Here is a 60,928-nt window from a genome sequence, read left to right on the forward strand (position 1 = left end):
TGATTGACAATACATTTCAAGAAGGTTTGCTGTGTCTGTCAGCTTAGTGTCCAGAGCATGGAGGCGCTACCAGGAGACAGGCCAGTACATCAGGAGACGTGGAGGAGGCCGTAGGAGGGCAACAACCCAGCAGCAGGACCGCTACCTCCGCCTTTGTGCAAGGAGGAGTAGGAGGAGCACTGCCAGAGCCCTGCAAAATGACCTCCAGCAGGCCACAAGTGTGCATGTGTCTGCTCAAACGGTCAGAAACAGACTCCATGAGGGTGGTATGAGGGCCCGACGTCCACAGGTGGGGGTTGTGCTTACAGCCCAACACCGTGCAGGACGTTTGGCATTTGCCAGAGAACACCAAGATTGGCAAATTCGCCACTGGCACCCTGTGCTCTTCACAGATGAAAGCAGGTTCACACTGAGCACATGTGACAGACGTGACAGAGTCTGGAGACGCCGTGGAGAACGTTTTGCTGCCTGCAACATCCTCCAGCATGACCGGTTTGGCGGTGGGTCAGTCATGGTGTGGGGTGGCATTTCTTTGGGGGCCGCACAGCCCTCCATGTGCTCGCCAGAGGTAGCCTGATTGCCATTAGGTACCGAGATGAGATCCTCAGACCCCTTGTGAGACCATATGCTGGTGCGGTTGGCCCTGGGTTCCTCCTAATGCAAGACAATGCTAGACCTCATGTGGCTGGAGTGTGTCAGCAGTTCCTGCAAGAGGAAGGCATTGATGCTATGGACTGACCCGCCCGTTCCCCAGACCTGAATCCAATTGAGCACATGTGGGACATCATGTCTCGCTCCATCCACCAACGCCACGTTGCACCACAGACTGTCCAGGAGTTGGCGGATGCTTTAGTCCAGGTCTGGGAGGAGATCCCTCAGGAGACCATCCGCCACCTCATCAGGAGCATGCCCAGGCGTTGTAGGGAGGTCATACAGGCACGTGGAGGCCACACACACTACTGAGCCTAATTTAGACTTGTTTTAAGGACATTACATCAAAGTTGGATCAGCCTGTAGTGTAGTTTTCCACTTTAATTTTGAGGATGACTCCAAATCCAGACCTCCATGGGTTGATAAATTTGATTTCCATTGATAATTTTTGTGTGATTTTGTTGTCAGCACATTCAACTATGTAAAGAAAAAAGTATTTAATAAGATTATTTCATTCATTCAGATCTAGGATGTGTTGTTTAAGTGTTCCCTTTATTTTTTTGAGCAGTATAAACAGATACAAGTGCTGTAACCTTCTTGTGGTTAGTGAGGTCCAGCCTCTGGTATAAGACACATTGTTGTATGAGAGGCTGGTCGGGATTCATTCAAAGACACTGTGCAGAGCTGTGCACTGTACTACTGACAATGCACCTTTTAAGGGCAATTTACCAGAGCCTCACAGAGACTGAATTCATGGTAAATGCTGTAGATGTCAGCGCAAGTGTAAATTACCTATAAGAGTCAATGCCCTTGTTGGCAACTCGCCTTTGACTGAATGCCAGACCTAGTGTAGAACATCCTCCTCTCAGCTTAGGTACAGATACCCCGTTTTTACATTTAGCATTAGTAATAAAACTAGGAGCACCATGATAAGATGTGCCATTTAAATGTCTCAGGAAGGTCACGGTCTTCAGCAACCTCAGACATGTAGATCTTTTAACTTGATATTAACCTCTGTAGAAATGTCTTCATTCACTTGTGTTTGCTCTGCCTCACTCCTCACAGCCCATAACTTCCTTTTAAAATGACGCATGTGTTCCATGATCCGCAATATTTTGTTTTGATCTTGTTTTGAAAAGTCATTCATTCCCTTTTTCATCTCTTCCATTGACTTCTTTAGTTCCTCCATTTGTTCCCAAAACATATTGCCTAATTGTTGGTACTTGGGTGGCAATTCCCTCTCAAACTCTTGTATTTTCTCTTCATAAAGCTTCTTCAACTCTTCCTCTTTTAGTGTGAGGTTTCTCTCCACTTCCTTGTACATGTCGTTGGTGTAGTGGTCTTCACCGTTTACGGCCACCATGTGATCAATTTTGTCTAGGAGCTCCACAACTTGGTCTCTGTTGTCCATCTTGGTGTTGTCAAGAACATGGTACCTTCCACCACACTGGTCCAGAAGTGTCTTGAGGTCCTTCTGTCCTTCATTCACATACTGCTTAATGCCACCTTCACCCAACTCATCTCCATGGGTGAAGAGGATCATGGTATACCGTTCAGCTTCTTCTCCAAATAACGCCCCTGATTTTCTTAACCGCGTTCTGTTCCTCTTCTGTGAAAGGCCCCATGTTTATGACCAATACAATTGCATGGGGACCAGGTGAAGTCATGTTGATACATTTACTGATCTCTGTCTTCAAGTAACTGTCAGAGTGGCTTGTATCGAATAAGCCAGGTGTGTCCACTAGCCAGACCTGCCTCCCTGCCATCTCTTCTGTCTCCTTGCAACACTCTTTAGTCACAGAAGAGCCAGATTTGGCATCTCTGAAAGCCTTCCTCCCCAGAATGGTGTTTCCTGAAGAGCTTTTTCCAGCGCCAGTCTTCCCCACCAGCACAATCCTTGACACTACAGGAGAGAACAGAGAAAACATGAAAAAAATGTCACATCATGGTTTGCAATCACATAAGCAAGTCTTGCTGTTGGGTTTTTAAAACACTACTTAGTAATGGGTCTCCCATAACAAATGTAAATTGAGATAAATAATCATTCCTCTTCACTTCTGGCTGCCAACTTGAAATGTGGATAATCAACGCACAACAAATATGACTTTGAAAAAATGTTTGATTGTTCAACTTACTGTTTGGAGGATCATCCATGGAGTTTCTTCTTCTACCCAGAGTCTGTTTGTCTGTGTCTTCATCCTTCTTCACTATATAAAGACACATTGAAGTCACCATCACATTAAATACTGCATGATGATTCAATCCTATTCTCTGTTATACACTTATGTTCATGTGAATGTAAAACCATGTACCGGAGCGCCAAGTCTAGGTCCAAAAGGCTTCTTAACAGCTTCTACCCCCAAGTCATAAGACTCCTGAACAGCTAATCAAATGGCTACCCGGACTATTTGCATTGACCCCCCGGCCCCAATTTTAAAATGTGATTTGATTTTGATGAAAGTCTGAAATAAAATGTAAACATCACACTGGAAATGAGTTTTGCATATGCTACTTCCCATAAAGTTACAAACCTGCATTGATACTGCCTGGGTTTTATAACAAATAACTTCAATCTGCATTGGTGTGGTTGTTCATTCCCACTGAGCTGTCTTAACTAATAGAAAAACTGTAGCCAAGATAGGGATGGAATATATTCATACTCCCAAGATGAAAAACACCCATTGTTGTACTACTTCATGTAATTACACACTTTTTCAGAGCACCTTAAATAAAAGTGAAAGTAGCATGACATGGGAGGACATGATGTTATATAAGTAAACTGAGGTGCTCAAAAACATCTTTAGATGTTCACAACAATAGTTAGTAACCAGGTATGTCTACTGTTTGAATCAATAAACTCGGTCAACTTACAGGGTTTTGTTGTGCTTGATGAAGCCATTTGTCAGTGTTTCTTTTCGCTGTACCGTCTCATACGTTCACGATTACCTCCCCTCTGCTGTTCAGTCTAAGCCACTCCCATTTGGAGGGAGGAAGTAGAACTAGAGATGAAGGGGTTAGCATGAAATAGTCACCCTTCAATACATCCTAAACCAGGCCATAGTTATGCTGCCAAACCTTGTTGAAGATTGCAGCTATGAAGGTAGCCTTGATATAAAAAGTAGCTAACAACAGTAAAGTAAATGATTGACAGGGAACATACTTTATTAGTTTGTTCTTTACACAGTCTACTTAAATGGAAGGTACAAGGGAGTCTATATGGTACAGTATGACTCAATGTACACATAGGTTAATACAATGGTATATAAGCATTTCATCTGTGTAACATCTACATCAGATCATTGAAATCAATCATTATGGTACCACATTAAACAAGTCGATTTTTAAATAAAGCTAGTTATTTAGACATAAATATAATTCAGACTGAAATGCATGACACCAGTGCTGCAGGTTCAGTTTTAATTAATAATGGGGGGATTATATACAACTCTATCAACACATAGACAAACAACATTAACTAATAATGTATACATATGTTTTACAGTGTCAACACCTGCTAAATGGCTACTGGTGTATAATGTGGTCCACATGGGTCTACATGGGAGAGAGAGAGAGGAAGAGGAGGGGTGGAGGGAGACAGAGGGAGGAAACGTTTTGTACAACGATTACAGTCTGAATATCCACTGCTGTTTCACTGACAGAACAAAGGTTGTTATGAAGAGCTCTACTGACATCTACTGGTTGAGAAGCAGAAGGAAGGAAGACTGCATAATATGTCATATAATGTTTTATTATTATTATTTGAAAGTGTGTGCTTAGGTGTGTATCTGTCAGCTGGTCGGCATCTCTAGGGTCAGTTAGCTGTATGTTATATATGCAATAAGAAGATTTCTCAGAAACAATTTACATCTTTTGGAGGAATATTTAAGACTAGAATTGAATTTTGTACACAGTCCAGAATACAAGGTTCAAAATTGCTATTCAAGAAGAAGGGATTCATGGAAAAATACTAAATCACATCACAGCTGTGAGTATGAGATGACATGTTAGTTTCCATACCTATCCATGTACTGCTGGTATGTTGAAGTCATATCACTGACACAAATCACCTTACATCCCAATTAGCGATTCTGCACCTCGCCTTCATTTGCAGAAGGTTGTTGGTTCGAATCCCAGTGTTGATGGGGAAAATACAAAAGTGATCTGGCAACTTGAGAGTTGCTGGTGTCAGAATATTAGGTGCTGCCTACTGCTGTTGTGCCCTTGAGCAAGGCACATACTGTAACTGCTTAAGGGGTGCTGGTCTGCAGCTGACATTGTGCTGCTACCAGCCTCTCCTGTGTCATATAAGGAGGGTTAAGAATTGAAGAACACACATCTCCATTTTTATTGTTAGATGGACAATAAAGTTCCAAATATATTGTATTCTATGTTTGTGAAGGTAGAGCAGACACCTGGGGACATTCACCTTGAATACCAATATCTGAGCTGCTGTTTCTGATTGACCCAATTCTAAATCTGTGTTGTGTTCTATTCTTTCCACAAGATAGCGGCAGGAAGCTTAGTGGTTAAGAGCGTTGTGCCAGTAACCGAAAGGTCGCTGGTTCTCATCCCCGAGCCGACTAGGTGAAAAATCTGTCTGTGCCCTTGAGCAAGGCACTTAACCCTAATTGTTCATGTAAGTCGCTCTGGATAAGAGCGTCTGCTAAATGACGTAAATGTAAGATGGCAGCTCTGACGTGTTTTACTGCATTGTCTGAGGCGAACATATTAATGTCTGTGTGAGAACGAAGAACCTGTTTTTCTAATGTCCGAAACAGTATCATTATTAGTCCCACATACTTCACATATTTTCTACATTTTATCTCCAGATCAGAACTCTGCCATTAACATCAAGATCACATCAGATGTTAGGGTAAATGGTGTCTCTCAGCAGTGGAGATAAATGATGCATACCTTGCATTCAACATCATTGGCTATCAGCCTGTTAGTACTGTTTGTCCTCTCTTGGGCCATAAATATATAAAATCATATAAACACTTTGATAGTGAGTCCATAATAAACCACAAACGCATTAGGTGAGGACAAGGTTTCAATAACAATCATAGTCACAGGTTCACATGAGGTCTTTCTGTACAAGCTTACATTTCCACGTATCTCACTGTTGACATTCAACAAATGGGACAGGCATTTGAGAGAAGTGAGGCATATAAAGTACATTATTAAAGGTGTACATGACTGCAACAAGTTGTCCCTGCTAAGATGTGAAAAGGGTGGTATGCAGCTCATCATTTTCCGAATTCCATAAAATGTTGTACATGCCGTCCAAAATGACAAACTTGTTTTTATAGAGTAATGAACCTGGATAGATATGATTCTTGGCATTGTTAAGAACAGAAAAAACTGCAAAGTTTAGTTTAGTGCATTTCAAGATCGTAAAATGCCCTGTTGTTTGAAATACTGGCCATTACCAGCTATGCAACATGACTGCAGAATTCAACACCCCTCTCACATGCAGACCAAATCATTACTTTTTGGTAATAGGGGACCAGCACCAACAGTTCTTGGTCTATAAACAGAGTATGTGTGGAAGGAGTGTTTTGATGTTATAGACAGATTAAGAATGAGATGGTAGACTGTAGAAAAGTGAACACCAAAGACAGGGTGGCAGGTAGACTAGGCGGTTAGGAGCGTTGGGCCAGCAACCTGAGCTGTCAAGGTGAAACATCTGTCCATGTGTCCTTGACCAAGGCCCTTGACCCTAATTTGACCCTGTAAAACAACGCATTTCACTGCACCTCTCTGGTGTATGTGACAATAAAACATATTTTTTTGTTGGTAACACTTCCTATGAATAGCCTTTTCATAATGCATTATAAGCTCATTCATTAACTCCTTATGAGCTATGCATAATACATTGTAATGCACAGTTTATGCACTAATAACTGCTCACAAACATTTAGCAGTTCATTGAGCATTATAACCAAGACTGTAAAATGCCATATGAAGCTAAATGTTATACTGGCCAATATGAAATAGAGAATGATATGTACTCATCAAGGGGTAATCTCTATGTACTCTCCTCACACACGTATCTCTGTCTTGTACACCCTCTTAACACCATTTTCCAAAAGGGTATTTTAATAGAGAATGACGTCATTATGAAGAGGTTATTCATAGGAAGATGCATACCAATCTACTATCCATGTTCTAACCGACTGCCCAATCAGAGCTCCTCCCATTTAGAGAGACAGGAAGTGGAGCTGTAATTTAGAAGTGCATCACAGGGAAATAACAGCTTTTTTCTAGTCTTTGAATTGTTTTCTTAACGCCATCACACCAACTCCTCCCAACAACCCTGATAATCCTCCTAACACCACTCCTCCTGGACCAGCTAACCTTCCTGTCAATCCACCAACTGCTGCTGCTCCTATGAAACCCATTGCTATTCCAACTGATTTCCAAGTCTGGATCTCAGTGGCTATAGTAGACCTTCCAACCCGTCTTAAAATCTGTCCCCAGGCTTTGCCTATAAGTGTGTATGATCCAGCTCCCATTGCCTAAGCTAACACCCCTATCAGAGAACCCCTTATGAACTCTGTTACATTCACAGGGCCTTTGCTCCACACACAATTGCCTCCCATGGCCACTGCAACTAAAGCACTGATCAGATAGAAATGCTTTGGTTTCATATATAAAATGAACGGAATCGCTGCCACAAACTGTGCTTTTTTCTCTTGAGTTTCTCTCTCTCTCTGTACTCTATCATCTGTCTCTCTTCTCTTGCCATGTTTCCCTTTCACTCTGTCTTTTAACTTCCTCGTCCTCCATCTCTCTCCGTACTCTATCCTCTATCTCTCTCAGTACTATATCCTCTGTCTCTCTTCTCACCTCCTCTAAACATCTCTGGTGTTCTTCTCTTTTCCTCTCTTCCTCCCTGCGGTGTTCTTCTCTTTTCCTCTCTTCCTCCCTGCGACTCTCCTCTTCCATCAACTCAATCTCTTCTCTATTCTTTCTTTCTGCCTCCTGCAGCATGTCAGGTGTGTAACAGCTACTTTCATTCACATTCATCATGATGAGAATCTTTTCCAGCAGCCCAGTCACCTGGTTTCTATTGGCTCTGTCTTTGTTGTTAAGGACATGATATCTCCAACCACGCTGTTCAATGAGCTTAGACAACTTAACATTTTTCTCTACTAGTTCCTCTATTGTTCTGTTGTTCAGATCGTCTCCATGAGTAAAGACAATGATTGTGTATTTTGAAGCTACTTCACCAAAACATTTCTCAAATACAGCGACTACATCTGTCTCCTGCTCAGTGAAAGTATCAAGAGTTAGAACAAAGATAAATGCATGGGGTCCAGGGTTAGACAGATAAATACATCTCTCTATCTCTGAACTCAGATCCTCCTGTGTGTGTGTTGCATAGAAGAAGTCTGGAGTGTCAACCACACTGACTCTATTCCCTCCAATCAGAACAGTTCTCTCTTGACATGTCATGGTAACTGAGGAAAAGCCCAAAGCTGAGTGAAACACTTCCTGACCCAGAATGGTGTTTCCTGTTGCACTCTTCCCCACTCCAGTTTTGCCGAGCAGCACAATCCTGACATCACGAGGATGAGGTGCCATAGTGAATCCAGGTCTGTCCATTATCGATTGTCGTAGGCTACTAACCACCAGTCCTGTTAATCATAGACAACAATGTGTCAAACTAATGTCTCTGTGAAAGTCAGAATAGGATGCATTTGGACCTGTTTGTTCCATAGGGATTAAAACAATAAAAACTAAGTTAAAACATGACATGAATTATAGAGTAACTGGGCACAATCTTTGTCTTTATTACCATAAGTGTTATAGCATATTCATTCTTAATTTGACTTCTTGTTTTACCATTTTGCGTTAACACAAATGTGGCCCATAGTGTTTATTAGAACTATTTGGCTTGAAGTTGTAATATTATGTTACAAAGACAGATGGCGCCGTAGGCTAAAATAATAGCATTCTATTAGGCCTAAAGCTTGACTTATAAACTAAAGACATAATTATTTAGGCTAAGCTTGATACAATTTAAAATGTAACTTTTTACTTACAGGGTATAGAAAGTAAAGTCCGATAGAGTTTAATAAGTGTGAGTGCGTCGTCTGTCTTCAAGAAACAACTAACCACTTTAGCTGCGGTCGACAGATGTTCAATCCAGGACAAGTGGTCACGACTGTTACTCCGTTTTCTTCGTCATAACCAAGTTGCCAAACAATGAAACTGTCCGGTCATAAGATTGTCAACTTGTTCGGTAATTTCAGTAAATAATTATTTACTGCAACATGTTCTGAATACTTGTCACGCTGTTGATCCAAAGACGGCTCTAACGTCAAATATGGCACCGGACAAAGAGTAAACTAGACTATATTCCTATAACCTGGTGCCATAAGACATTCATGTTAATTGGTACATGCAAATAGGATCCTGGATGATTCTGTATTTACAGACATCAATCGAGGACATGAGCTGCAGTCAAAGTAAAATGTCTCTATCCTGTACAAAATGTCGGAGCCTATTTTTTAGTTTCACTTTCACACAGCACATAATAAGGTGGGGTCTCATACTCAGTTGGCTTCCTGTTGCACTCGTCTAGCAGGCATTTTATAGCAGTCATAGATCGACTGTCATTTACAATAGGACTAGACCTATGTTAGGCTATATAATTTTTTGTGGTTTATTGACAACTGTTTATGTCAAATTGTTTGTGTTCTACTTGTAGCCCTGGTTGTCCTGAAAAGAACATGCTAAAACGTAATTGTTAGGCTAAATATAAGGGCTGGACATGCAGATAAATATGTCAGATAAATGGTTAATTAAAGGGTTAATAAAAGCATACGCTCAGATAAAAAGAAGTGTTCTATATAGAACATTTTGGTCAATACAAATTTCAACTGCCATTTCCAATTATAAAACCAACTGCCATTCCAAAAAAATATTGCATTTTTGAAACTGCAGTAAAAGTGCAGTAACTGCAGTCGACTGTGGTATTTTGGACGCAGTAATTGCCGAATAACTGCAGTTATACTGCACTCTGACTGCAATCTTTTTTTGTAAGGAAGCATGCGACGTAAGAGGGTGGTGGTTGAACTTGCAAATACCCTACCAATAAGCACACTATTTTTACATTAAGTAAGGTAAGCAAAGTTGATTATTTAATTCAAATATATGAAGCCAAAGTGATATGACAAACTATAGGCTAGATAGCTAGATAAGGTTGTTTCAGAATTTTTGCACCGTTTGTAAGCTATCTAGACAGGAAAAGGGTACTTTAATTATTCACTTTGCAAGCTAAATAACTCTTACAAATATACGTAAATGTTTCTTATTGAATATGCCAAATAGAGCTACAGACCCAGCCTGACATTGGCAATTCGAAAATTGTTACTTTAATTTCAGTGTGGCGTCAGATGAGGGGACTAGCTATAGGTCCACACGGTGAAGTGACGTTTTCAGCGAAAATCGTCAAAGCAAGCGGGGACGAGCGGTGTACGGAGCTTTCCCCATTGAAAGCAGTTCAGCCAAGCCTGATTTGAAGCAATAATGACACACATAGTTGACTTTTTTGTGTGTTATAACTGGATTATAGCTCCCGTCCAAATGTTGTGAAGATATACAGTATATTCATGTCATAGACACCAGTAAACTCCATTACACTCAAAAGTTACAACAACTTCAACCAGTGAATGCTAGCAATGGCTAGCTATGCTAGCTATTGTAGCAGTCTGTCTTAATGAGTGTTAGCATGCTAATAGCACACCCTGCACACAAACATGTATATTTTTAAGGGATATGCAGTAGGTTGATGACGATATCATCAAAGTCTGTTGTATCAGACATTTCAAACAACATTCCCAGCTAATGAGAAAACAGTCGGAATCTGGTCTGACCAATCGGAATCCATGCTTCAAGATTGTTTTGATCATGCGGACTGGGATATGTTCAGGGTAGCTTGCGAAAATAATTTAGATGAATACACTGAAACGGTGACTGAGTTTATCAGGAAGTGTATAGGAGATGTTGTGCCCACTGTGACTATTAAAACCTACCCTAACCAGAAACCATGGATAGATGGCAGCATTCGCGCAAAACTGAAAGAGCGAACCACCGCATTTAACCATGGCAAGGTGACTGGGAATATGACAGAATACAAACAGTGTAGCTACTCACTCCGCAAGGCAATTAAACTGGCAGAACATCAGTGTAGAGACAAAGTGGAGTCGCAATTCAACGGCTCAGACAATAGACGTATGTGGCAGGGTCTACAGACAATCACGGACTACAAAAGGAAAACCAGCCACGTCACCGACACCGACGTCTCGCTTCCAGACAAGCTAAACACCTTCTTCGCCCGCATTGAGGATAACACAGTGCCGCCGACGCGGCCCACTACCAAGGACTGTGGGCTCTCCTTCTCCATGGCCAACGTGAGTAAGACATTTAAGCATATTAACCCCCGCAAGGCTGCCGGCCCAGACAGCATCCCTATCCGCGTCCTCAGAGCATGCGCAGACCAGCTGGCTGGTGTGTTTACAGACATATTCAAGCTCTCACTATCCCAGTCTGCTGTCACCACATGCTTCAAGATGGCCACCATTGGTCCTGTACCCAAGAAAGCAAAGGAACTGAACTACATGACTATCGCGCCGTAGCACTCACCTCTGTCATCATGAAGTGCTTTGAGAGACTAGTCAAGAATCATATCACCTCTACCTTACCTGTCACCCTAGACCCACTTCAATTTGCTTACCGCCCCAATAGATCCACAGACGATGCAATCGCCATTACACTGCACAATGCCCTATCCTATCTGGACAAGAGGAATACCTATGTAAGAATGCTGTTTATTGACTATAGCTCAGCATTCAACACCATAGTACCCTCCAAGCTCATCATTAAGCTCGAGGCCCTGGGTCTGAACCCCGCCCTATGCAACTGGGTCCTGGACTTCCTGACGGGCCGCCCCCAGGTGGTGAAGGTAGGAAACAACATCTCCACTTCGTGTGATCCTCAACACTGGGGCCCCACAAGGGTGCATGCTCAGCCCCCTCCTGTACTCCCTGTTCACCCATGACTGCGTGGCCAAGCACGCCTCCAACTCAATCATCAAATATCAGAAACTTTGAACATCCCACGGAGCACCATTAAATTCATTATTAAAAAATTGAAAGAATATGGCACGACAACAAACCTGCCAAGAGATGACCGCCCACCAAAACTCACGGACCAGGCAAGGAGGGCATTAATCAGAGAGGCAACAAAGAGACCAAAGATAACCCTGAAGGAGCTGCAAAGCTCCACAGCGGAGATTGGAGTATCTGTCCATAGGACCATATTAAGCCATACACTCCACAGAGCTGGGCTTTACGGAAGAGTGGCCAGAAAAAAGTAATTGCTTAAAGAAAATAATAAGCAAACACGTTTGGTGTTCGCCAAAAGGGGAGACTCCCCAAACATATGGAAGAAGGTACTCTGGTCAGATGAGACTAAAATTGAGCTTTTTGGCCATCAAGGAAAACAGTATGTCTTTTTTTATTTATTTTTTATTTCACCTTTATTTAACCAGGTAAGCCAGTTGAGAACAGGTTCTCATTTACAACTGCGACCTGGCCAAGATAAAGCAAAGTAGTGCAATAAAAAACAACACAGAGTTACATATGGGGTAAAAAACAAAGTCAGAATTACAACAGAAAATATATATACAGTGTGTGCAAATGTAGCAAGTTATGGAGGTAAGGCAATAAATAGGCTATAGTGCAGAATAATTACAATAGTATTAACACTGGAATGCTAGATGTGCAAGAGATTATGTGCAAATAGAGATACTGGGGGTGCAAAATAGCAAAATAAATAACAATATAGGGATGAGGTAGTTGGGTGGGCTAATTTCGGATGGGCTGTGTACAGGTGCAGTGATCGGTAAGGTGCTCTGACAACTGATGCTTAAAGTTATTGAGGGAGATAAGAGTCTCCAGCTTCAGAGATTTTTGCAATTCGTTCCAGTCATTGGCAGCAGAGAACTGGAAGGAATGGCGGCCAAAGGAGGTGTTGGCTTTGGGAATGACCAGTGAGATATACCTGCTGGAGCGCAGACTACGGGTGGGTGCTGCTATGGTGACCAATGAGCTAAGATAAGGCGGGGATTTGCCTAGCAGTGATTTATAGATGGCCTGGAGCCAGTGGGTTTGACGACGAACATGTAGTGAGGACCAGCCAACAAGAGCGTACAGGTCACAGTGGTGGGTAGTGTATGGGGCTTTGGAGACAAAACGGATGGCACTGTGATAGACTACATCCAATTTGCTGAGTAGAGTGTTGGAGGCTATTTTGTAAATGACATCGCCGAAGTCAAGGATCGGTAGGATAGTCAGTTTTACGAGGGCATGTTTGGCAGCATGAGTGAAGGAGGCTTTGTTGCGAAATAGGAAGCCGATTCTAGATTTAACTTTGGATTGGAGATTCTTTATGTGAGTCTGGAAGTTGAGTTTACAGTCTAACCAGACACCTAGGTATTTGTAGTTGTCCACATACTCTAGGTCAGACCCGTCTGAGAGTGGTGATTCTAGTCGGGTGGGCGGGTGCCAGCAGCGTTCGATTGAAAAGCATGCATTTAGTTTTACTAGTGTTTAAGAGCAGTTGGAGGCTACTGAAGGATTGTTGTATGGCATTGAAGCTCGTTTGGAGGTTTGTTAACACAGTGTCCAATGAAGGGCCAGATGTATACAAAATGGTGTCGTCTGCGTAGAGGTGGATCTGAGAGTCACCAGCAGCAAGAGCGACATCATTGATATACACGGAGAAAAGTGTCGGCCCAAGAATTGAACCCTGTGGCACCCCATAGAGACTGCCATAGGTCCAGACAACAGGCCCTCCGATTTGACACACTGAACTCTATCTGAGAAGTAGTTGGTGAACCAGGCGAGGCAGTCATTTGAGAAACCAAGGCTATTTAGTCTGCCAATAAGAATGCGGTGGTTGACAGAGTCGAAAGCCTTGGCCAGGTCGATGAAGACGGCTGCACAGTACTGTCTATTATCAATCGCGGTTATAATATCGTTTAGGACCTTGAGCGTGGCTGAAGTGCACCCGTGACCAGCTCGGAAACCGGATTGCATAGCGGAGAAGGTACGGTGGTATTCGAAATGGTCGATGATCTGTTTGTTAACTTGGCTTTCGAATACTTTCGAAAGGCAGGGCAGGATGGATATAGGTCTGTAGCAATTTGGATCTAGAGTGTCACCCCCTTTGAAGAGGGGGATGACCGCGGCAGCTTTCCAATCTCTGGGGATCTCAGACGTTATGAAAGAGAGGTTGAACAGACTAGTAATAGGGGTAGCGACAATTTCGGCTAGTTTTAGAAAGAAAGGGTCCAGATTGTCTAGCCCAGCTGATTTGTAGGGGTCCAGATTTTGCAGCGCTTTCAAAACATCAGCTGTCTGAATTTGTGTGAAGGAGAAGGCGGGGGGCATGGGCAAGTTGCAGCAGAGGGTGCAGAGTTGGTGGCCGGGTTAGTGGTAGCCAGATGGAAAGCATGGCCAGCTGTAGCAAAATGCTTGTTGAAATTCTCGATTATTGTAGATTTATCGGTGGTGATAGTGTTTCCTAGCCTCAGTGCAGTGGGCAGCTGGGAGGAAGTGCTCTTATTCTCCATGGACTTTACAGTGTCCCAAAACTTTTTTGGAGTTAGTGCTACAGGATGCAAATTTCTGTTTGAAAAAGTTAGCCTTTGCTTTCCTGACTGCTTGTGTATATTGGTTCCTAACTTCCCTGAAAAGTTGCATATCTGGGGGGCTATTTGATGCTAATACTGTACGCCACAGGATGTTTTTGTGCTGGTCAAGGGCAGTCAAGTCTGAGGAGAACCAGGGGCTATATCGGTTCTTAGTTCTGTATTTTTTGAATGGGGCATGTTTATTTAAGATTGAGAGGAAATTACTTTTAAGGAACAACCAGGCATCCTCTACTGACGGAATGAGATCTATATCCATCCAGGATACCTGGGCCAGGTCAATTAGGAAGGCCTCCTCGCTAAAGTGTTTTAGGGAGCGTTTGACAGTGATGAGGATGGTCGTTTGACCGCGGACCCGTTACGGACGCAGGCAATAAGGCAGTGATCGCTGAGATCCTGGTTGAAGACAGCTGAGGTGTATTTAGAGGGTATGTTAGTCAGGATGATATCTATGAGGGTACCCATGTTTACGGATTTAGGGTTGTACCTGGTAGGTTCGTTCATAATTTGCGTGAGGTTGAGGGCATCTAGCTTGGATTGTAGGATGGCTGGGGTATTAAGCATATCCCAATTTAGGTCACCAAGCAGTACAAACTCTGAGGATAAATGGGGGGGCAATCAATTCACATATGGTGTCCAGGGCACAGCTGGGGGGCTGAGGGGGTCTGTAGCAAGCGGCAACAGTGAGAGACTTATTTCTGGAAAGGTGGATTTTTATAAGTAGAAGCTCAAACTGTTTGGGCACAGACCTGGATAGTATGATAGAGCTCTGCAGGCTATCTCTACAGTAGATTGCAACTCCACCCCCTTTGGCAGTTCTATCTAGACGGAAAATGTTATAGTTGGGGATGGAAATTTCAGAATTTTTGGTGGCCTTCCTGAGCCAGGATTCAGACACTGCTAGAACATCAGGGTTGGCAGAGTGTGCTAACGCAGTGAATAACTCAAACTTAGGAAGTAGACTTCTGATATTTATGTGCAAGAAACCAAGACTTTTGCGATTACAGAAGTCATCAAATGATAGCGCCTGGGGAGTAGGAGTGATACTGAGGGCTGCAGGGCCTGGGTTAGCCTCTACATCACCAGAGGAACAGAGGAGGACTAGAATAAGGATACGGCTAAAGGCTTTAAGAACTGGTCTTCTAGTGCGTTGGGTACATAGAATAAAGGGGGCAGATTTCCGGGTGTTATAGAAAAGATTCAGGGCATTATGTACAGACAAGGATATGGGGAAGGATATGAGTAAAGTGGAGGTAAACCTAAGCGTTGGGTAACAATGAAAGAGATAGCATCGCTGGAGGCATCAATTGAGTCGGTCTCCGCGTGTATAGGGGGAGGGGGCAAAGGAGCTATCTAAGGCAGGTTTAGCTAGGCTGGGGGGTCTACAGTGATATAGTACAATTAGAAATAACCGAAACAACAATAAACTAACCATGTTTGGGCTGAGGCTAAACATAAACAGGATGTAGTACCGTAAAAGGAACAGTCCAGCAGATATCAGCTGTATAGCTGAGTTATCATAAGGTCCGGTGGTGAAGCACTAGTAAGAGGCCACGGCTAGCGTGTGCTAGCGGGCCAGGGCTAGCAGATGGATGGAATCTTCGTGGTTAACGTTCGTAACCACATCAGACGATTTCGTCGGCAGACCAGTCGTGTAGGATCGGCGGGCTCCGTGTCAACACTAGGTGGTCCCGTCCGGTTGACAGAGAGGTAGATAGCCGGGAGATGGGCGATGGGCCTAGCTCAGGATGATTAGCCAGACCACAGCGTCCGTTTTGTTGTAGCTGGCTGGTGGTAGCTAGCTGGTAGCGATGAATCCGGAGTTAAAGGTCCAGTGATTCAGTGATTCCGGCGGAAAAACTGATATGTTCTGGGTCGATAACGCGCTGTGCAGACTGGCCGAATATCCGGTGATCAATGTCCAGTGATTAAAATTAATCCCGCAGAAAAAAATCCAATGTTCTGGGTGAAACACCGCTAGCTGTGGCTAATAGCAAATAGCAAGTAGCTAGTTAGCTGGCTAGCTAGTTTCAACTGGAGATTCTAGATTCTGGATAAAGGTAAGTCAATAATAGAATCCGTTCCACATTGAGTGAGGCGGGTTGCAGGAAAGTATATCTTGTAGAAGGATGAAAAGTCTGATAGGGAAATATGTACGAAAAATAGGGTATTTACAGGCTATTTACAGACAGACGATAAAAACACAACTGCACTACTACGCCATCTTGGATTCAGTCTGGCGCAAACCCAACACCTCTCATCACCCCGAGGACACCTTCCCCACAGTGAAGCATGGTGGTGGCAGCATCATCGGCAGGGACTGGGAAACTGGTTGAATTGAAGGAATGATGGATGGCGCTAAATACAGGGAAATTCTTAAGGGAAACCTGTTTCAGTCTTCCAGAGATTTGAGACTGGGACGGAGGTTCACCTTCCAGCAGGATAATGACCCTAAGCATACTGCTAAAGCAACACTCGAGAGGTTTAAGGGGAAATATTTAAATGTCTTGGAATGGCCTAGTCAAAGCCCAGACCTCAATCCAATTGAGAATCTGTGGTATGACTTAAAGATTGCTGTACACCAGCGGAACCCATCCAACTTGAAGGAGCTGGAGCAGTTTTGCCTTGAAGAATGGGCAAAAATCCCAGTGGCTAGATGTGCCAAGCTTATAGAGACATACCCCAAGAGACTTGCAGCTGTAATTGCTGCAAAAGGAGGTTCTACAAAGTATTGCCTTTGGGGGGGTGAATAGTTATGTACGTTTTTTTGTCTTATTTGTTGTTTGTTTCACCCCCAAAAAATATTTTGCATCTTTAAAGTGGTAGGCATGTTGTATAAATCAAATGTTACAACTCCCCCCAAAAAATCTATTTTAATTCCAGGTTGTAAGGCAAAAAAATAGGAAAAATGCGAAGGGGGGTGTATGCTTTCGCAAGCCACTGTAAGAATGTCATTCTTGTTCATCATGTCTGAGTACCCCCAGATGTGTCAAACCTCTCCCCGGGTACCCCCAGATGTGTCAAACCTCTCCCCGGGTACCCCCAGACGTGTCAAACCTCTCCCCGGGTACCCCCAGACGTGTCAAACCTCTCCCCGGGTACCCCCAGACGTGTCAAACCTCTCCCCGGGTACCCCCAGACGTGTCAAACCTCTCCCCGGGTACCCCCAGACGTGTCAAACCTCTCCCCGGGTACCCCCAGTCGTGTCTCTGTGAAAGTCAGAACAGGGTGCATTTGGACCTGTTTGTTCAATAGGGATTAAAACAATAAAAACTAAATTAAAACATGACATTAATCTTTGTCATTATTAATATAACTGTTATAGCATATTCATTCTTAATTTGACTTCTTGTTTTACCATTTTGCGTTAACACAAATGTGGCACATGTTTATTAGAAGTATTTGGCTTGAAGTCGTAATATTATGTTACAAAGGCAAATGGCGCCGTTGGCAAAGATAATTACATGATCAAGATTCTGGCCATTCTATTAGGCCTAAAGCTTGACTTATAAACTAAAGACATAAGTCTTTAAGCTAAGCTTGATACAATTTGAAATGTAACTTTTTACTTACAGGGTATAGAAAGTAAAGTCCGATAGAGTTTAATAATTGTGAGTGCGTCGTCTGTCTTCAAGAAACAACTAAACACTTTAGCTGCGGTCGACAGATGTTCAATCCAGGAAAAGTGGTCACGACTGTTACTCCGTTTTCTTCGTCATAACCAAGTTGCCAAATAACGAACTGAAACTTATTCTGTAATTTCAGTAAATAATTATTTACTGCAACATGTTCTGAATACTTGTCACGCTGTTGATCCATAGATGGCTGTAACCTCAAATATTCCACCTGACAAAGAGTAGGCTAGACTATATATCCATCCTGCCCTGCCTTTCGAAAGTATTTGAAAGCCAAGTTAACAAACAGATCACCGACCATTTCGAATCCCACCGTACCTTCTCCGCTACGCAATCCGGTTTCCGAGCTGGTCATGGGTGCACTTCAGCCACGCTCAAGGTTCTAAACGATATTATAACCGCGATCGATAATAGACAGTACTGTGCAGCCGTCTTCATTGACCTGGCCAAGGCTTTCGACTCTGTCAACCACCGCATTCTTATTGGCAGACTAAATAGCCTTGGTTTCTCAAATGACTGCCTCGCCTGGTTCACCAACTACTTCTCAGATAGAGTTCAATGTGTCAAATCGGAGGGCCTGTTGTCTGGACCTATGGCAGTCTCTATGGGGGTGCCACAGGGTTCAATTCTTGGGCCGACTCTTTTCTCCGTGTATATCAATGATGTCGCTCTTACTGCTGGTGACTCTCAGATCCACCTCTACGCAGACGATACCATTTTGTATACATCTGGCCCTTCATTGGACACTGTGTTAACAAACCTCCAAACAAGCTTCAATGCCATACAACACTCCTTCAGTAGCCTCCAACTGCTCTTAAACACTAGTAAAACTAAATGCATGCTCTTCAATCGAACGCTGCTGGCACCCGCCCACCCGACTAGAATCACTACTCTCGACGGGTCTGACCTAGAGTATGTGGACAACTACAAATACCTAGGTGTCTGGTTAGACTGTAAACTCTCCTTCCAGACTCACATTAAGAATCTCCAATCCAAAGTTAAATCTAGAATCGGCTTCCTATTTCGCAACAAAGCCTCCTTCACTCATGCTGCCAAACATGCCCTCGTAAAACTGACTATCCCACCGATCCTTGACTTCGGCGATGTCATTTACAAAATAGCCTCCAACACTCTACTCAGCAAATTGGATGTAGTCTATCACAGTGCCATCCTTTTTGTCTCCAAAGCCCCATACACTACCCACCACTGTGACCTGTACGCTCTTGTTGGCTGGTCCTCACTACATGTTAGTCAAGTCAAACCCACTGGCTCCAGGCCATCTATAAATCACTGCTAGGCAAATCCCCGCCTTATCTTAGCTCATTGGTCACCATAGCAGCACCCACCCGTAGTCTGCGCTCCAGCAGGTATATCTCACTGGTCATCCCCAAAGCCAACACCTCTTTGGCCGCCATTCCTTCCAGTTCTCTGCTGCCAATGACTGGAGCGAATTGCAAAATCTCTGAAGCTGGAGACTCTTATCTCCCTCACTAAATTTAAGCATCAGTTGTCAGAGCACCTTACCGATCACTGCACCTGTACACAGCCCATCTGAAATTAGCCTACCCAACTACCTCATCCCTATATTGTTATTTATTTTGCTCTTTTGCACCCCAATATCTCTATTTGCACATCATCTCTTGCACATCTAGCATTCCAGTGTTAATACTAATTGTAATTATTTTTGCACTATAGCCTATTTATTGCCTTACCTCCATAACTTGCTACATTTGCACACACTGTATATATATTTTCTGTTGTATTTTTTTGACTTTATGTTTTTTTACCCCATATGTAACTCTGTGTTGTTGTTTTTATCGCACTACTTTGCTTTATCTTGGCCAGGTCGCAGTTGTAAATGAGAACTTGTTCTCAACTGGCTTACCTGGTTAAATAAAGGTAAAATAAATAAATAAATAAAATATTCCTCTAACCAGGTGCCATAAGACATTCATGTTAATTGGTACATGCAAATAGGATCCTGTATCGATTCTGTATTTACAGACATCAATGGAGGATATGAGCTGCAGTCAAAGTGAAATGTCTCTATCCTGTACAAAATGTCGGAGCCTATTTTTTAGTTTCACTTTCACACAGGACATAATAAGGTGGGGTCTCATCCTCAGTTGGCTTCCTGTTGCACTCGTCTAGCAGGCATTTTATAGCGGTCATAGGTCGACTGTCATTTACAATAGGACTAGACCTATGTTAGGCTTTATAAGACGAATGCTGTAGCCAATTATAGGCCTGAGCTATATACGTTAAGTTGCCATAATGGACTAAGGTCGTAATATTATGTTACAAAGGCAGACGGCGTCTTAGCCTAAAATAATTGCACGATCAACAATAAGCGCATTCTATAAAATAAAATAAAATTGTCACAACTGTCAGTTAGAGTGTCCATGATTGAGTCTTTGAATGAAGAGATGGAGATAAAACTTTTGCAGCTCGTTCCAGTCGCTAGCTGCAGCGAACTGAAAAGAGCGACCCAGGGATGTGTGCTTTGGGGACCTTTGACAGAACGTGACTGGCAGAAGGTGTGTTGTATGTGGAGGATGAGGGCTGCAGTAGGTATCTCAGATAGGGGGAGTGAGGCCTAAGAGGGTTTTATAAATAAGCATCAACCAGTGGGTCTTGCCATGGGTATACAGAGATGACCAGTTTACAGAGGAGTATAGAGTGCAGTGATGTGTCCTATAGGGAGCATTGGTGGCAAATCTGATGGCCGAATGGTAAAGAACATCTAACCGCTCGAGAGCACCCTTACCTGCCGATCTATAAATTACGTCTCCGTAATCTAGCATGGATAGGATGGTAATCTGAATCAGGGTTAGTTTGGCAGCTGGGGTAAAAGAGGAGCGATTACAATAGAGGAAACCAAGTCTAGATTTAACCTTAGCCTGCAGCTTGGATATGTGCTGAGAGAAAGACGGTGTACCATCTAGCCATACTCCCAAGTACTTGTATGAGGTGACTACCTCAAGCTCTAAACCCTCAGAGGTAGTAATCACACCGGTGGGGAGAGGGGCATCCTTCTTACCAAACCACATTACCTTTGTTTATGAGGTGTTCAGAACAAGGTTAAGGGCAGAGAAAGCTTGTTGGACACTAAGAAAGCTTTGTTGTAGAGCGTTTAACACAAAAACCGGGGAGGGGCCAGCTGAGTATAAGACTGTATCATCTGCATATAAATGGATGAGAGCGCTTCCTACTGCCTGAGCTATGTTGTTGATGTAAATTGAGAAGAGCGTGGGGCCTAGGATCGAGCCTTGGGGTACTCCCTTGGTGACAGGCAGTGGCTGAGACAGCAGATGTTCTGACTTTATACACTGCACTCTTTGAGAGAGGTAGTTAGCAAACCAGGCCAAAGACCCCTCCGAGACACCAATACTCCTCAGCCGGCCCACAAGAATGGAATGGTCTATCGTATCAAAAGCTTTGGCCAAGTCAATAGAAATAGCAGCACAACATTGCTTAGAATCAAGGGCAATGGTGAAATGTTAGGCCCTTTAAGGTTGATTTAGGGAGTCCCATTGCTTTAGGACTTGGTCAGGTGGTTTAAGCATGTCCCAGTTTAGGTCACCTAGCAGGACAAATTCAGACTTAGTGTAAGGGGCCAGGAGAGAGCTTAGGGCAGGTAGGGTACAGGCCGGTGCTGTGTAAGGGGCCAGGAGAGAGCTTAGGGCAGGTAGGGTACAGGCCGGTGCTGTGTAAGGGGCCAGGAGAGAGCTTAGGGCAGGTAGGGTACAGGCCGGTGCTGTGTAAGGGGCCAGGAGAGAGCTTAGGGCAGGTAGGTACAGGCCGGTGCTGTGTAAGGGGCCAGGAGAGAGCTTAGGGCAGGTAGGGTACAGGCCGGTGCTGTGTAAGGGGCCAGGAGAGAGCTTATGGCAGGTAGGGTACAGGCCGGTGCTGTGTAAGGGGCCGGTGATGATGGTGGATGATAACACCCAGCAACAGTCAACAAAGAGCTATTTAAAAGTTTAATACTTAAAACCAGCCAATCAAAATGTTTGGGGACAACTGAGCACTGAAGGTGTTCCTTGGTATTGCCACTCCACCACCTTTGGAAGATCTGTCTTACAGGGGGTACCGGTACCGAGTCAATGTGCGGGGGTACAGGTTAGTCGAGGTAATTAGTACATGTAGGTAGTGGTAAAGTGATGTAAATGTAAATCGTCCGGGGGGGCATTTGGGTAATTGTTCAGCAGTCTTATGGCTTGGGGGTAGAAGCTGTTAAGGAGCCTTTTGGACCTAGATTTGGCTCTCCAGTACCGCTTGCCATGCGGTAGCAGAGAGAACAGTCTATGACTTGGGTGACTGGAGTCTCTGACAATTTTTTGGGCCTTCCTCTGACACCGCCTAGTATATACTGTAGGTCCTGGATGGCAGGAAGCTTGGCCCCAGTGATGTACTGGGCCGTACGCCCTACCCTCTGTAGCGCCTTACGGTCAGATGCCGAGCAGTTGCCATACCAGGTGATGCAACCGTCAGGATGCTCTCGATGGTGCAGCTGTAGAACTTTTTGAGGATCTGAGGACCCATGCCAAAATCTTTTAATTCTCCTTAGGTGGAAAAGGCGTTGTCGTGCCCTCTTGTCGACTGTCTTGGACCATGATAGTTTGTTGGTCATGTGGACACCAAGGAACTTGAAGCTCTCAACCCGCTCCACTACAACCCCGTCGATGTGAATGGGGCGTGTTCGGCCCTCCTTTTCCTGTAGTCCACGATCAGCTCCTTTGTCTTGTTCACGTTGAGGGAGAGGTTGTTGGGAACTCTCACACCTCCTCCCTATAGGCTGTCTCGTCGTTGTCGGTGATCAGGCCTACCACTGTTGTGTCGTCAGCAAACGTAATGATGGTGTTGGAGTCGTGTTTGGCCACGCAGTCGTGAGTGAACAAGGAGTATAGGAGGGGACTAAGCACGCACCCCTGAGGGGCCCCCGTGTTGAGGATCAGCGTGGCAGATGTGTTGTTGACTACCCTTACCACCTGGGGGCGGCCCGTCAGGAAGTCCAGCATCTATTTGCAGAGGGAGGTGTTTAGTCCCAGGGTCCTTAGCTTAGTGATGAGCTTTGTGGGCACTATGGTGTTGAACGCTGAGCTGTAGTCAATGAACAGCATTCTCACATAGGTGTTCCTTTTGTCCAGGTGGGAAAGGGCAGTGTGGAGTGCGATTGAGATTGCGTCATCTGTGGATCTGTTGGGGCGGTATGCGAATTGGAGTGGGTCTAGGGTTTCCGGCATGATGGTGTTGATGTGAGTCATGACCAGCCTTTCAAATCACTTCATGGCTACTGGGTAGTCATTTAGGCAGGTTACCTTCGCTTTCTTGGGCACAGGGACTATGGTGGTCTGCTTGAAACATGTATGTATTACAGACTCGGATGTCTCTGCGCAAGCTCTGAGTACACGTCCTGGTAATCTGTCTTAATGTTGACATGTTTAAAGGTCTTGCTCACATCGGCTACGGAGAGCGTGATCACACAGTCGTCCGGAATAGCTGGTGCTCTCAGCATTTAGCCCATCTGGTTGGCTCGCGATACTGGGCAGCTCGCGGCTGGGTTTCCCTTTGTAGTCCGTAATAGTTTGCAAGCCCTGCCACATCCAACGAGCATCAGAGACAGTGTATTAGCATTTAGTCTTAGTCCTGTATTGAAGCTTTGCCTGTTTGATGGTTCATCGGAGGGCATAGTGGGATTTGTCCCGCTCCTTGAAAGCGACAGCTTTAGCCTTTAGCTCGGTGCAGATGTTGCCTGTAATCCATGGCTTCTGGTTGGGATATGTACGTACGGTCACTGTGGGAACGACGTCGTCGATGCACTTATTGATGAAGCCGGTGACTGAGGTGGTATACTCCTCAATGCCATTGGATGAATCCCGGAACATATTCCAGTCTGTGCTAGCAAAACAGTCCTGTAGCGTAGCATCCGCGTCATCTGACCACTTCCGTATTGACCGAGTCACTGGTACTTCCTGCTTTAGTTTTTGCTTTTAAGCAGGAATCAGGAAGATAGAATTATGGTCAGATTTGCCAAATGGAGGGTGAGGGAGAGCTTTGTATGCATCTCTGTGTGTGGAGTTAGGCCTAAAGCTTGACATATAAACTTAACGCCTATGTCTTTAGGCTAAGCTTGATATAATTTAAAATGTAACTTTTTACTTACAGGGTATAGAAGGTAAAGTCTGATATTCAATGAGTGTGAGTGCACCGTCTGTCTTCAAGAAACAAATAAAACAAAACTTTAGCTGCGGTCGACAGATGTTGAATCCAATAGAAATGGTCACGAGTGTTACTCTGTTTTCTTTGTCACAACCAAGTTGCCAAATAATGAAACTGTCCGGTCATAAGAGCAGAACATTTTTAGCTAATTTCAGTAAACAATTATTTACTGCAACATGTTCTGAATACTTGTCACGCCGTTGATCCAAAGACGGCTTTAACGTCAAATATGACACAAATATGACGTGTACTCTCTATATTCCTATAACCAGGTGCCATAAGAAGTTCATGTAAATTGGTACATGCAAATAGGATCCTGGATCGATTCTGTATTTACAGACATCAATGGAGGATATGAGCTGCAGTCAAAGTAAAATGTCTCTATCCTGTACAAAATGTCGGACCCTATTTTTTTGTTTCACTTTCACACAGCACATAATAAGGTGGGGTCTCATACTCAGTTGGCTTCCTGTTGCACTCGTCTAGCAGGCATTTTATAGCAGTCATAGATCGACTGTCACTTACAATAGGACTAGACCTATGTTAGGCTATATAAGACGAATGTTGTAGCCAATTATAGGCCTGAGCTATATACGTTAATTTGCCATTATGGACTAAGAACCCCTAAATACAAATAAATAATTACAATTAAAGAATTGACAAGTGTCATCGATTTTCTTAGAGGATTTTTCAGTTCACATCCTTCATTGAATTAAAGCTACTGAATTGATGAAATCATTCCAACCCCACTTTCGAGGCCTTGCAGCAGCTGTAACTACAGTGGGGAAAAAAGTATTTAGTCAGCCACCAATTGTGCAAGTTCTCCCACTTAAAAAGATGAGAGAGGCCTGTAATTTTCATCATAGGTACACGTCAACTATGACAGACAAAATGAGGGGAAAAAAATCCAGAAAATCACATTGTAGGATTTTTAATGAATTTATTTGCAAATTATGGTGGAAAATAAGTATTTGGTCAATAACAAAAGTTTCTCAATACTTTGTTATATACCCTTTGTTGGCAATGACACAGGTTGTTACGGATACAGGTATCCTGTGTTTTTGTGTGTTCCTACTCTTTCTGCCCTAATCACAGGTGTCCTGTATGTTCCTGATTGGTGGTCGTTGAGGTGTCTGCTGATTGGACCAATCAGTGAACATTCCTGTTAATTGCACCACCTGTTATTCGTTTGTTCAATCACACATCCCATTTTATAAAAACTAGACTTGTGTTTGTTGAGAGAGAGAGACTTTTTGCCATATGTGAGTATGGACACGGTGGTGTCCTGTGTGTTGTGTACTCGCTAGTTGATGATTACCCTGTTTAGTAGCTTTGTGTGTTTTTTGGGAAAGGGGGTTTAAGCTAGATGCCCTTGGGCGTACATTACCCGTAGGACGAAATCTGTCTATAAACACCAGTTAGACCTGAGCGGACCACCCACTGTATTTTTGTATGGTAGCAGTAGCCTAGCGGTTCTTTAGGCAGGCTAGATCAGTTTAGGGGGTTTTACACTATTGTTTCATTTCTTGGGTCCTGCTCAGCCCTTTTTCCCAAACCCTTACCGTGTGTTCATAAATAAACACTTTGTGTTTGACGGTAGTTCCTGGTAGTTGTGTCTTATTTGTTCTCACTATTCCATGTCACACTTATAATTTACATGAATTTATGTTACGGGTCTCATGTCCATCCACCCTAGATGTTTAGAGCCACGGGGTTCGTAACATAAAGTGGGGGCTCGTCTGGGATCCTATCTATCCCATGCTACTCATGTAAATTAGTTAGTGTCTGGTTCAGTGTTGAGCTTAGCAGCTGTAACTACCTGTTTTTTGGTGTGTGTTCAGTAGTCGACGGCTCGTGTTGCTAGTAGGATGGCTACTTTTGAGTTGGAGGCATTTTTGGAAAACCCTACGTGGGAGGTTTTTGATAATTGCCGTAGAGTGGATCTACAGGCTTTGGCTGACCACTTTTCTGTACCCATACCGAGTGGTTTAGTGAAAGCAGAAGTTAGGGAAGTAGTGTTAGCGATATTGTTAAACGAGCGAGTGCTTGAGTTACCGCCGCCTGAGTCTGCTGCTCCTGTAGGGGATGTGGTTGCTGTTCCTGTAAGCCCATCAGTGTCTGAGGGACGAGGCTAAGGCTCCAGCCACATTGCCCGTTATGACCCACTCTCCCCACTGACTGACAGTGATGCCAGGATGGATGTCCGCTCGACACGGCTCCAAATGGAGGCGGAAGAGCGGGCACAAATCAGGCAAGACAAGCTGGAGATGCGTAAATGGAACTAGAGGCAGAACAGGAGACGCGTAAGATAGAACAGGAGACGCGTAAGCTAGAGGCAGAACAGGAGACGCGTAAGCTAGAGGCAGAACAGGAGACGCGTAAGCTAGAGGCAGAACAGGAGACGCGTAAGATGGAACTGGAGACGCGTAGGCTTGATCAAGAACTGGAGACGCGTAAGATGGAACTGGAGATGCGTAAAATGGAACTAGAGGCAGAAACAGCGAGGTTAGTCTCTGCTCATACTATGCCTGCTAGTGAGCCAGCCTCACCAGCGGTGTCGTCTGCTACATTTGATATTAGTAGACAGATCACCTTGGTACCTGTGTTTAGGGAGTCAGAGGTTGATTCCTATTTCGGTGTGTTTGAGCGTATAGCGGTAGCATTGAAATGGCCCGACGAGGTATGGTGCCTATTACTTCAGTGTAAGCTAACAGGTAAAGCCCAAGAGGTTCTGGCAGCGCTACCTCTTGAAGACAGTTTGAATTATGAAGTGGTCAAAGCTACTGTTCTTCGTGCCTATGAGCTTGTTCCTGAGGCATATCGACAAAGATTTAGGTCTCATAAAAAGTCTCCTACTCAGACTTATGTGGAGTTTGCTAGAGACAAAGGAAATCTGTTTGACAAATGGCACAGTGCTAGTAAGGTAACTGATTTTACCTCTCTACGGGAGTTAATCTTGTTAGAAGAGTTTAAAAATTGCTTACGGAACGCATTGTAGTTTATCTGAACGAACAGAAAGTATCCTCACTGTCGGAAGCGTCTGTATTGGCAGACGAGTTTGTGTTGACGCATAAGAGCGTGTTTTCGGCTGCGTACGGAGAGCAGGGCTGCGGAGTTGCTAACTTCTAGTCCTAGTTCGACCAGCAGTACATCCAGCACGCCCAAAAGATGTGCGTCACTGTTTCTATTGTCATAAGGTGGGACATATAGTTAATGATTGCTTTCTGCTAAAACGCAAACCGGGGATGCCTCAGCACGCCAGGCCGCCAACGTGGTGTTGGGCTGATTACGTGCGGTTGTAAGGCCAGAATCAAGACAGAAGCCTCATAGTGAATGTGGTTTGAAAGTCCCTGTCCCAGATCACAGTTATGAACCGTTCATTTTTGAGGGGTTTGTTTCTATATCAGATGACGAAGCGTCTCAGCGTCCAGTTAGAATCCTCAGAGATACTGGTGCGGCGCAGTCGTTCATACTAGCTGATGTGTTGCCCTTGTCCAGTAATACATATTGTGGTTCCAGTGTGTTAGTACAAGGAATTGAAATGGGTTTCGTCCCAGTGCCATTGCACTTTGTGAACGTACACTCTGAGTTAGTCAGTGGATTGTTCAGAGTGGGCGTACGTCCTATGTTGCCAGTAAAAGGTGTGACATTTATAATGGGCAACGATATTGCCGGAGGAAAGGTAATACCCATATTGGAGGTATTGGATAAAAGTGACCAGTCTCTCTCGAGGAGCTGGCACAGGGTTATCCAGATGTGTTCCCCGCTTGTGCTGTCACACGTGCTCAAGCACGACAAGTGGGTGAAGTGGTAGATTTGTCAGACACGATTCTATTCAGAGAGTGTGACCCAGAGGATAGTTCGAGTGCTACCTCTGGTAAGCTGGTGCAGTCTGACCAACAGCCCAGAGAAAGGAAGAAGGATGTGGAACTTGTTGCTGAAGCAATACAGTTACCAGTTACTCGTGAGCAGCTGATCGCTAACCAACAGGTTGACATTAGTCTGGCTAAATGTTTTTCTAGTGTTGTCTCAGAGGACGAGCTAAAGAAGAAAAACATGGCATACTTCATTGATGGTAATCTCCTCATGCGTAAATGGACATCCCATGTTGACGCTGGCGGAGATTGGAATGCTGTTTACCAAATAGTGATTCCTACAGCCTTTCGACAAAATGTTTTATCCCTCGCTCATGATCACCAGTGGTCCGGACATCTGGGAGTCACCAAGACTTATGATCGTGTTTTGCGACATTTCTTTTGGCCTGGTTTAAAGCAAGATGTGGCTCAGTTCTGTCGGACTTGCCACACCTGTCAAGTAGTTGGGAAACCGAACCAGGTTATTTCCCCGCGCCTCTTTGTCCCATACCGGCCATAGGTGAACCATTCGAGCATGTGATGGTTGATTGTGTTGGACCATTACCAAAAACAAAATCTGGTAACCAGTTTATGTTGACAATTATGTGTGTGGCCACCAGGTACCCAGAGGCCATTCCTCTGCGAAGGATTACTGCTCCGGTGGTGAGTAAAGCGTTGATCAAATTCTTCTCAACTTTTGGATTACCTAAGGTGATACAAACTGATCAGGGTACGAATTTCCTTTCTAAACTTTTCAAACAAGTGTTAAAATCCTTGTCAGTTACACACCGTGTGTCAAGCGCATATCACCCAGAGTCTCAGGGTGCGCTGAACGTTGGCATCAGACCCTGAAGTCTATGCTCCGTAAATATTGTTTGGAATCTGAGAAAGATTGGGATGAGGGAGTTCCTCTAGTGTTGTTTGCTGTCCGTGAGACAGTACAGGAATCCCTAGGGTTCAGCCCAGCTGAACTGGTGTTTGGACACACCATGAGAGGACCTATGAAAGTCCTTAAGGATCAGTTTTTGTCACAAGAGTTGTGTGTGAAAGAAAATGTGTTGGACTACGTTAGTCGCTTTCGTGAGCGCCTACATGCTGCCTGTGCTCTAGCAAAGGAAGCGCTGTCTTCCTCACAGAAACGGATGAAACGACACTATGACACACAGGCTGTTTCTCGTTCACTGCAGCCAGGTGACCGAGTTCTTGTGTTGTTGCCTGTGCCAGGAGCGTCATTGTCAGCACGTTTCGCTGGTCCTTATGTCATTGAAAAGAAACTAACTGAAACTGACTATGTGATACAGACTCCTGATAGAAAACGCCAATCTCGTGTGTGCCACGTTAACATGTTGAAGACATACCACAACAGACCCGTTACTCAGGTAGACAGTCCAGAGAAACTGGCCGAGTCGGCTGTCTCTGTTGCTGCTACGGCTGTAGTGGAGGTCATGTTAATGATGTGGACGGAGATGGTTTGGAGTTGCGCAATACTCAGCAGCAGTGTGCTAGATTGCCCAATTCAGAGATGCTGCTGTCTCTCCCGTCAAGCCTGATTCATTTAACGGACAGACAGGCAGATGATATTGTGAGACTATTACACAGCTTTCCATGTCTTTTTAATGATGTTCCTACATGTACAAATGTGTTAGAACATGACATTAATGTTGGAAACGCTGCACCTATCAAGCAACATCCTTATCGTGTCAACGTCGCTAAGAGAAAGATAATGAGGGGTGAGGTCGGTTATTTGCTGGAGAATAACCTGGCTATGCCAAGTTCAAGTCCTTGGAGTTCTCCGTGCATTCTGGTTCCTAAACCTGATGGGACATCCAGATTATGTACGGACTATCGGAAAGTCAATGCTGTCACAGTGCCCGACTCGTTCCCGTTACCCAGACTGGATGACTGTATTGATACTGTTGGTGCTGCTACCTATGTAACCAAATTAGATCTTCTAAAGGTTACTGGCAGGTGCCGTTAACCCCACGTGCCTCCGACATCTCTGCATTTGTGACCCCAGATCACTTCCTACAATATGCTGTCATGGCATTTGGGATGCGGAACGCACCAGCCACTTTCCAACGCCTGGTTAACACAGTATTGGCTGGAGTTCCTAATTGTAGTGCTTACCTTGATGATCTGGTCATTTATTCAACTGAGTGGTCTGATCATGTTAACACTCTAAGGGTAGTGTGTGAACGTCTAGCAACCGCTTCTCTAACCCTGAACTTAGCAAAGTGCGAGTTTGGGAAGGCTACTGTTACTTATCTTGGTAAACAGGTCGGCCATGGTCAGGTGCGCCCTGTAGATGCCAAGGTCTCAGCTATAAACGCATTTCCCGCACCTACCACCAGAAGAGAGCTACGCCGTTTTTTAGGGATGGTTGGCTACCACCGTAGTTTCTGTAAAAATTTCTCTGCGGTAGTTGCTCCATTAACGGATTTGCTCAGTCCGGCGAGAAAATTTGTATGGTCTGAAGATTGTTGTACTGCTTTCAACACTGCTAAAGCACTCTTGTGTAGTACTCCTGTTCTTGCTGCGCCAGATTTTGAGCGGCCGTTTAAACTGGAGGTAGATGCAAGTGCCAGAGGTGCTGGTGCTGTTCTACTGCAGCAAGACCAGAGTGGAGTGGACCATCCTGTCTGTTATTTTTCACGGAAATTTAACAAATGTCAGACAAACTATTCCACCATTGAACAAGAAGCTCTAGCTTTGTTGTTAGCTCTGCAGTACTTTGAAGTTTATGTTGGTTCCAGTGCATTACCAGTGGTAGTGTATACTGACCATAACCCCTTAGTTTTTCTCCACCGGATGTACAACCAGAACCAACGCCTTATCGTTGGGCACTTGTCGTGCAAAATTATAATTTGGAGATCCGCCACAAAAAGGGGTTAGATAATGTGTTGGCAGATGCTTTGTCTCGTGTGTAATGATCTAGGTTTTTTTTGTTATCCCGATAGGATGATTTGTGAATTTGGGTGTTGTGATAATACGTGTGTCGCAAACCATTTTGGTTTGCTCTTTTAAGGGTGGGAGTGTTACGGATACAGGTATCCTGTGTTTTTGTGTGTTCCTACTCTTTCTGCCCTAATCACAGGTGTCCTGTATGTTCCTGATTGGTGGTCGTTGAGGTGTCTGCTGATTGGACCAATCAGTGAACATTCCTGTTAATTGCACCACCTGTTATTCGTTTGTTCAATCACACATCCCATTTTATAAAAACTAGACTTGTGTTTGTTGAGAGAGAGAGACTTTTTGCCATATGTGAGTATGGACACGGTGGTGTCCTGTGTGTTGTGTACTCGCTAGTTGATGATTACCCTGTTTAGTAGCTTTGTGTGTTTTTTGGGAAAGGGGGTTTAAGCTAGATGCCCTTGGGCGTACATTACCCGTAGGGACGAAATCTGTCTATAAACACCAGTTAGACCTGAGCGGACCACCCACTGTATTTTTGTATGGTAGCAGTAGCCTAGCGGTTCTTTAGGCAGGCTAGATCAGTTTAGGGGGTTTTACACTATTGTTTCATTTCTTGGGTCCTGCTCAGCCCTTTTTCCCAAACCCTTACCGTGTGTTCATAAATAAACACTTTGTGTTTGACGGTAGTTCCTGGTAGTTGTGTCTTATTTGTTCTCACTATTCCATGTCACACTTATAATTTACATGAATTTATGTTACGGGTCTCATGTCCATCCACCCTAGATGTTTAGAGCCACGGGGTTCGTAACACAGGTCAAACGTTTTCTGTAAGTCTTCACAAGGTTTTCACACACTGTTGCTGGTATTTTGGCCCATTCCTCCATGCAGATCTCCTCTAGAGCAGTGATGTTTTGGGGCTGTCGCTGGGCAACACGGACTTTCAACTCCCTCCAAAGATTTTCTATGGGGTTGAGATCTGGAGACTGGCTAGGCCACTCCAGGACCTTGAAATGCTTCTACGAAGCCACTCCTTTGTTGCCCGGGCGGTGTGTTTGGGATCATTGTCATGCTGAAAGACCCAGCCACGTTTCATCTTCAATGCCCTTGCTGATGGAAGGAGGTTTTCACTCAAAATCTCACGATACATGGCCCCATTCATTCTTTCCTTTACACGGATCAGTCGTCCTGGTCCCTTTGCAGAAAAACAGCCCCAAAGCATGATGTTTCCACCCCCATGCTTCACAGTAGGTATGGTGTTCTTTGGATGCAACTCAGCATTCTTTGTCCTCCAAACACGACGAGTTGAGTTTTTACCAAAAAGTTATATTTTGGTTTCATCTGACCATATGACATTCTCAAAATCCTCTTCTGGATCATCCAAATGCACTCTAGCAAACTTCAGACGGGCCTGGACATGTACTGGCTTAAGCAGGGGGACACATCTGGCACTGCTGGATTTGAGTCACTGGTGGCGTAGTGTGTTACTGATGGTAGGCTTTGTTACTTTGGTCCCAGCTCTCTGCAGGTCATTCACTAGGTCCCCCCGTGTGGTTCTGGGATTTTTGCTCACCGTTCTTGTGATAATTTTGACCCCACGGGTGAGATCTTGCGTGGAGCCCCCAGATCGAGGGAGATTATCAGTGGTCTTGTATGTCTTCCATTTCCTAATAATTGCTCCCACAGTTGATTTCTTCAAACCAAGCTGCTTACCTATTGCAGATTCAGTCTTCCCCAGCCTGGTGCAGGTCTACAATTTTGTTTCTGGTGTCCTTTGACAGCTCTTTGGTCTTGGCCATAGTGGAGTTTGGAGTGTGACTGTTTGAGGTTGTGGACAGGTGTCTTTTATACTGATAACAAGTTAAAACAGGTGCCATTAATACAGGTAACGAGTGGAGGACAGAGGAGCCTCTTAAAGAAGAAGTTACAGGTCTGTGAGGGCCAGAAATCTTGCTTGTTTGTAGGTGACCAAATACTTATTTTCCACCATAATTTGCAAATAAATTCATTAAAAATCCTACAATGTGATTTTCTGGAAAAAAAAATTCTCAATTTGTCTGTCATAGTTGACGTGTACCTATGATGAAAATTACAGGCCTCTCATCTTTTTAAGTGGGAGAACTTGCACAATTGGTGGCTGACTAAATACTTTTTTTTCCCCACTGTATAAAGCAAGTTTACTAAACATTCGTATCCCTCCTCCCCTAAAATGAACAGAGATCATATAGCTTACTTTTATACCAGTCTCAGGAGGAAATGGTATATTCATGTTTTAAACGAATTTATTGTAGAATGAGTTAATTAAATAATTAATGTATTTTCATGTATCTTTTCATTTTATTTCAGTGTTTTATTTTATTATAATAACGAACACTTTAATTATATAGCACATGTGAGAGTGTGATTTGGAAGAGTCAGGCGCAGGAGGGTAAATCACAGAACACAGAGTTTATTCCGTAGTTCACGGTTACGCTGGATAGCGTCAACAGTCCAGTGGCAAAACAGGCGCACTGGAACAAATACAGGCACACAGGGAACATATACCCCGGCAATACAAAGTACAGGTAGCTCCACCGAGCTACACTCATCTCACATGCAACAATCACCCACAAGGACAAGGGGGCAGAGGGAACACTTAAACACATACTAATGAGGGGAATATGAACCAGGTGTGTGTAATTGACAAGACAAGACAAATGGAATGATGAAAAGAGGAGTGGCAGTGGCTAGAAGGCCGGTGACGACGAACGCTGAAGCCTGCCCGAACAAGGAGAGGAGGCAGCTTCGGAGGAAGTCGTGACAGCACATGTCATACAGAGACCGCAACCTCAACTGTTCATAATAAAATAATACAGACTGATTAAAAGGAAACATGGTAAACAGTAAATCACAGAATGACACCAATGAGGACAAACACAATAATAGAAATAGGATATTAAAAGAAGACAAAAGCAGCCAGATAATTAAAAACTAAAAAGGTGAGTCTTTATCTGGCCTTAAAAAGAGTTAACAGTTTTTCCCTACCTGATATTGCGTGGAAGGGCTGGGCACTCCAGAATTTGGGGGTGTAAAAGTAAAAAACTGCCTCACCACTTTTCATGTGATTCACCTGGGTATATTATAAAGCCTGGCGTCCGAGAAAATCTATCAATCTTGAGGGCCCAACCAGGCATATCAGAGAGGCAGTCCTTTAGATCAGGGGTTCTCTAAGTGGGGTGTACGGAGGTACTGCAGGGGGTCCGCGATCAGATATCAAAATATGTCAAATAAAATGAACGTTTTTATTTTTACCTTTAATTTTTTTATGAATGTTACTAACAACAACAGATTAAACTAATTTTGGCGAAGTGATCAGTGGAATATATTTAGAGAGTGCAATACAATACATTGTAATATTATTAATCTCCAATGTATGTTCTTAACCCTGGGCAACGTGGGCCTGCAAAATGTTCTTTCTCAGGGCCGAGACTTAATTTGTCCGGCAGTGCACTGCCTAAATCATAGTAAAACTCCTTGTATACTATTTTATATCTCACTCCAGTTACTGATGAGCATACTGATGAGCTGTGGGTTATGGCTGATAACCTCAGTGGAGGGACAGAGCTATAGACCTCCAAGAATTTCAAGATCTTCCAGATTTTCAGGAATCAACTGGTTGTCATTCCATTCGGTTATATGTATTTAAATGGTATATCTAATAGAAATTGGGAAGTATATTAGAAATTGGTATTAAGAATAATTGTTTAAACATAATAATTTGTCATATGGTGAATGTTTATATGGATTTATTGGTTTAGAAATGAAGTCAATTAAACTGTTATGTTTGTCTTCTAGTGAGATAAGTACAGATGCTGTCTTGATGCATAGTAGGGATAATTTGGCCTAGCATGGTGTGAACCTAAATAAATAAAAGTAACAAACAATGAACCGGCTGAAGATGAATATCAGAGGCGTTGAAGACGTTTTTGTAAAATACCACTTCTACATCCAACTGGTGTACAACAACCCATCAAAGATATCAAGGAATTTTCTCATGTTATTATCTCAAAGGAGTGGGAAATAAGTCCACCATTGAGTGAGAATGGAGAAAGATATGTTTAAATGCAACATTTTAATGATGTGGGCATAATGGTTGGCAAATGGAAAAGACAATGAGGTTGTGGAGTTGGTGGTGACTCGAATGAGACATTGTGGTTGTGACATTGTCATGGGAAAGTCATTTTGGAAATGTGAAGATCTCTGAAGAACGTAAGGAGGAGACGCTAGAAGATTTAAATGCCGGGGGAGAAAAAGGGGTTGCTTAGCTGTGTTGATAATAAAATTGGGTTTATCCACATTTGATAATTTGGGTAGTAGGTACATACACTGCTAAATTAATAGTATTAAGAATGCATTGAGATAATGATCTGTATTTTTTATCAGGATGAGGAAAGTCATAATTGAATTATGGATGTTTATAATGTATGATAATATAAGTATACATTCGGACAGTTGTAATGGGTGATTAAGTTGAGGGTTTTACTTTTCATTGAAATGGATAAAGTGAATCAATAAGAATTGTCATTTTAAATTTGGTTGAGTTAAGTAATTTGGTTGGTTATAAGTTATAAGATTAATGAGTGATTTAAGTAAATCATTAGTATGTATTAGTATAATTATTTTCAAAATGAAGGATATTGATTGTTCAATTGAGAAATGCTTTATATAGATATTATGGGTTAAAACAGTGATACATTATGGTAATGTCTTAGGATACACTTATATGATTTATTTTGAGTGGACATTGTTGAATCATACTGTTTCAAACATGGAAGTTAAGGTGAGGAGTGTGAATGAAGTCATGAATAAGTTGATTAATTGGGTTAATGTATTAGCATATTGGTCATTATATACATTTGAAGTATTGGGTGATATTGATATGGATGTTTAGAGTGGTACATATCTATGTTGCTATGCAAGTACTTAATTGATTCCTATCATGGGGTTATGATATTTTCATATGATCTGAATTTGGTTGAATTATTAAAGCAGGAATAGTTTAGGGACGTGATGATTTAACAGGGAGCGATAATAGAGTGTTATAATGTGTATGTCGTATCAGGTATATTAGGAGGACAAAGTAGGAGTTGAACATTGTATATTTTAACAATCATGGGTTGTTAAGCAATTGGGTATGAGATGTTACTCATCAGACTATGCAAGTGATAATCACATGGCATTGGATGCTATTATAGTAGATAAAGAGGGGAACGTATGTGATTATATGGGGATATTAGAGACATATAGGAAGGTATTAGGAGTATGAATAGAGATGTATCAGTCAATATAAATGCAAGGAGAGAAAGGATAAATTATTCATCTATATGTTATTCCAGTTTAGAGTACATTGATAATGTTGATTGAGGAATGGGAATGTTAAGTTGGAAATGTATAAAATGGAATTTAAGCCTTACAGGTTCGACATGTGGACAGATGACTATCTCAGTAGATCAGATAGCTCCCCAGGTGACCAGTGATAAGCTTGGGGGTCCTCTGACGGCGCATGGATGATGAAGACGGACGTGTTTGTTATTTTTATATTCATGTGTTCAGATTATAATATCCATGTAACTTACAAAGTGTCATGGATCTTTGTATTTGTGGGGGAAGATGTCATGATGGTCACAATTTATTTTAATGTATGTTTTCTTGGTTGCATGGCTCAGGAAAAGGGGTCATTTTAAGATGGGGGATGTCTATGTGGGATTTTTCCTTATATATGAAAAATAAGGATTTGACTACATAGATTATTATCATGAATATATAGTAGTTAATTATGTGTTTATCTTTTACTCAGACTGAGTTATAGAGGTTTGAGAGGTTTGATATCGCATAAGATAGATGACTGAGAATTTATACCTTTGTTGATTAAATATATTGAGAATCAGGTTGGATTCAGGTATAAAAGGTGGAAAGGGGTGAATTCCTAGCATAGTTTAGGATCTAGTCAGAGATATATATGTACTACTGATTGGAGAATATTGTATTTTACAAAAAGTTATATGTGAATTGTTGGGGGTTAAGTCATGTCACTTACCACAAAAGAAGAAGAAAAAAAAGTGGATTGTAATAATGTCATGTCATAGTATTGTGAGGACCAAGGTAGAGTTACGAGATAATTGGTTTGGAGCCATGGAGTCTACCTTCCTTATGTCAAAGGAGATTACTGATGATTAGGATAGCATGATGGATGGACAGGATATACTGACTTGGGGTAAAGAGTAATAACATAAAATAATGGGAGTGCTCATTGACGATGGCCAGATGTACGTGAAAGGAAGGATAACCAAGAGTATAAAAGCTGTGAGATTTGTGTGTGTGGGCAGTTCAAGTGACAAAGGGCAGAGCTATGTCCGTTTGTTAGATGAACCCACGAGCTCGTGATCCAATAAATACTTGGTATAAAATCTCCACAGAATGTCTAAGTAAATTCTTGCATCTTGAACTTCTCAATACCAGAAACTCATCATAACACTGGGAGTAGAGACTAGTGAGACTAAGACCATAGGACACCACATACACTGGGAGTAGAGACTAGTGAGACTAAGACCATAGGACACCACATACACTGGGAGTAGAGACTAGTGAGACTATAGGACACCACATACACTGGGAGTAGAGACTAGTGAGACTAAGACCATAGGACACCACATACACTGGGAGTAGAGACTAGTGAGACCATAGGACACCACATACACTGGGAGTAGAGACTAGTGAGACTAAGACCATAGGACACCACATACACTGGGAGTAGAGACTAGTGAGACTGAGACCATAGGACACCACATACACTGGGAGTAGAGACTAGTGAGACTAAGACCATAGGACACCACATACACTGGGAGTAGAGACTAGTGAGACTAAGACCATAGGACACCACATACACTGGGGAGTAGAGACTAGTGAGACTAAGACCATAGGACACCACATACACTGGGAGTAGAGACTAGTGAGACTATAGGACACCACATACACTGGGAGTAGAGACTAGTGAGACTAAGACCATAGGACACCACATACACTGGGAGTAGAGACTAGTGAGACCATAGGACACCACATACACTGGGAGTAGAGACTAGTGAGACCATAGGACACCACATACACTGGGAGTAGAGACTAGTGAGACCATAGGACACCACATACACTGGGAGTAGAGACTAGTGAGACTAAGACCATAGGACACCACATACACTGGGAGTAGAGACTAGTGAGACTAAGACCATAGGACACCACATACACTGGGAGTAGAGACTAGTGAGACCATAGGACACCACATACACTGGGAGTAGAGACTAGTGAGACCATAGGACACCACATACACTGGGAGTAGAGACTAGTGAGACTAAGACCATAGGACACCACATACACTGGGAGTAGAGACTAGTGAGACCATAGGACACCACATACACTGGGAGTAGAGACTAGTGAGACTAAGACCATAGGACACCACATACACTGGGAGTAGAGACTAGTGAGACTAAGACCATAGGACACCACATACACTGGGAGTAGAGACTAGTTAGACTAAGACCATAGGACACCACATACACTGGGAGTAGAGACTAGTGAGACTAAGACCATAGGACACCACATACACTGGGAGTAGAGACTAGTGAGACCATAGGACACCACATACACTGGGAGTAGAGACTAGTGAGACTAAGACCATAGGACACCACATACACTGGGAGTAGAGACTAGTGAGACCATAGGACACCACATACACTGGGAGTAGAGACTAGTGAGACCATAGGACACCACATACACTGGGAGTAGAGACTAGTGAGACTAAGACCATAGGACACCACATACACTGGGAGTAGAGACTAGTGAGACCATAGGACACCACATACACTGGGAGTAGAGACTAGTGAGACCATAGGACACCACATACACTGGGAGTAGAGACTAGTGAGACTAAGACCATAGGACACCACATACACTGGGAGTAGAGACTAGTGAGACTAAGACCATAGGACACCACATACACTGGGAGTAGAGACTAGTGAGACCATAGGACACCACATACACTGGGAGTAGAGACTAGTGAGACCATAGGACACCACATACACTGGGAGTAGAGACTAGTGAGACTAAGACCATAGGACACCACATACACTGGGAGTAGAGACTAGTGAGACCATAGGACACCACATACACTGGGAGTAGAGACTAGTGAGACTAAGACCATAGGACACCACATACACTGGGAGTAGAGACTAGTAAGACCATAGGACACCACATACACTGGGAGTAGAGACTAGTAAGACTAAGACCATAGGACACCACATACACTGGGAGTAGAGACTAGTGAGACTAAGACCATAGGACACCACATACACTGGGAGTAGAGACTAGTGAGACTAAGACCATAGGACACCACATACACTGGGAGTAGAGACTAGTGAGACCATAGGACACTACATACACTGGGAGTAGAGACTAGTGAGACCATAGGACACCACATACACTGGGAGTAGAGACTAGTGAGACTAAGACCATAGGACACCACATACACTGGGAGTAGAGACTAGTGAGACCATAGGACACCACATACACTGGGAGTAGAGACTAGTGAGACTAAGACCATAGGACACCACATACACTGGGAGTAGAGACTAGTGAGACCATAGGACACCACATACACTGGGAGTAGAGACTAGTGAGACCATAGGACACCACATACACTGGGAGTAGAGACTAGTGAGACTAAGACCATAGGACACCACATACACTGGGAGTAGAGACTAGTGAGACTAAGACCCTAGGACACCACATACACTGGGAGTAGAGACTAGTGAGACCATAGGACACTACATACACTGGGAGTAGAGACTAGTGAGACCATAGGACACCACATACACTGGGGAGTAGAGACTAGTGAGACTAAGACCATAGGACACCACATACACTGGGAGTAGAGACTAGTAAGACCATAGGACACCACATACACTGGGAGTAGAGACTAGTAAGACTAAGACCATAGGACACCACATACACTGGGAGTAGAGACTAGTGAGACTAAGACCATAGGACACCACATACACTGGGAGTAGAGACTAGTGAGACTAAGACCATAGGACACCACATACACTGGGAGTAGAGACTAGTGAGACCATAGGACACTACATACACTGGGAGTAGAGACTAGTGAGACCATAGGACACCACATACACTGGGAGTAGAGAATAATCAATAGTGTTGCTGTGGACACTGGATAATCTGACTAACACACACCTGTTTGACCTCACTGTGATACTATAGGGTACTGTACTTTACTTTTCTGAGTCAATTCAGGAAGCATTCAATGTCCTGCATTTGTGTTAACCATGGCAACCAGTATTGTAAATAAAGAGATGATCAGCCTCTGTGTCTGTGGATCTTTTCCCCTTCATGTATTTTTCATGTCAGCCAGGCACATCTTTTCAAAGAGACACCATTACATTTCTAGTTGAGTAAAATAAGGAGTGTATTGCTTCAGTCCTTGTTTCGTTTTCACTTGTTGTTACCTGGTAAATAACTGTTATGTGAATTATTTAACAAACTATTTCAGTGTCTCTGTGCGTCTCCCAAAAGGTTGTAAGTCTTTTGGGATTTTAGTAACGGACAGAGTCCCGGTCTGCATAGTCAGAGATATTTATTCATTGAGAATTCTGCCATCACAATTTCAGAGTCCATCTTTTATACTCATACGTCATACAAAAAAATCCCTCCTTCTCTGTAGGCGGGCTGTAGTTTTCCACTCTAAAACTGCTCTCCTGACCATCAGTTCACACACACACACATATACACACATGCATACACACACACATACATACACACTTTCTTATCATAGCCTACTCCTTGCTCGGCCAGGTGCAGCTATCTCATCCTCCCTGAATTGGGAGGCCTCTTTATCTTGGTTTCTCAGTTGTCTGTAGGCAGTTCTCCTTGTCCTTCGTCTGGCCTAACTCTTACTCACATTGCTGAATGTCATAGTCTTTACTGGTCCTACACTCACACATTCTAACACATTCCACACAGTTTCAGGGTGTAATAATTAGTCATTAATAATTAATCTATCAATAACCAACAATCATGGATAACCACAAAGATAATAAGGTGAGGAAACAGTCCATGTCAGTCAGGACCATCTTTTTAAAGAGACACCATTTATTTACATCTCTAGTTGAATAAATAAGCAGTTTTATTCTGGTCACAAAATAATCCTGAAAATAGCGGTAAACAGCAACACACAGGCAGAAAACTGAATGTCCTATTCCCAGCCAGGCCCATCTTTTCAAAGAAGACACAATTTAATTATTCATATTTTAGTAAAATAAGTAGTTTTGTTGTGATCACAAGAAAATCCTAACAATTCAGGTGAAGAGCGCCACAGTCAGGCAGAGAAATCTGAATGTTCTATCATAAAGTGAGAACAAGTAATTTCCTTCCTCAGGGCATGGACTCTACAAGGTGTCAAAAGTGTTCAACAGGGATGCTGGCCCATGTTGACTCCAATGCTTCCCACAGTTGTGTCAAGTTGGCTAGATGTCCATTGGATGGTGGGCCATTCTTGAAACACAAGGGAAACTGTTGAGGGTGAAAAACCCAGCAGTGTTGCAGTTCTTGACAACACAAACCAGTGTGTCTGGCACTTACTACCATACCCCCTTCAAAGGCACAAAAATATTTTGTCTTGCCAATTCACACTATGAAGGTCACATATACACAGTCCATGTCTCAAGGCTGAACAATCCTTCTTTAACCTGTCTCCTCCCCTTCATATACACTGATTGAAGTGGATTTAACAGGTGACATCAGGGATCATAGCTTCACCTGGATTCAGCTGGTCAGTCTATGTCATGGAAAGAGATGTCCATAATGTTTTGTATGCTCAGTTTATGTCTGTTTTTAACTGACAAATCAAATCAATCAATCAATCCAAACTGTGCATCGGCCATTTATGAATGGAAAGAGACATCTGTTACAAAACACCAAAAAGTTTAATGACATTTGGAGATTGTCAAGCCAAGCCTTCAATAAGGTAGGGAGAGATGTATTTTCTGTTTGTCGAGATTCAAATAGTAGATTTATTGTGGTGTTGAAAACGCAAACCATTATATTGAAGCGCCTGAAGACGGTATGCTTTATTTATTGGTTGTGTGGTGTATTGGCACAGAAACCTGTTGTTGGAAAATTATAAATATGGCATCAAAATGTTGAAAATCTGATTATTATTTATCTGCTCTGATGGTAGTGTAAATGTTGAACTGTCCCTAAGAGAATGCTGGCCGGGAGAGATCATCGTCGACAAGAGCGCATTCATTTTAAAGGTAATTTATGCTTGAGCCGATATCTGCAGGTTTTGCTGTGCGGACAGTGGCCTATGGACGACAGTGCGCTTGTCGACAATGCATCTTTGATTGTTTACTGGTGCCCCGTGTAGCTCAGTTGTTAGAGCATGGTGCTTGCAACGCCAGGGTTGTGGGTTTGATTCCCACGGGGGGCCAGTATGAAAATGTATGCACTCACTAACTGTAAGTCGCTCTGGATAAGAGCGTCTGCTAAATGACGTAAATGTAAAATGTACTGGCCTCAACACATAGGCTACGTTTATGTATGATTTTGCCTAGGCCTATATAATAAACCTTTAAATGTTATTGATAAACTGAGTTTTGTTAGGAGTTTATCAGCAGGAATAAAATAATATGATTATATAGGGTTTGTTACAGTCATATGAAAAAGTTTGGGCACTCCTGACAATTTCCATTTATAAATAATTGGGTGTTTGGATCAGCAGTTTCATTTTGATCTATCAAATAACTGATGGACACAGTAATATTTCAGTAGTGAAATGAGGTTTATTGGATTAACAGAAAATGTGCAATATGCATCAAAACGAAATTAGACAGGTGCATAAATTTGGGTACCTCAACATATAAATCACATCAATATTTAGTAGAGCCTTCTTTTGCTAAAATAACAGCCTCTAGACGCTTCCTATAGCCTCTAATGAGTGTCTGGATTCTGGATGAAGGTATTTTGGACCATTCCTCCTTACAAAACATCTCCAGTTCAGTTAGGTTTGATGGTTGCTAAGCATGGACAGCCCGCTTCAAATCATCCCACAGATTCTCAATGATATTCAGGTCTGGGGACTAGGATGGCCATTCCAGAACATTGTACTTGTTCCTCTGCATAAATGCCCGGGTAGATTTTGAGCAGTGTTTTGTGTCGTTGTCTTGTTGAAATATCCAGCCCCGGCGTAACTTCAACTTTGTGACTGATTCTTCAACATTATTCCCAAGAATCTGCTGATATTGAGTGGAATCCATGCGACCCTCAACTTTAACAAGATTCCCAGTACCGGCACTGGCCACACAGCCCCACAGCACTCTCCCGTACAGCTTCTCTTTGTGCAAAGTGCGCTGAATTGTTGAACGATGGGTAGCCTTGTCTGAGATTTTGCAAGACAATGACTGAGACAATATTTGAGGAAGATTTATTAAATATTTTATTAATCAGATGTTTTGTGTTAAATATTAAAATTGAAATACATGACACTACTCATTTAGTAATGACAGGATGCATTTTCAATAGGCATGGAAAAAGGGGTTAAGTTTAACAGTAATACCGTGTTGAACTCATCAGTAAAGTAGAAGGTCTTCTAGGAGAGAGTCTTCTAAAGCATTCCCGAGTGGCACAGCGGTCTAAGGCACAGCATTTAAGTGCTAGAGGCGTAACTACAGACCCGGGTTTGATCCCGGGCTGTATCACAACCGTCCGTGATCAGGAGTCCCATAGGGTGGCGCACAATTGGCCCAGCGTCGTCCGGGTTACGGGAGGGTTTGGCCCAGGTAGGCCGTCATTGTAAATAAGAGTTTGTTCTTAGCTGACTTGCCTAGTTAAATAAAGGTTAAATAAAAGTAAAAAACTCAGAATTGACCAAAGTCAGCTTGCTCTAACTCCTCTCTCCCGCTAGGTAGCATACCCCTCTGGTCTTATGGTTAAAGCTATACAGTCTGGGATAACAACAATGTTCCCCCCACCACTTAATGTGGTGTTCAGCTGGGATGGGGCTGGATACATTTAACCTCAGTGCTTTAGATGCAATGACTGTTAGTCCATGACATCCAAGAGATTGTTTTATATGTTGAAGTTATAGACTTGTTTATTTACATTATTGTTGTTTGCTAAAATTGGAGTAAATGAAACCTTACATTTTGTGTTATAATGAGCTTATGAGGCATTTATAAGTGATATTATTCAAGAATCAATGCATATCAAGAATGGACATGACTATGGATCAGCTTCCCAAATCCCAGATTGAAGCTTTAGTATATTGGCTTGGCGTGCCAGAGCTCCCCGGTTGGTACAAATCCCGCCTGAACTCCACAATCAGCGTAAAGATTTAAACATCAGACATAAATCATTATTATTCTGTGCATACAATAACTGCCTGTATAGGGGATGAGATGGTATTCATTTTACTGTATCTGTTAATCAAATGTGATGTCTTTTTCTATACACAGATTCAACAGTTTCAAGGCGCTCCTCCATCAGGAATCTCCCAGAGAGAAGGATTGTTCTGCTTGGAAAAAGCGGTGTTGGGAAGAGTGCAACAGGAAACATAATCCTTGGTGGGAAAAGTTTCCATTCTGAACAGAAATGGTCCTCAGTAACACGTAAAACAGAAATGAAGCAGGCAGCAGTAGATGGGAGGGATGTCAGGGTGGTTGACACTCCAGGACTGTTTGACACAACGCTTACTGCGGAAGAACTGGCAATGGAGATTGGTAGTAGCATCTATGAGTCTAGTCCAGGGCCTCATGCCTTCCTCTTAGTTTTAAGAGTGAGTGACAGGTTCACAGAGCAGGAGAAAAATGCTATTGAAATTCTAGAGAGTGTGTTTGGATCAGGACTGGCAAAGCACGCCATCATCCTCTTCACCCATGGAGATGCGTTAGAGGGTCGTGGTGTAGAGAGGCTGATTAGTGGGAACAAGGACCTCCGTAGATTGGTAGAGCAGTGTGGGGGGAGGTACCATGTCCTCAACAATAAAGCTAAAGGGAACAGATCTCAAGTCACAGAACTGATGGAGAAGATAGACAGAATGGTGGAGGAGAATGGAGGAACCTGCTTCACCAATGAGATGTTTGAGGAGGCATCCAGGGCTAAGAAAGAGGTGGAGGAGTGGAAACAGAGGGAGGAGGAGAGGGAGAGGATCGAGAGGGAGAGGAGGGAGAGGTGGGAGAGGGTACTGAGGGTGAGCTGTGAAATCATGTAATCTGTGAAATCATGTAATCAGCCTTTTTAATAGTTATTGAGTCTGCGTTCATCACAAATGTTTCCATTGAATACATAACCTGAAGAAGGTTATGGCTACTCTGACTGGATGTAATGGACTGAATGAAATGTAGCCTTTTTTAACGGTCTTGTCATGTCGCCACTTAAACAAGGCTGATAAGTACAGGTTACAAGGGTAGCACAGTTATAATGTGTGTCCTGAAGTGTGTCGTATGTTAACAGTTAAAATAATGTGCATCACTAAAAAGTTTTGTCAAATGCATGGAGGTATGTGAAATAGAATGGACTTTGTGAATGTTTCATGTAACAACATTATCATTTAGCTTGATGCCTGGCCTTGCATTAGACACAGGGAGGGACATACAATGACAGATGCATCACAACTACTACATTCAAAAGTGGATAGGACTGACTTTTCAAAAGTCTAAATGCGGATCTTCTAAAAAGAGGTGCTTTTGTTGTATAACTGTGAAATGGGTGAGTTTGACCTATGTATGCTGCGTTTACACAGCCAGCCCAATTCTGATCTTTTTTTCACTCATTGTTTTTTTGACCAATCAGATCAGCTCTGAAAATAATCTGATGTGAAAATATATCAAAAGACCAATTAGTGGAAAGAACATCAGAATGTGTTTGCCAGTGTAAACGCAGCATAGTGGTTCATTGGATGAAAATGTTTCATACACACTAGAGGTCTTCACGTGTCCACCCGAATACCCATCCGGGACCCGAGTGGGTCGGGGTCCAAAATTCTAACTTGGTATCGGGTCTATGTAACTACAGCCAGGGGCGGTGTGTTCATTAGGGCGATATGGGCGACGCACTGCCAAACGGGAAAAGCAAGGGATTTTTTTTCTAATCAATTATATCACGGCAACAGTAGTTATCAGTGTTCTAATCTAGACGTCTGATCTGCCACTAAATGTCCAATCAGGCTAAAGTCGTGCTTCAAATGGCCCGCCCGTTTTGGGGCGATTTCAGTCAGGTTGAAAATCGCCCAGAAGTCTCTCATAGCCTCTCATGTAAAATCTATTTTTTTCAAATATCAGAGCTTTCAATACAATCTCTATGGGTTTCTGAGGGCTTGCACTTACGCGCTTTCGTCATACGTAACATAACCATGAACGTAACTAAGAAAAGAGCGGGTAGCAGCGTCAATCAATTCACGTACTACTATCAAGATGGCTAGCGTTCAGTGCAACTCGATTGTCTCTTTGAAAGAAGTTCACATCAAAGACCATTCAAAACGAGCTACTGGAGTGTATGCTAGCGGTCATGAGGGAACATATTGTGGAGGAGGTGAAGTCGGCGAACTTCGTAGCTATCCAAGCTGACGAGACCACGGACGTTTCTACACAGACACAGCTGGTGCTGAGGTACAACCACAAAGTGCAGGAGCGCTTTTTTGAGTTCCTTCCCATCTCGGAATCAACCTCAGTCTCAATCGCCAGTGTGCTTTTGGAGAGACTGAACGGTCTTTTTGCCGACAACGAGAAAGTCAAACTCATTGCGCAAGCTTACGATGGAGCCAGTGTGATGAGGCGAGAGAAGGCTGGTGTGCAGCAAAAGGTACGTGAGCATTTCAAGAATGCCCATTACGTGCATTGCTATGTGCATCAGCTGAATTTTATCATGCAGCAAGCTACTTCTCGCATCAAAAAGTAACTAGTAAACTAGTCCTCAGCATGCATGATTTCAATGAGAAAGTCGTTGACCGCTTTGCTGCATTGAAAGAGAGAAGAGAACAGTTTCAGTACAAGTAATGTAGCCTCTCTCTCTCTTTGTCCCTCCCTGTCTGTCTCTTTAACACACACACGCCCAAATCAGTTCACAGTTGATGTTGTTTAAAATAGTTATTTTTCATAAAAAAAAAAGTAAAACTTTTTTTTTACAAATCTATACAATTGGCCAGAATATGGTTGTTCATATTTACAAATCTATACAATTGGCCAGAATATGGTTGTTCATTTTTACAAAGCCATACAGATAGCTGTGTTTACCTTTTCTAGAAATTATTTTCAAATTCTGTTTTCAGGCAAAATGTCTATCACTGTTCATTTTCACAAATCTATACAAGAGGGCAGAATATGGAAGTCTATAAAAATTTCCTATTACCAATAACTTGCATCAATGTTTTCAGTAGCCTCTATCAAAAGCTCCTGCTTGCTTGTTGTGAATTATGCTCAGGTGCACATATGTCCAATTCAACCATGAGGCCTTTTTGAAGCAAGTAATGTGTATATCAGTATTGACTTATATGCTGCCCCTGTCTTCATGTTGTTGCTGGACATATCTTTTTTTAAAATGTGTGTAGGTCACCTAAATCATCAGAAAAATTGCCCCCCCTGAGAATTTTTTCAGGAGCCGCCACTGACTACAGCCGATAGACCTGAGTGGACCCGAATGGACCCAACCACGGCTCTGCATAGCCTATAGCTTATTTATTTTAAGCTAATAAGGTGAATTTATTGACTTATAGAAGGCCTAGCCAACATATAAAGACATATTCATTAACCAGAAGAGCAACCTGGCTGATAAACGTTACTTTTTTTTGTCATTGGGTCCATTTCGGGTCCTGGTCCGGATATGATTGACCTCGGGTCCAGGTCTAACTTTTAGGGTCAAGACGACCTCTAAATACATTGGAGACATTAACGTTTCCATCCACAGTTTTTATGCAAGTAAAGTCATACAGTTAAATAGAAATCATGACAGTTGTGATGGAAACATGGTGGGATCTTTTTGTGTCTGTAAAATGCATTATGGAAACGCCATTATACGCAAATATTAATATAATAACCATCATATCGAAGTAAACTTGGGAGTCACGCGATGATATGTTGTGTGGTCCTCCCACTACGACTCAGGAAACTTAGCAGTTTATTAGGTTACAAGAAGAAGAAGGTCTGTAGGTGACAGATTAAATAAATAATGATCAGAGCCGTAACCAGGGTTTGAGGTCCGTAATATTTTTGAAAGTGACTCATACTGCATCTCTATACAATTAAAAATGCTATTCCGAGAACAGCAAAAATGACCCCATGCATTATCACCTTAGCTGCTGAAGGTTCATTCACCTCAGGAAACACATAGCCTATTAACTATACAATTGTAATGTTATACCCCTGAAACGGGGGAAATATGAGTAAGGCCAGACGTTTTCTGTGACAGTATTTCAAGCATTATCCTAACTTGTTGCAACCATCAAGAAAATATTCAAACATTGCCCATGCAGAAAGTTTACATACAAACACATTCACAGAAACAGGTTCCCCTCTGCCAGTAGTTCTGCCTCCCAAGCCATGTAAAACCCGATTGGGAACATGGTACAAAGCTGTCGCATATCATTTGTATTTGTATTTATTATGGATCCCCTGGCAGCAGCTACTCTTCCTGGGATCCAGCAAAATGAACACAGTTATACATTTTGTTTTAAACATTACAGTACATTCACAACAGATTTCACAAAATATTAAGATATTAAATTTCAATTTGTAAGTCACTCTGGATAAGAGCGTCTGCTAAATGACGTAAATGTAAATATTAAGACCGCATTCCAAGTACTTGCGCTTTTACGCACGCTCTCCGAATACTGTGGTCTTAACAAAGTTGTTGGTAAACTCTAAAAGTTTGCAGAAACAACTTTCTCTGATTGCTAAACATGCAAGGAGCCTAATAGATCTCACCCAACATGTTGTTACTTTACAGCCTTATTCTAAAATTGATTAAATAAATAAAAGTCCTCAGCAATCTAAACACAATACCCCATAATGACAAAGCGAAAACAGGTTTTTAGACATTTTAGCAAATTTAATACAAATAAAAAACAGAAATACCTTATATACATAAGTATTCAGACCCTTTGCTATGAGACTCGAAATTGAGCTCAGGTGCATCCTGTTTCCATTGATCATCCTTGAGATGTTTCTACACTTGATTGGGGTCCACCTGTGGTAAATTCAATTGATTGGGCATGATTTGGAAAGGCACTCACCTGTCTATATAAGGTCCCACAGTTGACAGTGCATGTCAGATCAAAAACCAAGCCATGAGGTCGAAGGAATTGTCCGTAGAGCTCAGAGACAGGATTGTGTCAAGGCACAGATCTGGGGAAAGGTACCAAAACATTCCTGCAGCATTGAAGGTCCCCAAGAACTCAGTGGCCTCCATCATTTTTAAATGGAAGAAGTTTGGAACCACCAAGACTCTACCTAGAGCTGGCCGCCCGGCAAAACTGAGCAATCGGGGGAGAAGGGCCTTGGTCAGGGAGGTGACCAAGAACCCGATGGTCAATTTAATCAATTTTAGAATAAGGCTGTAAAGTAACAAAATGTGGAATAAGTCAAGGGGTCTGAATACTTTCCGAATGGACTGTAGTTTTCATTGGGAAGGCAGATAATGTGTTTTTATGGAAAACAATCACTTTTGCATGTGAAAACACAGAATCCTACTCTTTACTACACGTGCTTAATTACATCACTTTTGTTTTGAGCCGACTTTGCTGTCGGATATATAGGGGGGAACCTGCCTCACTCCCTGGATGCAGCCCGGTTCCAAATCGAATGCAATCGACTTTCGGCCGGTGCTAAACATAACTACACAGGCGCCAGGGCCAGATGAATCGAACCCCCTCATTGCGACACTATCTTAACTCCTCCACATTTACTGGATTGGTTGAACAGTGCAGAAGAGAACCACCCCCAACATTGTTTTCGTCTTCTAGTCAAGACCAGTATGTAGGCCAGGGGTATTCAACTCTTACCCTACGAGGTCCGGAACCGGTTTTCTGTTCTACCTGATAATAAATTGCACCCAGCTGGTGTCCCAGGTAGGGGTGCACAATTCCGGGAACTTTTCAATAAATTCCCATTTTTTTCTGAAATACGCTTGCTTCCTGTGTAGATTAAGACACCGTGGAGCCGGCAAGATATGGCTCGGAAAATGTACCTCAATCCAGGGATGAGAATTATCCCATTATCCCAACTGTTACCCTGAGAAGATTGAAGGACTGCTAGTTTTTAAGTAAACTGCTGTTTTCGTCGTCATGCTAGCTAGCAGTTAGCCAGTTCAAAGACACACACCATCACCACCTGCTGCTCCTGTTATACAGTCATAGTTACGTACATGTTTTTGTTAAAATTATTATTTCTGCATATATGTAGTGCACTGGGCCTTTACTAGTCCTGTATTAGCAGACCGATATAGCCGTCTGCAGCGCTGGCAAATATATATTTCAGATTGTTCTGGCAATTCTCACATAGTAACTTCATTGGGAGGAAGGATGTTTGACATGCTTGTTACATGATTTTTGAAAATCATGATGAAAGTGGCCATTTTAGGGCCTTTTTAGACCTATACATTCCTCATGTAAGACCCAATGATCTGTGAACCGTGCATGATACTCCTTATAGTGTTTTCTCAAATATGGAGTATTGTCTAGATTCTGATATACAAATTTTCACATTAATTTGTTAAACATTACAAATACCTTTTGATTTTGCTTATTTTTTTAAAATATTGTTTGTAACAATATACTCTATATGTACGTAACATTTCCAGATGGGCTCTCTGGTACTTTTAATGATATGACCCATTTTATACATAGGAATTGACACTATAGGTCATTAACCAATCACAGCACTCTTTTACGATTGCACATTCAGCAAGTCACCAGCAGAGGGAGTTCCCTTTGAACCCATTTTCCCATACACTGTGTTGGTGGTGCTCATAACATTTATCAGAACTTCGGAATTAGCACAGAGCCCACTCTGGAAATGTGATGTACTTGTAGACAATATGTAATTAATAATTATAATTCCAAACAATATGTCTTAAAATGAACAACAGGGTAGTTTTGAGATATTCATATTAATATTTGTAATGTTGAATAAATGAATGTGAAATGTTTTATTTCTGAATCTAGACATACTCCATATTTTAAAGCACACTATAAGGAGTATAACGACATTAAGATGTCTGTATCGTGGTTCAAGAGCATATACCCTGAGTGGACAAAACATTAAAGACACCTTCCTACTATTGAGTTGCCCTACTACCCTTTTGCCCACGTCGGGGCATGGACTCTACAAGGTCTCTAAAGCATTCCACAGGGAGGGATGCTGGCCCGTGTTGACTCTGGCCGGATGTCCTTTGGGTGGTGGACCATTCTTAATACAGAGGGAAACTGTTGAGCATTAAAACCCCAGCAGCATTGCAGTTCTTGACACACTCAAACTGGTGCGCCCGGCACCTACTACCGCACCCCATTCAGAGGCACTTAAATATTTTGTCGTGCCCATTCACCCTATGAATGGCACACATAAAATGAATGGGATCGCCCCATATCCATATCTAAAGACAGTCACATCGCGTCACGCTATTCTTATGATATCATGATGAATCGGGAAGTTACTTCCTGTCTCTGTCCGTCATGCTTTACCTTAAACGTACAGGGTAATAACCTGGTTGACCATAATCTGATGTTTATGGACTGTTAAGATGAAAGGGGATGAACAAGAAGAAAGAAGGATTTATTAGACTGCATATCTCTCTCTCTCTCTCTCTCTCTCTCTCTCTCTCTCTCTCTCTCTCTCTCTCTCTCTCTCTCTCTCTCTCTCTCTCTCTCTCTCTCTCTCTCTCTCTCTCTCTCTCTCTCTCTCTCTCTCTCTCTCTCTCTCTCTCTCTCTCTCTTCGCTCTCTCTCTCTCTCTCCTCTTCGTCTCTCTCTCTCTCTCTCTCTCTCTCTCTCTCTCTCTCTCTCGTCTCTCTCTCTCTCTCTCTCTCTCTTCGTCTCTCTCTCTCTCTCTCTCTCTCTCTCGTCTCTCTGTCTCTCTCTGTCTCTCTCTCTCTCTCTCTCTCTCTCTAACTCTCTCTTCGTCTCTCTCTCTAACTCTCTCTCTTCGTCTCTCTCTCTCTCTCTCTCTCCCTCTCTCTGTCTCGCTCTCTCTAACTCTCTCTCTCTCTCTCTCTCTCTCTCTCTCTCTCTCTCTCTCTCGTCTCTCTCTCTCTCTCTCTCTCTCTCTTCGTCTCTCTCTCTCTCTCTCTCTCGTCTCTCTCTCTCTCTCTCTCTCTCTCTTCGTCTCTCTCTCTCTTCTCTCTCTAACTCTTTTTCTCTCTCTCTAATCTCTCTCTCTCTCTCTCTCTCTCTCTCTCTCTCTCTCTAACCTCTCTCTCTCTCTCTCTTTCTCTCTCTATCTCTCTCTCCCTCCCCTCTCTCTCTCTCTCTCTCGGGGGTTCTATGTTCAGTGGACAGATGGGGCTTGTTTCTAACTTTCTAGGTACGTTAAAATGAATTACTTTTTAAAATAAAATACAATTCTACCCCCCCCTCTCTCTTTCTCTACGCCTCCTTCTCTCCCCCCATATTTCTCTTTACCACGTAGGCCTGTTATAGAGGAATGTGTAGTATGATGTGCAGCAGCAACATGTTACAGCAGGCTGGGGTAGCTAGCGTTCCTGGAGGGTTGTCTGCTTTACTAGCCTGATCTGCATTCATACGTGGCTCTTCTATGAGTGGCAGAATGAGAGAGAAAAAGAGAGAGAGATTGTGCAATGTGATCTCTCACCATAGGCTGATATGCTATATGATTTGACAGTGTGGGGATTTATTGTACAGTAGAAAGGTGATGAAAGACAAACTATTCCTCCCTTCTTTCTTTGACAAGAAATCCATTAAAAAGTTAATATATTTATTTATTATAAGTTTTATGTAAAACTGGTGTATCATCTGTACACAGAAGGAATTATGCTATTCCTAAACCTAAATGTTTGTACATTTACATTTTCGTCATTTAGCAGACGCTCTTATCCAAAGCGACTTACAAATTGGTGCATTCATCTTATGATAGCCAGTGGGACAACCACTTTACAAAAAAAAATAAAAAAAAACATATTTGGGGTGGGGTAAGAGGGGGTAGAAGGATTACTTTATCCTATCCCAGATATTCCTTAAAGAGGTGGGGTTTCAAGTGTTTCCGGAAGGTGGTGAGTGACTCCGCTGTCCTGGCGTCGTGAGGGAGCTTGTTCCACCATTGGGGTGCCAGAGCAGCGAACAGGTTTGACTGGGCTGAGCGGGAACTGTGCTTCCGCAGAGGTAGGGGGGCCAGCAGGCCAGAGGTGGATGAACGCAATGCCCTCGTTTGGGTGTAGGGTTTGATCAGAGCCTGAAGGTATGGCGGTGCCGTTCCCCTCACAGCTCCGTAGGCAAGCACCATGGTCTTGTAGCAGATGCGAGCTTCAACTGGAAGCCAGTGGAGTGTGCGGAGGAGCGGGGTGACGTGAGAGAACTTGGGAAGGTTGAACACCAGACGGGCTGCGACGTTCTGGATGAGTTGTAGGGGTTTAATGGCACAGGCAGGGAGCCCAGCCAACAGCGAGTTGCAGTAATCCAGACGGGAGATAACAAGTGCCTGGATTAGGACCTGTGCCGCTTCCTGAGTAAGACAGGGTCGTACTCTCCGAATGTTGTAGAGCATGAACCTACAGGATCGGGTCACCACCTTGATGTTAGCGGAGAACAACAGGGTGTTGTCCAGGGTCACACCAAGGCTCTTTGCACTCTGGGAGGAGGACACAACAGAGTTGTCAACCGTGATGGCGAGATCATGGAACGGGCAGTCCTTCCCTGGGAGGAAGAGCAGCTCCGTCTTGCCGAGGTTCAGCTTGAGGTGGTGATCCGTCATCCACACTGATAAGTCTGCCAGACATGCAGAGATGCGATTCGCCACCTGGTTATCAGAAGGGGGAAAGGAGAAGATTAATTGTGTGTCGTCTCGTAGCAATGATAGGAGAGGCCATGTGAGGATATGACAGAGCCAAGTGACTTGGTATATAGCGAGAATAGGAGAGGGCCTGAGAACTGAGCCCTGGGGACACCAGTGGTGAGAGCACGTGGTGCGGAGACAGATTCTCGCCACGCCACCTGGTAGGAGCGACCTGTCAGGTAGGACGCAATCCAAGAGTGAGCCGCGCCGGAGATGCCCAACTCAGAAAGGGTGGAGAGGAGGATCTGATGGTTCACAGTATCAAAGGCAGCAGATAGGTCTAGAAGGACGAGAGCAGAGGAGAGAGAGTTAGCTTTAGCAGTGCGGAGAGCCTCCGTGACACAGAGAAGAGCAGTCTCAGTTGAATGACCAGTCTTGAAACCTGACTGGTTTGGATCAAGAAGGTCATTCTGAGGGAGATAGCAAGAGAGTTGGCTAAAGACGGCACGCTCAAGAGTTTTGGAGAGAAAAGAAAGAAGGGATACTGGTCTGTAGTTGTTGACATCGGAGGGATCGAGTGTAGGTTTTTTGAGAAGGGGTGCAACTCTCGCTCTCTTGAAGACGGAAGGGACATAGCCAGCGGTCAAGGATGAGTTGATGAGCGAGGTCTCCGGAAATGGTCTGGAGAAGAGAGGGGAGGATAGGGTCAAGCGGGCAGGTTGTTGGGCGGCAGGTCCTCACAAGTCGCAAGATTTCATCTGGAGAGAGAGGGGAGAAAGAAGTCAAAGCATAGGGTAGGGCAGTGTGAGCAGGACCAGTGGTGTCATTTGACTTAACAAACGAGGATTGGATGTCGTCAACCTTCTTTTCAAAATGGTTGACGAAGTCATCCACAGAGAGGGAGGAGGGGGTGGGGGGGAGGATTCAGCAGGGAGGAGAAGGTGGCAAAGAGCTTCCTAGGGTTAGAGGCAGATGCTTGGAATTTAGAGTGGTAGAAAGTGGCTTTAGCAGCAGAAACAGAGGAAGAAAATGTAGAGAGGAGGGAGTGAAACGATGCCAGGTCCGCAGGGAGTCTAGTTTTCCTCCATGTCCGCTCGGCTGCCCGGAGCCCTGTTCTGTGAGCTCGCAATGAGTCGTCAAGCCACGGAGCAGGAGGGGAGGACCGAGCCGGCCGGGAGGATAGGGGACATAGAGAGTCAAAGGATGCAGAAAGGGAGGAGAGGAGGGTTGAGGAGGCAGAATCAGGAGATTGGAGGGAGAAGGATGGAGCAGAGGGAAGAGATGATAGGATGGAAGAGAAGAGAGTAGCGGGAGAGAGAGAGCGATGGTTGCGACGGCGCATTAAGTAGGAGTAGGGGCAGAGTGAGTAGTGTTGGAGGAGAGCGAGAGAGAAAAGGATACAAAGTAGTGGTCGGAGACTTGGAGGGGAGTTGCAGTGAGATTAGTAGAAGAACAGCATCTAGTAAAGATGAGGTCAAGCGTATTGCCTGCCTTGTGAGTAGGGGGGGACGGTGAGAGGGTGAGGTCAAAAGAGGAGAGGAGTGGAAAGAAGGAGGCAGAGAGAAACTAGTCAAAGGTAGACGTAGGGAGGTTAAAGTCACCCAGAACTGTGAGGGGTGAGCCATCCTCAGGAAAGGAACTTATCAAGGCGTCAAGCTCATTGATGAACTCTCCAAGGGAACCTGGAGGGCGATAAATGATAAGGATGTTAAGCTTGAATGGGCTAGTAACTGTGACAGCATGGAATTCAAATGAGGAGATAGACAGATGGGTCAGGGGAGAAAGAGAGAATGTCCACTTGGGAGAGATGAGGATTCCTGTGCCACCACCCCCGCTGACCAGATGCTCTCGGGTATGCAAGAACACATGGTCAGACGAGAGAGAGCAGTAGGAGTAGCAGTGTTTTCAGTGGTAATCCATGTTTCCGTCAGCGCCAAGAAGTCGAGGGACTGGAGGGTAGCATAGGCTGAGATGAACTCTGCCTTGTTGGCCGCAGAACGGCAGTTCCAGAGGCTGCCGGAGACCTGGAACTCCACGTGGGTCGTGCGTGCAGGGACCACCAGGTTAGAGTGGCAGCAGCCACGCGGTGTGAGGCATTTGTATAGCCTGTGCAGAGAGGAGAGAACAGGGATAGACAGACACATAGTTGACAGGCTACAGAAAATGGCTACAATAATGCAAAGGAGATCGGAATGAAATTAACTAAACATCTGGGAAAGCGAGAGTGCGGGGCCTCCCTCACTTACGTTTCACTGAAACACTCAAATATAACTCTCCCAACTTCCACTTTAGAAATTATAATTGTTGTAAACTACAGCGGTTCAATGTTTTCTAGGAATAGACTAACTTAGTTTATTCAGCTAGCTAACTTGGTACAGTATTCTTCCGTGAAATCCGTCCAGGGCACCGAATCCTATGACGCCATAGCCAACTAGCATGCCAGCCTCCAATAACACGGTTTAGCACCAATACTTGGTTACAACAAACCACCAGTGTGTTAACACGCCAAGCAGATCATTCGTGTCCGTGTCTAACGTTGTGTAAAGTTTTGGGTTAGTTTTGACAGTTTGAGTGAGTCCGTCGTCAACTTATTCAGCCAGTTAGTTAGCTAGAATAGTTAGCATACTAGCTAGCCATTGCTCTCTGCCAACGAAAACCCCTCGTCCCACGGCACGAACACACAGAGAGAGCCAAGCTAACGTTAACTAGTCACCCATGTCCCGAATTCCCTTGAGCGACTCTGGTTACCAGTATGTAAAAACAAAACACAAATGTAGGTTATAACTTACCCTTAGTTGCTACTGTTAGCCAGTTAAGTGCAAAGCTAGCCACTGAATCGATTCAGCCAGTTCGCGTCTGTTCGCTAGGTCGTTCCAGCTATTGTTTAGTTAGCTATCCAGGTAGCAACAAGCTAGCTACATTTCAGTACAGTAGCTACTAACTACCTAACGTTAACGCTTCAGATAATGAGGTTAGAGAAACAGCTGAATGGTAGGCAGCCAGCTGGCATAATTATAGGTACTCTTAAGCGTGAAATAACATTGGAAACAACTATCCACAGTTGCTAATAGTTACCAGTAGCTACCCGCTAGCTAGTCCAGGTAGTGGTTTAGCTTAGCTTCGTGCTTCACCGGGCTCAGCTGAATACAATACTTACCTACAATAATAACATACAATAACCCACGATAACTACAATAACCCACGATAACTACCTACAATACCTAACTACAATCTAAATACATAGTTTAAGCTTTACTCTACACCATATAAGCCATATAAGCCAAGCTTACCTCCCGCCAGAGAGAGACACAACCTCACCCGACGACACCCGACAAGTCCTATATCGACAATGTGCAGTGTGTGCCCACGCTGTTATCTATCAGTGGTCAGGGCTGTTATCTATCAGTGGTCAGGGCTGTTATCTATCAGTGGTCAGGGCTATTATCTCCACATAACAGGAAAAGAGATCATTACAGCTCAACCAAATTGACCAAAGCAAACATGTTGACCGAAGGTAAATCCTCACAGGTAGAAATGCGATCTATAGATCTATATTACTGTCTATAGATTCTCCTCTCTTTAGGATAACATCTCTGAGTTTCCCCTGCCCCAAATGGCACCCTATTCTTCATATAGTGCACTACTTTTGATCAGAGCTCTATGGGCCCTGGGTCAAAAGTAGTGCACTATATAGGAAATAGGGTGTCATTAGGGATGCAACCACATAACAACTCTCTCTGTCTATAGTGTGACCCTATAGATCTAACCAACAACAGGTTCCTACTGCCCACCTCCTGCCGTTGACCAAATACATTTTTGACAAACATGGAATTCTGTGTTTGCTCTGAAAGAATCCTATAGAATTAGATGTTTGCTCTGAAAGAATCCTATAGAATTCAATGTTTGCTCTGAAAGAATCCTATAGAATTCAATGTTTGCTCTGAAAGAATCCTATAGAATTCGATGTTTGCTCTGAAAGAATCCTATAGAATTCGATGTTTGCTCTGAAAAAATCCTATAGAATTCAATGTTTGCTCTGAAAGAATCCTATAGAATTCGATGTTTGCTCTGAAAGAATCCTATAGAATTCAACATTTTCTCTGAAAGAATCCTATAGAATTCAATGTTTGCTCTGAAAGAATCCTATAGAATTCGATGTTTGCTCTGAAAGAATCCTATAGAATTCGATGTTTGCTCTGAAAGAATCCTATAGAATTCAATGTTTGCTCTGAAAGAATCCTATAGAATTCGATGTTTGCTCTGAAAGAATCCTATAGAATTCAATGTTTGCTCTGAAAGAATCCTATAGAATTCAATGTTTGCTCTGAAAGAATTCTATAGAATTCAATGTTTGCTCTGGAAAGAATCCTATAGAATTCAATGTTTGCTCTGAAAAGAATCCTATAGAATTCAATGTTTGCTCTGAAAGAATCCTATAGAATTCAATGTTTGCTCTGAAAGAATCCTATAGAATTCAATGTTTGCTCTGAAAGAATCCTATAGATTCAATGTTTGCTCTGAAAGAATCCTATAGAATTCAATGTTTGCTCTGAAAGAATCCTATAGAATTCAATGTTTGCTCTGAAAGAATCCTATAGAATTCAATGTTTGCTCTGAAAGAATCCTATAGAATTCAATGTTTGCTCTGAAAGAATCCTATAGAATTCAGTGTTTGCTCTGAAAGAATCCTATAGAATTCAATGTTTGCTCTGAAAGAATCCTATAGAATTCAATGTTTGCTCTGAAATAATCCTATAGAATTCAATGTTTGCTCTGAAAGAATCCTATAGAATTCAATGTTTGCTCTGAAAGAATCCTATAGAATTCAATGTTTGCTCTGAAAGAATCCTATAGAATTCAATGTTTGCTCTGAAAGAATCCTATAGAATTCAATGTTTGCTCTGAAAGAATCCTATAGAATTCAATGTTTGCTCTGAAAGAATCCTATAGATTCAATGTTTGCTCTGAAAGAATCCTATAGAATTCAATGTTTGCTCTGAAAGAATCCCATAGAATTCAATGTTTGCTCTGAAAGAATCCTATAGAATTCAATGTTTGCTCTGAAAGAATCCTATAGAATTCAATGTTTGCTCTGAAAGAATCCTATAGAATTCAGTGTTTGCTCTGAAAGAATCCTATAGAATTCAATGTTTGCTCTGAAAGAATCCTATAGAATTTCACAGTCAATAGGGAAGAGTCGTGTGTCTTAAGAGTGATTATGAGTAACCTTGGCAACCAAAGTTAATATACAGTTGCGGCCAAATATATTGGCACCTACTTTTCTTAAATAATTTCCTATTTCTTCTAAAATAAGTTGAAATTGAAAACAACTTTTGGTCTCCAATAATAATATAAATAATTATACATGGGATCTAAAGCGCTTTCAATTCCGGTCCTGGAGGGCCGAAACACTTCTGTTTTTTATTTCTACCTGGTAGTTAATTGCACTCACCTGGTGTCCCAGGTCTGAATTAGCCCCTGATTAGAAGGAGAGGATGAAAAACAGAGGTGTTTCGGCCCTCCAGGACCGGAATTGAAGAACCCTGCTGTAGAGCAAAGATAATAAAACTAACAAGAAGAAACAATGGAATGAAAAAGAAACAAGCTACTTACCTTAGCTGGAGCTGAGAGAGGGCTGAGAGAGGGCTGAGAGAGGGCTGAGAGAAGGCTGAGGGGAAAGCCAGACTGAACAGGTCAGTTTTTAATCTGTTTTTGAAGGTGGTGATTGAGTTTGGGGTGGCTGGCCGAGTTTGAGGGCAGCGATGCTGAAAGCCCGGTCTCCCATGGTGCACAGTCTTGTTTTGGGGATGGTGAGTAGTCCTGAGTCAGAGGAGCGGAGACTGAAGGAGGGGGTGTGTGTGGTGCTAACAAGGATGGGGGGATGTGGTGCTAGCCAGGATGGGGGGATGTGGTGCTAGCCAGGATGGGGGGATGTGGTGCTAGCCAGGATGGAGGGGGATGTGGTGCTAGCCAGGATGGGGGGATGTGGTGCTAGCCAGGATGGGGGGATGTGGTGCTAGCCAGGATGGGGGGATGTGGTGCTAGCCAGGATGGGGGGGATGTGGTGCTAGCCAGGATGGGGGTGTGGTGCTAGCCAGGATGGGGGGATGTGGTGCTAGCCAGGATGGGGGGATGTGGTGCTAGCCAGGATGGGGGGATGTGGTGCTAGCCAGGATGGGGGGATGTGGTGCTAGCCAGGATGGGGGGATGTGGTGCTAGCCAGGATGGAGGGATGTGGTGCTAGCCAGGATGGGGGGATGTGGTGCTAGCCAGGATGGGGGGATGTGGTGCTAGCCAGGATGGGGGGATGTGGTGCTAGCCAGGATGGGGGGATGTGGTGCTAGCCAGGATGGGGGGTGTGGTGCTAGCCAGGATGGGGGGATGTGGTGCTAGCCAGGATGGGGGGATGTGGTGCTAGCCAGGATGGGGGGATGTGGTGCTAGCCAGGATGGGGGGATGTGGTGCTTGAGCCAGGATGGGGGGATGTGGTGCTAGCCAGGATGGGGGGATGTGGTGCTAGCCAGGATGGGGGGATGTGGTGCTAGCCAGGATGGGGATGTGGTGCTAGCCAGGATGGGGGGATGTGGTGCTAGCCAGGATGGGGGATGTGGTGCTAGCCAGGATGGGGGGATGTGGTGCTAGCCAGGATGGGGGGGATGTGGTGCTAGCCAGGATGGGGGGATGTGGTGCTAGCCAGGATGGGGGGATGTGGTGCTAGCCAGGATGGGGGGATGTGGTGCTAGCCCCAACCTGGGGTGGGGGATAGCTGAAGCTGTTGGTAGATGGATTCGATTTTTTTTAACTGAAAAAAGTCCAGAAACGTATTGCAAAGTTCTAAAGAGTCAGTGAGGGGGAGAAATCCAGGGGCCTGGGTAGTCAGTTGATGGAGAAAAGGGTTCTGGGATTT

General features: G+C 43.4%; 2 protein-coding genes and 1 pseudogene across 2 annotated transcripts; 1 reads left to right on the forward strand and 2 right to left on the reverse strand.

Moving 5' to 3' along the window:
• Positions 1-1,154: 1,154 nt before the first annotated feature.
• On the reverse strand, positions 1,155-3,607 carry LOC123485447 (annotated as a pseudogene).
• A 2,761-nt stretch (positions 3,608-6,368) lies between these two features.
• LOC123485450 (GTPase IMAP family member 4-like) lies at positions 6,369-20,262 on the reverse strand. The gene is made up of 3 exons (XM_045216362.1): positions 20,213-20,262; positions 8,700-9,293; positions 6,369-8,291 (listed from the first exon to the last, which is right to left on the reverse strand). The coding sequence occupies exon 3, from the start codon at positions 8,257-8,259 to the stop codon at positions 7,375-7,377; it is 885 nt and encodes a 294-aa protein (XP_045072297.1). The 5' UTR covers positions 8,260-8,291; positions 8,700-9,293; positions 20,213-20,262; the 3' UTR covers positions 6,369-7,374.
• On the forward strand, positions 17,341-57,825 carry LOC123485445 (GTPase IMAP family member 9-like). Its single transcript, XM_045216357.1, has 3 exons — positions 17,341-17,503; positions 44,546-45,198; positions 57,769-57,825. Exons 1-3 carry the CDS (start codon positions 17,341-17,343, stop codon positions 57,823-57,825), a joined length of 873 nt encoding a protein of 290 aa, XP_045072292.1.
• Positions 57,826-60,928: the final 3,103 nt, after the last annotated feature.

Source organism: Coregonus clupeaformis, unplaced genomic scaffold, assembly GCF_020615455.1.
Source record: "Coregonus clupeaformis isolate EN_2021a unplaced genomic scaffold, ASM2061545v1 scaf0693, whole genome shotgun sequence".
NCBI lineage: Eukaryota > Metazoa > Chordata > Actinopteri > Salmoniformes > Salmonidae > Coregonus > Coregonus clupeaformis.

Bases quoted from the DNA above. Each gene is read 5' to 3' on its own strand.
- LOC123485450 (XM_045216362.1), bottom strand. From the start codon at position 8,259: ATGGACAGACCTGGATTCACTATGGCACCTCATCCTCGTGATGTCAGG.
- LOC123485445 (XM_045216357.1), top strand. From the start codon at position 17,341: ATGTCTGAGTACCCCCAGATGTGTCAAACCTCTCCCCGGGTACCCCCA. The intron at 17,504-44,545 runs GTACCCCCAGAC...TTCTATACACAG, and splicing joins CGTGTCAAACCTCTCCCCGG to ATTCAACAGTTTCAAGGCGC. The intron at 45,199-57,768 runs GTGGAGGAGTGG...CTCTGTCTATAG, and splicing joins CATCCAGGGCTAAGAAAGAG to TGTGACCCTATAGATCTAAC.